This window comes from Sphaerodactylus townsendi, linkage group LG15 (assembly GCF_021028975.2).
Source record: "Sphaerodactylus townsendi isolate TG3544 linkage group LG15, MPM_Stown_v2.3, whole genome shotgun sequence".
In the NCBI taxonomy this organism is placed as follows: Eukaryota; Metazoa; Chordata; class Lepidosauria; order Squamata; family Sphaerodactylidae; genus Sphaerodactylus; species Sphaerodactylus townsendi.
This window is the reverse complement of record NC_059439.1, coordinates 36,077,167-36,142,334: the sequence shown is the minus strand read 5'-3', so window position 1 is coordinate 36,142,334 and position 65,168 is coordinate 36,077,167. Positions and strand designations below refer to the sequence as shown.

Below are 65,168 nucleotides of genomic sequence, written 5' to 3'. Positions count from 1 at the left end.
AGAAGAAGAAGAAGAAGAGGAGGAGGAGGAGGAGGAGTAGTTTGGATTTATATCCCGCCTTTCTCTCTTGCAGGAGACTCAAAGGGGCTTACAATCTCCTTGCCCTTCCCCCCTCACAACAAACACCCTGTGAAATGGGTGGGGCTGAGAGAGCTCCCAAGAACTGTGACTAGCCCAAGGTCACCCAGCTGGCGTGTGTGGGAGTGTACAGGCTAATCTGAATTCCCCAGATAAACCTCCACAGCTCAGGTGGCAGAGCTGGGAATCAAACCCGGTTCCTCCAGATTAGATACACGAGCTCTTAACCTCCTACGCCACTGCTGCTCACTTATAGATTGTTACTAATCATTGTATATACTTGAATTATTTCATAATATAGACCTTGCCTGCTTATATACAAGATTTGGTGCCGTTGCTTATATTTCTCCCTAGTTTGGCTATTTAAGTGTTGTATATGGTTTGTACAATTTCTTGATCATAGCTTCGAATGAGAGCCAGAAGTGACATTTGTCTCAAATATCTGTTCATTGTCTCTTTGGCCCATGATCTATTCCTTTTTTTCCCCCTTCTGATTGGGCATTTCAAATTAGAGATGGCTGAATGGGTTTCCATTTCCAGGGGCCGATCCCAAGGGGCGAAGGAAGAAGACGGCTCAACTGCCAAAGGCCTGCAAGTCAGGCTCCATTTGTGGAAAGGAGTTGGCCAGTAGCAGCTCATAGAATTGGCTGGGGAGCAGATGTTGGTGATTTCTAAGAACAGTTAATTGACATGTGCACTCTTCCCAGCCTGTAGTAATAGACAAGCATTGGCAAACCAGCTCCATTTAGACACACACACACACACACACACACACACACACTAGCATACAGTTGTCCCTTCCATATTGTGGGGATCTGAGGCGCAGCAGCCCCCATGATTGGGAAATCCCTGTAAAACATTTTGGCCCTCTCTTTGCACCAGAAGTCTGTGTTGTCTGCAGGTCTTCACACGTCGTGATCTGCAGCTTCCATACACCTCCCCAAAACTCCCATTTAATTTCTTATGCCGACCCGCAATGTCTCAAAATCACAACGTGGAAAATCTCGACGTGGAAGGGATAACTGTGTATGTGCTACCATATAATGCGGAGACCTGTCTTCAGTCATTTTCCTGGCCAACCATGCACTGGCCAAAAACAAACAAACAACGGTTAACCACATCCCATTTTGTTGTATTGTTTTCAGTCCCACCAAGTATGTTTGTTTTGTGTACTGTCGGAGGTTTTTGTGGACGGAATCAACTGGCTATTGTGGGTTTTCCAAGCTGTGTGGTCGTGGCCTGGTAGTTTTTGCTCCCCACGTTTCGCTCGCATCTGTGGCTGGCATCTTCAGAGGCACAACCTTTGGGTTTCAATAACAGCCATTATGTTTGTTTTCTTTTTGATTATTTGTCGTCTGCCTTTCTCACTGGGACTCCAGGGCGCTACATTGAGTCAACAAGGAGGGCTGTTCAATAAACAATAGGACTAGGGCTGTAGAACAAACCAGAAACCTAAAAACAAAAGGGAAGTGAAACTGAAACATTAAATGATGCAAAATTCCACATAGGATTCTAGTTTCAGCAAGCTACACACAGTAGCATATAGAGCTATACACAGTAGTAAATTCCAGACCTCACTTGGAATATTGTGTACAGTTCTGGACACCGCAATTCAAGAAGGATATTGACAAGCTGGAACGGGCCCAGAGGAGGGCAACCAAAACGGTCAAAGGTCTGGAATCCATGCCCTACGACAGTGGTGGCGAACCTATGGCACGGGTGCCCGAGGTGGCACTCAGAGCCCTCTCTGTGGGCATGCACAGAATCGCCCCCCCCCCCCCCACGCACGCACACACATCTAGGCTGGCCTGGGCCGCTGGGCTCGATGATTAGCATTAAACCTAAGACCTAGTTTTGGGGAAATAGTGTAGGTAACCCTGTTAAGCGCTGTTAAACCCCACTGATTTTCATGCGAAGAACTAAAGCGCGATCCTTTACCTGGGAGTCAGCTCGGTTGCTGCCAATGGGGCTTGCTTCTGAGTAAACCCTCTTGGGGTCGTGATTCGCCCGTTGGAAGAGTTGCACGGTTGCTTCAAAGCAAAGCCACCGACTACCATCAAGCTTACTCCTGAGTCACGCACGCCTCGGAGCCAACCGTTTTTTTCTAAACTAAAACCTCAGTCTTCAGGTTAAATTGCCGTGTTGGCACTTGGCGATAAATAAGTGGGTTTTGGGTTGCAGTTTGGGCACTCGGTCTCGAAAAGGTTCGCCATCCCTGCCCTACGAGGAGAGACTTGGGGAGCTGGGGATGTTTAGTTTGGTGAAGAGAAGGTTAAGAGGTGAAGTGGTAGCCATGTTTAGATATTTGAAGGGATGTCATGTTGGGGAGGGAGCAAGCTTGTTTTCTACAGCTCCAGAGACTAGGACCAGAAGTGATGGATTCAAGGGGAAGGAAAAGAGATTCTACCTAAACATCAGGAAAAACTTCCTGACAGTCAGAGCTGTTCGACAGTGGGATGCACTACCTGGGAGTGTGGTGGTGTCTCCTTCTTTGGAGGTTTTTAAAGAGAGGCTGGACGGCCATCTGTCAGGAGTGAGTTGATTATGTGTTCTTGCATTGCAGGGGGTTGGACTAGATGGCCCTTGTAGTCTCTCCCAACTCTATGATTCTAGTATAGACTACAGTCCCCGATAATTTTTTCCAAGTACCGGTAACTTTGAGAATAATTTTGTACAGAACAATTCTTGCCCATGTAAAAAAGCCCTCTTGAATAATTCAGTGTTGCATAGTTTGTGGAAAACCAAGGCTGGCTGTTCCGAAAGGTCACCGCTACAACGGAGAAGCCGTGGGGATGGGCGGTTGTTCATTTTGCCCGTTTGCTGTTGGCGCATGAGAAAGACCCTACCTGGCTGAGCGAAGCTGTTGTGGTGGAGAGCATAGGAGGAGAGGTGGTCTCACAGATAAGAGGGTCCCAGGCCACGAAGGGCTTTCTATGTGGTAGCTAATACATTAATTTGAGGCTGGTAACTGGTGGGCAGTCAGTGAAGTGCCTGCAGGGTGGGAGTAAGGAGCAGCAGTGGCGTAGGAGGTTAAGAGCTCGTGTATCTAATCTGGAGGAACCGGGTTTGATTCCCAGCTCTGCCGCCTGAGCTGTGGAGGCTTATCTGGGGAATTCAGATTAGCCTGTGCACCCCCCACACACGCCAGCTGGGTGACCTTGGGCTAGTCACAACTTCTCGGAGCTCTCTCAGCCCCACTTACCTCACAGGGTGTTTGTTGTGAGGGGGGAAGGGCAAGGAGATTGTAAGAAGAAGAAGAAGAAGAGTTTGGATTTATATCCCTCTTTCTCTCCTGCAGGAGACTTAAAGGGGCTGACAATCTCCTTGCCCTTCCCCCCTCACAACAAACACCCTGTGAGGTAGGTGGGGCTGAGAGAGCCCCGAGAAGCTGTGACTAGCCCAAGGTAAGCCCTTTTGAGTCTCCTACAGGAGAGAAAGGGGGGGATATAAATCCAGACTCCTCCTCCTCCTCCTCCTCCTCCTCCTCCTCCTTCTTCTAATATGTCTAGCTGCTACTGATAGTTGGGCTGTGGTTATGACAGTGATCTTCCACAGCTGTCACCTTTCTGTGATGGGGGCTCTTTTCCCTTTTAGAACTGAACAAATAAAAGGGATAAAGCAGTTCTGAGGGGGGGGGGGACCTGAGACATAGAATTTTAGGCATCTTATACCCCGTTGAGGTGCCCTTCCCAAACCCAGCCCTCCTGTGGACCCCTTTCCTAGACATTGTGAGACAACATGGACTGTCTACCCCAGCTCCATCTTGGCTAAATTTGCCTTGGCAGCCCATTTAGGAGCAAATAGCAGTGATGGCATTCAGCCGGTTCGCACCACTTCGGCAGAACCGGTTGTTAAAATAATGCTTGTAAACAACCAGTTGTTAAATTATTTGAATCCCACCACCGGAACCGGTTGTTAAATTATTTGAATCTCACCACTGGCTAATAGGGCCTTATTCGGGAGACCGTAAGGTTATGGCTCGTGGGCTAGTCGAGACTGATTAACTGTCCATTGTAATTTAATCAGCAAATTCAGATCCTCCAAGAGTACAGAGTCTAATTACCATAAAGCCACCAAGTGGGCTTTTCATTTAGCCACTTTGCAGAAGATCTCAGGCCAGCTCCACCCGGCCAGCCCTCCTCCTCCTGCATAATGCCCCACCCTGATGCAATCACCTTTTGTTGCTTTGTTGGGAAGTCCCCCTCCCCTCAATTCAATCAGCCCCAGAAAAATGTATGGAGGCTCGCCCTGAATTCATCCAGAATCCCTGACATTTACATCGATAACATCTTTGATATTCTTTTATGCAGACTCCTATAACTCTCCCTGCTCGGCCAGCCAAACTGTGAAGGGCACCTCATGCACCCACCCCCTTTTGCTTGTACTTTTCTTTTTGTTAAGACTCTGATGTTTCTTTGCCACATAAAACCGTCCCTTGTTATTTTGCAGGACCTTTGGAAGCTCTGCTTAAATCCCCTACTCTCAAATCTCTGGATCAGGGGTCTTCAAACTATGGCCCTCCAGATGTTCATGGACTACAATTCCCATCAGCCCCTACCAGCATGGCCAAGTGGTAGAGCTCATGGGAATTGTAGTCTATGAACATCTGGAGGGCCATAGTTTGAAGATCCCTGCTCTGGATCATTGGAGTGGGCAAACTCAGCACAAATATTCATTCCTTTTCTCATAAAACCTTCCCTCCTGCTCCACCTTGTGGCCCCAGCGCAAAGGCCCCACTCAGCCAAAGGTTTCCGTCTCTTTGGCTTTCTTTCCATTCATGTCACCTTTCATGTGCATGTCCTTCTGTAGTATTTCAAATATTGTGCCCCTATTCTTTCCTCAATAAAATCTAAACCTCGTTTTGGAAAAGATTCAATGTTTTTAAGAGGCTTTGTCTAGGGATCTTTCTAGGGTATGAGAAGATTGAAGGAGGTGGCTTAAGATATTTGTTTGGGACTTTGCAGGAGTCCCCAACCTTTCAGAGCCTTCGGGCACCTTTGGAATTCGGGCTCAGAAGAAGGAGGAGGAGGAGGAGGAGGAGAAGAAGAAGAGGACGAGGACGAGTTTGGATTTATATCCCCCTTTCTCTCCTGTAGGAGACTCAAAGGAGTTTACAACCTCCTTGCCCTTCCCACCCACCCACCCACCAACCCACACACAAACACCCTGTGAGGTGGGTGGGGCTGAGAGAGCTCCAAGAAGCTGTGACTAGCCCAAGGTCACACAGCTGGCATGTGTGGGAGTGCACAGGCTAATCTGAATTCCCTAGATAAGCCTCCACAGCTCAAGCGGCAGAGCGGGGAATCAAACCCGGTTCCTCCAGATTAGAATGCACCTGCTCTTAACCACTACGCCACTGCTTCACCTTCACAGAGGTGAAGAGGCCTACAAAATGGCTGCTACAGCTTTTACCTTCAGTCACCCAGTGAAGATTTTCGTGCTGTGATGGCAGCCGCTGCCAAAGTAACGTTTTAAAAATCTGCACAGCCAATCCAATCTCGAACGGCTATTCAGAAGCCTGGATGGCAAAAGCCCCACCTGACCCCACCTGCTTTCTGAAAACAGCTGGAGGGCGCAAAAGGTGTCAGCAGGCGCCACAGGAACCCTATTGGGGGTCCCTGCTGTAGGTTATGTAGGTGGGGTGCCTGAGGTTTTGGGAAACAGGAAGATGTTGCCTGTTCAGAAGGGGGGGAGGGATGAACTTTCCAAAAGTTGGAAATCCTCTATTAACCCTCTCTCTGCTGCATGATCTTAGGCTGTGGGAGGGGAGCCGAAGGAGGCAAGGATGGAAGGCGCTGGGCCAGATCAATTATTCATGACCGGATGCCTGCAATTTTCTGATGATTCATAGACAGAGATGCTCTCCGGCGCCTGGTTAACACGGCAGCGAGCCAAGAGGACGAACTTCTTCCTCCGGGTTTGCCGCTCCACCTCTGTGCCCGCTGACGGCCTCCCTCCTCCTCATTTAGCTCTGTTGCCCCTTTCTTCCAGCCAGAAGCCCACCCACCCACCCACCCAGGCCTCCTGTCCTTCTCTGCACCCCTGCCAGTAGCCCTCCATTCCAAACCACCACCACCACCCCATTTGCCTGATGGACTCTTTCCTGTCTGGCTCTCACGTAATGCATTAGTTCCATTTTGCTTTCTGAATAATTCATCTTCCATGGAAGCACTCCTGGGCATGTATATTTTTTAGGTACAGATTGTCCCTGGCAGTTGGATCCCTTTTCCAGCAACGAGATGGACTCTGGAAGCAGAGACTCCCCTCCCGCCACCTGCCCACGTCTCACGTCCTTCAGCATTGCCCTGATTCCTCAGAGAGCTTTCTCGTAGAATCGGACTTGCAGAGTCTAAAAGCGCAGTCCGTTTTCCAGGATGCAGCCTCTCTGAGCATTATGGTAATGCCTGAGTCACCTTCGGCTGGACCGCAGTGAATAAAAGGCTAGAAAGCTAGCAAGGGGTCAGAAGACATCTGCCCAGAGGAGTCAGTGTGTGTGAGAATCTCTGGAATGGAAGCGTGGAACGATAGCGATGGAGAGATAGGATGAGAATCGAGAGAAAAATGGCAGAAATGGAGGACCAGACAGCCTCACTGACCGACTGACTCCTAGAAAGAAGGACTTTGCGAGGCAGAGGAGGCTGGATCACGTGACAGAGCCCTCGGGAGGGGAAAAGGAAACCACCCAACTGGATCAATAACGGTAGAAAGAGATCTGACGGAACGATCAAGACAGGTCGTCTCTGGGAAACGCCTGCCAGAGGGCAAGAGAAGGAAGTAGGGAGAGCAGAAGGTGGAACATCTGCAGGAGATGCAGGCGATGGAGCAGTAGAGCCGGAACCTCAACCTGGCGGGAGCAACCAAGGGATGCCCAAATATACACGGGCCTGATGCTGGAACAGAAGACAGGTAGACTGGGTTCCTCCAGACAGATTGGATGATGGCCAGCCGACTCTGGCGGCAGCAAGCCAAGGAGACCAGCCCCACCTAGGTGGGATGCGAGAGAGAACCGAAGTCTCACAGAGGCCGCAAAAGATTGCAGGTGGATGTTGGAGCTTTAAAGGGATGCCTGCCTCCCAGGTGGAGTAACAGAAGGTCAGAAGCAGCTGCTCCATCAAGTGAGGGGGTTCCTGGGACCACCTTCTTCTGGAAGGGCGAGAGAAGGAGGAGAACCTTGCTGCGTCCAAGCTGATCTGGAGAGGCGTCCCTTGGCGAGACCCCATGGCACGAGCCCCGCCCTCACCTCTGACCCCCAGCAACATCCCACGAAACCTGAGCTACATCGCCGGCCTGTACGAACGAGCCTACTACCGAACCGCCCGCCCGAGCCTGGCCGAAGACTCGGGCACCGAGGGCTCCGAATCGGAGTCGGAGAGCAGGCCCCGGAGCAGGCCCAGGAGACGGCGCCATCTCTTCGGGGGCACGAAGAGGAGGGGGAGGCGTCGGACCCGCTCCGCCCCAGCCAGGGGCAGGAGCCGGGGGGCCTCCCGAAGCCGCAGCCCCGGGACACGCAAAAGAGTTCGCTTTGCGGACTCCTTGGGCCTCGAGCTCACCAGCGTCAGGCAGTTCTGGCCCAACGATCTGCCAGAAGTGCCGGAGCGGGTCCACGCCCAGCTGAGGCGTGATTCCCTCAGCCATTTCGCCCCCTGCCTGCCTTTTTGCCCACCTGTGAAGGTAACGTGGTTTGGCCTGTGTTGTTGTGGGGTGGATGTCAGGGTGGAGAAGGGCGTGGTTGCCAACTCTGGGTTGAGGAAATCCCTGGAGGTTTTGGGGTGGAACCTAGGGTGGGTGGAGTTTGGGAAAGGGATAGACTGCCGTGGAATATAGTGCCACGGAATCCACCTTCCAAAGCAGCCATTTTACTCCAGAGGAAATGAGCTCTGAATTCTGGAGACAAAACATAATTTACAGGAGATCTCTAGCTCCATCTTGGAGTCTAGTTTGCCTTGAAGAAGAAGAAGAAGAGGAGGAGGAGGAGTTTGGATTTATATCCCCCCTTTCTCTCCTGCAGGAGACTCAAAGGGGCTGACAATCTCCTTGCCCTTCCCCCCCTCACAACAAACACCCTGTGAGGTAGGTGGGGCTGAGAGAGCTCCGAGAAGCTGTGACTAGCCCAAGGTCACCCAGCTGGCGTGTGTGGGAGTGCACAGGCTAATCTGGATTCCCCAGATCAGCCTCCACAGCTCAGGCGGCAGAGCTGGGAATCGAACCCGGTTCCTCCAGATTAGAAACACGAGCTCTTAACCTCCTACGCCACTGCTGCTCTTGACCAGGTGGGAGGTGCAAGAACAGCCGGAGGAAATGGTTTCCTTTTGGAAACTTGAGGGAATTCCTTAAACTTCCTTAATCTTAAGTAAATTGTTTCCTTATTGTCCCCAGTGGACAGGCTGGAAGAGATAAATACAAATGTTAGCTCTGCCAGCATGTGAGAGGCCAGAAGACCAGAGTTGGTTTGATGCAAAATATCTCAAGGGATCTCTTTGAGAAAAGGAGGAAACTGCTTTTATCAGCAATGCTCCTGCTGACCACCCTGGGGCATTAAGATTCTTAGGGAAAGGCAGGGTGGGTTTCTAAGAAGTCATATCTGGCTGGAGCCCCAGTCTAGAGTGCTTTAGGCTTGCTTCCCGTTCTTTAAGCAAAACACTCCACAGTGCAATCCTAAACCGAGTTACTCCTGTCTTAAGTCCATTAACACCAATGAGTTTAGAAGCGTGTAATTCGATTTCCCCCTGAGAATTACTGGACATGTAGTGATTGCCCCTGCAGTTGGCACATTAGAGGGGGAAAAAATCCTCTGCTAGCACGAGATACACAAGATGATTCCCACTCAGCCAGAGACCCCCAAAAAGCCCCCCCAGATGCCCCCCCAACCCTACCATCTGGGCCCCTTTTGCACGTTAGCCTGTGTGGGAAGAAACGTCCCTCCACAACTGCCATGTTAACAGTCATATCCTGAGGAAAAGAAGCAGATTTGCATTTGGCCTCAGCCGGGCTGCTCTTTAAAGGTGACTCCAGATTCCTGCTCATGATATTCGGGGATGGCCCTGCCTGGAGGCCAAAGTCTCTTCCCCTCCCACTGAATCGATCCTCTTCAGCATTGGCGTAGGAGGTTAAGAGCTCGTGTATTTAATCTGGAGGAACCGGGTTTGATTCCCCGCTCTGCCGCCTGAGCTGCGGAGGCTTATCTGGGGAATTCAGATTAGACTGTACACTCCCACACACGCCAGCTGGGTGACCTTGGGCTAGTCACAGCTTTTCGGAGCTCTCTCAGCCCTACCTACCTCACAGGGTGTTTGTTGTGAGGGGGGAAGGGCAAGGAGATTGTCAGCCCCTTTGAGTCTCCTGCAGGAGAGAAAGGGGGGGGATATAAATCCAAACTCCTCCTCCTCCTCCTCCTCCTCCTCTTCTTCTTCTTCTTCTTCTTCTTCTTCTTCTTCTTCTTCTTCTTCTTCTTCTTCTTCTTCTTCTTCTTCTTCTTCTTCTTCTTCTTCTTCTTCTTCTTCTTCTTCTTCTTCAGCTTTCACCCATCCTTGCTCACCCGTAGCCTTTCCTCTCTCTGCCCCCTGGCTATCTTTTTTCCTTCCTGCGGTTTCTTCTCGCTCTCCGGCTTCCTCTGCCATTTGCCGTCTTCTCACCTTGCCCTGCCTTTCTCCGTTCTTCTCTTCTTGGCCTTCCTCTCTTTATTATCTTCCTGCCAACCGCTGTATTTGAATTCCTTCCATCCGTCCGTTCTCCCTGCCTTGGTTACCACCTTGGAATCAATCTTCCTTCCCCTCCACTTCTTTCTTTCTTTCTTTCTTTCTTTCTTTCTTTCTTTCTTTCTTTCTTTCTTTCTTTCTTTCTTTCTTTCTTTCTTTCTTTCTTTCTTTCTTTCTTTCTTTCTTTCTTTCTTTCTTTCTTTCTTTGGAGGGCTTCTCCCCGCCTATTCTGGGGCAAAATTCTTAGAAATTATTGTCTGGGGGGACTAGGTGAAGCTTCTACCCGTGTTTAGGTCCTCACCGTTTAGCCTTGTGTTCGGTGAACAGAAAACAATAGCAATGTTTAGAAAAGAGATTTTTTTGTTCGTGATTTTAATTTACTTTGTTTATTTGGGATACCTTGTGCTAGTCTGGATTATGGCAGATTGATAACAGTGGCCTTGTATTCTACCGTATGTGGGGCTCTGTTGTTCTGGAGCTAGAATCTCACCCCTGCTCTTATTAGTGCCAACGCCTTCTTCTTCTCTTCCACCCTTCCATCTTATTTACTCTGCTCCTCCCAATTTTTTTCCACACCATCCCTTCCATTTCTTCTTCAAATATTATTTATTTTTCTTCCCTTCTTTCTCCTCGTTTCCATTTTTCTCCCAGCAATTTGTCTACATATTAAGTCAGTCTTTCTTTCTTTCTTTCCTCTGTTTAACGTCCTTTTCCATCTCTCTTTCTATTCTTTCTTTGGAAGATAGTTTCAGATGTTGGTCTCCAGTTGAGCAGCTATACCTTAATGACTGAGAAGATTTTCAGGATATGAGTATTTGAGGTTAAAGCTTCAAGCTGACTCTTGAAGCTCATACCTCAAAAATCTCGTTGGACAAAGGTACTCCTGGATACAAATCTCGCTATTATTTCTTTTGTTTATTTTGTCTATCAGTTCCTCCCATATATTCTCCAACAGACCTGGCTAGCCCAGGCTAATCCAATATTGTAGTATCTTGGAAGCTGAACAGAAGAAGAAGAAGAGTTTGGATATATACCCCGCCTTTCTTTCCTGTAAGGCAGCGATGGTGAACCTTTTCAAGACCGAGTGCCCAAACTGCCACCCAAATCCCACTTATTTATCGCAAAGTGCCAACACGGCAATTTAACCTGAATACTGAGGTTTTAGTTTAGAAAAAACGGTTGGCTCCGAGGCGTGTGTTACTCGGGAGTAAGCTGGGTAGTAGTCTGTGGCCAGCAACAGAGGTAAAGGATCACGCTTTAGTTCTTCGCATGAAAATCAGTGGGGTTTAACAGCGCTTAACAGGGTTACCTACACTGCTTCCCAAAAACTAGGTCTTAGGTTTAATGCTAATAATGTTAATAATCAATTAACTAATGCTAATAATAATGCTAATAATCAAACCCAGTGGCCCAAGCCAGCCTAGAAGTGGGGGGGGGGGGCACTCTGTTTGCGCGTGCCCACAGAGAGGGCTCTGAGTGCCACCTCTGGCACCCGTGCCATAGGTTCGCCACCGCTGCTGTAAGCAGTTTCAAGGTGGATTACAAACCCCTTTCCCTTCCTCTCCCCGCAACAGACACCTTGTGAGGCAGGTGGAGCCGAAAGAGTTCTGAAGGACCGTGACTAGCCCAAGGTCACTCCACGACTTCTTCCATAGGAGCAGGGAAACAAATCCAGTTCACCAGATCAGAGTCCACCACTCAAGTGGAGGAGTGGTGAATCTAACCCGGTTCTTCAGACTAGAGTCCGCCACTCTTAACCACTACACCGTACAGTGTAATATCTGGTTGGAAGACCACCAAGGAAGTCCCGGGTTGCTGCACAAGCAATGACAAACCACCTCTGTTCACTTCATGCCTAGAAAAGCCTCCGGGGGCGCTATAAACCAACTGCAACTTGACAGCCCTTCGTACCCCCACCAAGTCGCCAATTATCCTTCTTTCTCTAACCCTCTCTTCCTCGTTTGTCTCCTCAGGATCCTTTGAATCTATGGGGCGTGCTGGAGCCCACGTTTGCAGACCCACTGTCCATGCCCGACTTCTTGCCACGCCTCTTGGCACAGTGTGTCCTGCTGGAAGGAGCCAGGGCCGAGGGCTCATGCGTGTCCGGAACCGTCCGGGTGCTCAACTTGGCTTACGAGAAGTGGGTCTCCGTGCGATACACCTGGGACTCTTGGGCCACTCAGCGTGAAGCCCGGGCTTCCTACGCCGCCCCTGCGGGCCGCGACCGAGACCATGCCGACCGCTTTGCCTTCCGCCTGCCACTGCCTGTCCCGTTCCCCCCGGGGGTCAGCCTAGAGTTTGCGCTCTGCTACCTCGTGGGCGGGAAGGAATTCTGGGACAACAACCAAGGCCGCAACTATTGTCTGAGACCCCCACCCTCCGTAGAGGAGGAGGAGGAGCCCCCGAGCCCCACTCAAGATTGCTGCGATTCAGGATGGATACACTTCATCTAGGGGGTCAGACAGAGGCCTATGAGAGAGGGAAGGAGGGAAGCAAAGTAAAGCCTGGAGGCAAAAATGGGTGACTTGCCAAACATATTGAGGCTCTGAGGGGTAGGTGAAGCTGAGTCTGAGGGGTAGGTGAAGCTAGGTAGGGTTTGATGGACAGTTGGGGGGTCTTCCTTCCCGTCCTGTTCCCCAGAGCCTTCAGCACCCTACAAGTCCCTTTAGCAAACCTGGACAAAGGAGAGAGGCAAAAATGTAGGGAAACAAGCAATTTCCTTGACTTGCCAAACATATTAGGGCTCAGGGGTAGGTGAGAAGCTGAGTCTGAGGGGGTGAGTGAAGCTAGGTGAGGTTTGATGGTTGGTTAAGGTCTTCCTTCCCATCCTGTTCCCCCAGAGCCCTCAGCACCATCCAAAACAGATCCTTTACGCCAAACCCTGGACAAAGGCAAAAATGTAGGGAAACAGCAATTTCCTTGACTTGCCAAACATATTGAGACTCTGAGGGGTAGGTGAAGCTGAGTCTGAGGGGTAGGTGAAGCTAGGTAGGGTTTGATGGACAGTTGGGGGGTCTTCCTTCCCATCCTGTTCCCCAGAGCCCTCAGCACCACCCACCAAGTCCTTTCGCCAAACCCTGGACAAAGGCAAAAATGTAGGGAAACAGCAATTTCCTTGACTTGCCAAACATATTGAGACTCTGAGGGGTAGGTGAAGCTGAGTCTGAGGGGGTGAAGCTAGAGTAGGGGTTTGATGTACAGTTGGGGGGTCTTCCCCTTCCGTCCCTGTTCCCCAAGAGCCCTCAGCACCATCCGTCTTCCTTCCCGTCCTGTTCCCCAGAGCCCTCAGCACCATCCGCCAAGTCCTTTCGCCAAACCCTGGACAAAGGCAAAAATGTAGGGAAACAGCAATTTCCTTGACTTGCCAAACATATTGAGACTCTGAGGGGTAGGTGAAGCTGAGTCTGAGGGGTAGGTGAAGCTAGGTAGGGTTTGATGGACAGTTGGGGGGTCTTCCTTCCCGTCCTGTTCCCCAGAGCCCTCAGCACCATCCGCCAAGTCCTTTCGCCAAACCCTGGACAAAGGCAAAAATGTAGGGAAACAGCAATTTCCTTGACTTGCCAAACATATTGAGACTCTGAGGGGTAGGTGAAGCTGAGTCTGAGGGGTAGGTGAAGCTAGGTAGGGTTTGATGGACAGTTGGGGGGTCTTCCTTCCCGTCCTGTTCCCCAGAGCCCTCAGCACCATCCGCCAAGTCCTTTCGCCAAACCCTGGACAAAGGCAAAAATGTAGGGAAACAACAATTTCCTGCATCCTCTATTGCTGTTGTTCAGGATACCATAACTTGTTATTTAGTGGTGCGTGCGTGCCTTCACCCAACTTCTCGGCCAGTGAATTGGGCAGGGTTGGGGGAGTCGCCTTATGAAATCTCTTTGCCCCGAGAGGTAGCCATTACTCCCATTTTATGGATGGGGAACAGGCTGAACGAGAGAGACTTGGATTTGTGCAGCGCTGACCAGAAAGATCTCTTTAGGACCGAGTGACGTGTACGTAAACATGGCGGATATTCTCTGCCTGTCACGTGTTGCTAAAAAAACCCTATGTCCGTCTGGAACTTCACGAAGAGATCCCCTCCCCTCTCTGCATTGGGATCTTGCTGGTGCCTTATTTTGAGTGAGAATCAGAGTAAGCTAAATGCATGCACGCGCAGGAGGCAGGATAGGTAAAATCTGCCCCCAGAGTAGCGGGAAAGGAACGAGTTAGAAGATGACAAACATACTCCACTGCCACACCCACAGGTGGATCTCCCTGGTATCGGCTGTCACCAGGTTCTAGATCACTCCCTGGGTTATCATACCAAGGACTAGTTCACGTGTTACTTTGTCCCCATCTCCCTGCATGAATTCTTGGGAAACTTGACTTCTCTGGATGTTTACATTTGCATCACTAGTATGTGGAACTTGAGGAAACCTGGGGAAAAGTCAAGCTGTTTGTCCTTTGTGCATGTTTTTAATGCCATCAACAAGGTCTGCTTCATACAGGACGTTTCTCCTGCATAGAGAGAAAGTATACACTGTCCTGTGGAAAGTTGGCATGAGTGCTAATCCTATCACACACACACAAATACACACAAGAGTTCCGAAAGTGATGAACGAATTGACTTCCTGAGCAGCGAATGTGTTGACAATCGACAGACATTTGCACAGCATTCTTCTATTACGATTATACCTTTTTTTGTTTTTTTACTCTGCCAAAAAAGATGGCCATCTAGGAAAAAATATAATGTGTGAAATGGACCTACAACACGTGGTGTCTATGGCAATCAGCCCAGCTGGGTTTTGAGCTTAGGGTTTGTTTTCAATAATTAGGAAGTGGGATCCAGAAGCATCTACAACGCACAAAATCTATAACAATGTCCACTGCCGTTGGTGATCTTGTAAATTGTGGACGACCCCCAGATGTCTGATAGCGAAGATACTGAGTTAAAACTGAACACTCTCCAAACTTATAACCAATACCTTTTGCTTTTTAATGTCTGTGCACGTGACAATTCTGTTTGTGACCCTGGGCTGGAAGGAAACACGCCAGGGCGGTGACTCTTGCAGAGATACAACAGACAGTCCTCTCTGAGAGCAATCCTGCTTTATCAAGAGTAAATCGAATTACAGTTGATTCACATAGGGCAGTGATGGCGAACCTTTTCGAGACCGAGTGCCCAAATTGCAACTTCAAACCCGCTTATTTATCGCAAAGTGCCAACATGGCAATTTAACCTGAATACTGAGGTTTTACTTTAGAAAAAATGGTTGGCTCCGAGGCGTGCATTACTCAGGAGTAAGCTTGGTGGTAGTCAGTGGCTTTCCTTTGAAGCAACCGTGCAACTCTTCCAATGGGTGAATCACGACCCTAGGAGGGTTTACTCAGAAGCAAGCCCCATTGCCAGCAACCAAGCTTACTCCCAGGTAAAGGATCACGCTTTAGTTCTTTGCATGAAAATCAGTGGGGTTTAACAGTGCTTAACAGGATTACCTACACTGCTTCCCCAAAACTAGGTCTTAGGTTTAATGCTAATAATCGAGCCCAGCGGCCCAGGCCAGCCTAGATGTGGGGGGGGGGGGGCACTCTGTTTGTGCGTGCCCACAGAGAGGGCTCTGAGTGCCACCTCTGGCACCTGTGCCATAGGTTCGCCACCACTGACATAGGGCAGAACAACTATACCCAGAAGGAGTACACGGGGGGAAGAGGTCAGTCTAGAACAATGATTCATGCAGAGATGCAGCGGTTCACTCCTCTGTGGGGTGGGCTCACAGGAACCTTTCATTATTTAAACTGTCGATTCTATAATTTTATTTGTAATTAATTTATGCACATATTTATTTTTTGCTGTATACATCTTGGGAATCGCTGCTTAGCCATAGGAGGGTATCTGCAAGGAACTGGTAAACTTTATATACGTGGTGGCGGCCCCATTTTCTCACACATGGGCATGATAAATGGGGGTGAGGTAATATGAAAGAACTCCCAGAGACCAGTTCCAAAAGATTCCGAGGACAGTTTTGGTTCGGATTAGAGGGAGATGCTCAATGTAAACAGAGACCGGATTGATCTGGTATTTGGTGTTGTTCCCCAATATAACAGTGAAATGCCACCAGAGAAACTGTGTATTTGAATGTTCATTAACGACGAATAAAGAATTAAAAAAAATATCCTCCAAGAACCAAAGAAATACAAAGTCTACGAAAAGTGTTGATTGACCTGACAGGGGCGTTTCTCCTAACAGAAGTGAACGTTTGAGCGTTCCCAAACCTGCAAGTCTTTGAATCGAGGAAATCTCAAGGCCCAAACGAACAGTTGAGGTGGTCATGAAAACTTTGAAAGATTGGGGGGCGGGCGGGGGTCACGCTTTTCTCTACCATTTCTGACGCCAGGTTTTGCAAGGTCAAATCCAGCATTATTTGGCACCCCCCTTTGTGGGCTCCTTTCCCCTGAAGAAAAGAGAAAGCCTGCACAATTGTTCAGCACCTAGGACACTGCTACCGTGTTTCCCCGAAAATAAGACAGTGTCTTATATTGATTTTTGCTCCCAAAGATGCGCTACGTCTTATTTCCAGGGGATGTCTTATATTTCTGTGTTCCGTTCGTCGGGCACGCTTCCAAACAAAAACTTTGCGACGTCTTACTTTCGGGGGATGCCTTCTATTTCGCACTTCGGCAAAACCTCTACTACATCTTATTTTCTGGGGATGTCTTATATTCGGGGAAACAGGGTAGCTGCAAGCAAAGAGGGGAGCAGGGCGGAGAGATTGGGGTGGGGAGGAAAGAGAAGCCCCCCCCCCCAATCTGCACCAGAGGTTGGTGTGAAACCCTTCTGAGCCTTCCAAGTGCCAATTCCCTGTGTAAAAAAGGAAGGAGCCGGGGTTAAAGAGGTTTGAATCCTACCACAGATCTTCCCAATGTGAACGCTCTGTGCCATTGACTAGAACAGAATCAGCAGTTGAGCAGGGCTGAAGTCTCCCAATTTTTTAACAAATGAGGGGGTGGGGGGGTGGGTGACACAGGATGTCTGAAACTTTTGGGGCCCTTTTCGAATTTTTGCAGTCCTCCATCTATTGCTTGTTAGATCCTTGATGCTATTTCAACGACATGGGTGCATAAATAAAAGCACAAACACAGAAACAAATTCAGAACATCAATAAGGATGGGAGGACCACCGCTGGACTAATTTGCCCCCCACCAAGATTTGTTTTTGTCTACCGCCCTGGAGAGAAGGCAAGCCCCCTGCCCTCCGGCCCCCATTTGCAGCCCCTTTCTCATCTAGAAAGGTAGAACTCGACCCCCCCCCCACTTTACCCCCTTTCCTTCCACCCCCCAAAGCAATGATGCCCGATTGGGGAAGAGGCGGGGGGGGGGGGCTCGGAAAAAGAGGGTCACGCTAAAGCCAGGCTGCCTCCCCCCCCCCTTCCTGGGGCCTCCTGCTCCTTCCCCTCCCTTCTCCCAAAATCTTTCTCCTCCCCCTCCTTTCTCTGCTCAGATGCGCCCTCCCCCTTCTCCAACCAGGCTCCGAGCGGGGGGCGACTGTGCTCCGTAGCCCCCCCCGCCCCCCGCCCAGCGCTTCGCAGGCAGCCCCCCCTCCGCCAGGTAACGCGCTCCAAACTTGTCTTGTCTTTGCAAACTTTTCTGGTTCTTTGCAAAATCTGTTCTGCTCTCTTCTGGCCTTCGCTTTTTAAACACACCCCCCCCCCCCCTCCAGCACGGAGTTAGAGCCTCGATCTGAGCGGGGGGGGGGGTGGGGGGGTTCTCGGAGACCAGACTGACTTTCGTGGGAGGGGGGCTGCTACTTCTGCCGCTGTTTTCTGAATCCCACCCAGAATTTAATTTGGGGGGGGGGGGGTGTTTGAAACCTCTACCCATCACATAAGCCTCCAGCGGTTCCCAACCTGATACATGCCAGAGTGTTTGGGGGGGGGGGGGTGTTGTACATTAAAATTATGTAATGGATTTGCTAATATGGGGGTGCAATTTTAGGAGAATGGTTTGCCAAGACGGTGTGCCAGGGGAATAAGTTTGGGGACCACGGGGCATCTTCAGAGGATCCAAACGGATCCCGAAAAGATAAAGCCACACTCCTTTTAGGTCACAACCGACGGCTAAGGGTATACGTGTGGGCTGGGGCTGCCAACTTCCAGGTGAGGCCGGGAGATCTCTGGGAATTACCTCCAGATGGAAAGCAGCAGTTCCTCTGGGAAAAAAAAAATGTTTGCTTTGGAGGAGGGCCCCTGTGGTATTGTACCCATCTGAGGATCCTCTCCTCTTCAAACCTCTCCTCCAGCGGTGTGGTGGTTAAGAGCAGGTGCATTCTGATCTGGAGGAACCGGGTTTGATTCCCCGCTCTGCCGCCTGAGCTGTGGAGGCTTCTCTGGGGAATTCAGATTAGCCTGTGCACTCCCACACACGCCAGCTGGGTGACCTTGGGCTAGTCACAGCTTCTCGGAGCTCTCAGCCCCACCTACCTCACAGGGGGTTTGTTGTGAGGGGGGAAGGGCAAGGAGATTGTCAGCCCCTTTGAGTCTCCTACAGGAGAGAAAGGGGGGATATAAATCCAATTCCTCCTCCTCCTCTTCTTCTTCTCCTCTTCCTCCTCCCCTCCTCCTCCTCTTCTTCCTCCCCTCCTCCTCCTCCTCTTCTTCCTCCTTCTCCTCCTCCTCTTCTTCTTCTTCTTCCCCTCCTCCTCCTCTTCTTCTTCTTCCTCCCCTCCTCCTCCCCCTCTCCCTCCTCCTCCTCCTCTTCTCCTCCTCCTCTTCTTCTTCTTCTCCTCCCCTCCTCCTCCTCTTCTTCCTCCCCTCCTCCTCCTCCTCTTCTTCCTCCTTCTCCTCCTCCTCTTCTTCTTCTTCTTCCCCTCCTCCTCCCCTCCTCCTCTTCCTCCTCCCCCTCTCCCTCCTCCTCCTCCTCTTCTCCTCCTCCTCTTCTTCTTCTTCTCCTCCCCTCCTCCTCCTCTCCTCCTCCTCCTCTCCTCCTCCTCCTCCTCCTCCTCTTCTTCTTCTTCTTGCTGCACCCCCAAATCTCCAGGAATTTCCCAACCCAGAGTTGGCAACTCTAGATTGTGGACCAATAGGCAAGTAAATGTGTGTGTGGGGGGGTGCAACAGAGGAGTTTTGAGTGACGCTGAGGCTGCACCCCCAGACCCGCTTTGCCGCCTTCTGCTCATCTGACTCCTTTTGCTTCCTGTCCTCTTCCAGTGGGATCCGCCCCCGCGACACCGCAGCAATGCCTTGTGGCGTGGCCTTGATCTTGGTGGCTGCGACGTGGGCCGTGGCCTCCCCTGCCGACGGATGCAACAAGGCACTGTGTGCCAGTGATGTTAGCAAGTGCTTGCTGCAGGTGAGAGAGCGGGAATGCTGCGCCCTTTGAGGCGTAAACCTTCAAACCAGGGCTGATTCCGCATGGGCCAAAAACAGCGGTGTGAAAACGGTGTGAAAACAGTTCAAACCCTTTTGCACTGTTTTAAACCCTTTTACACCGTTTTCACACTGTTTTCACACTGCTGTTTTTGACCCATGTGGAATCAGCCCAGGAAAAGGTTGCCTCTTCTTGTGGCCACCCGGAGCTTGCTTCTGTTCCGAGTTCAAATCCAAGGCCCGCTTCACTAAGGGGTACCCCAAAAGATGGGCTGCTTAGTGAAGCCTGCTCTCTGGGGTGGTTTTCACATAGGGGCGGGCTTGTACAGTTTGTGTATAGCTACTGCAGATTTCAATATAGTATGTATTGTATTGCTTTTAGTATTTTGTGTTGGATTTTGTACTTTGTGCTTTTACATTTCCCATTGCTGCAATATAGGCAATAGGTAATGAGTTAAGTTTAACGTATTATACAATATTTAGCGGAAATGAATGGGTGTTATAAAGGTTAAGTTTAGTCACAATTCTTTTAAAATAGTTTGTGCTTTGTTTTGGACAACTTTAATTCAGAAGACTTTATTCTTTGAATGCAGTTTATCTGTAGTTATGTTTTATGTCTTTTAACGGTTTTTTTACATACTGTTTGTGACGGCCTACGGCTAATGCAATAAAATGCTACTAGTGCAGAGACCACTGGCATCGACATAGTTTCCTTGCTGTTTTCTTGCTGCAACCCCCACCCTAGGCCACTAGGTTATTTTTTAAGACTGTCAATTGAATATTGCTATAGCGACGTAATATTATAACAGCCTGTGTATTGGATTCACTGAGTTCCCAAATTTCATTGAAAGAAAAATAAGTCTCTATCCCTTTCATTGCATAGTTCCCAAATTTCATTGAAAGAAAAATAAGTCTCTATCCCTTTCATTGTATAGTTCAAAATTTCATTGAAAGAAAAATAAGTCTCTATCCCTTTCATTGCATAGTTCCCAAATTTCATTGAAAGAAAAATAAGTCTCTATCCCTTTCATTGCATAGTTCCCAAATTTCATTGAAAGAAAAATAAGTCTCTATCCCTTTCGTTGCCTAGCCCTTTCTGCTTAATATCTCCTCAATGAAAAGGACTAGATCCCTTTGTTTTTTTTAAAAAAAGAACATACTTGGGAGAACTTAAGTCATGACGCACTGCTTGGCATCTCTTGGCAGGAAGTGTGCCAGTGCGAAGCGAACCACGCTGGCTGCCCGTGCTGTCAGGAGTGTGCCTTTTGCCTGGGGAATTTGTGGGAGTCGTGCTGCGAATGTGTGGGTGAGTGAACTATGGGGGGGGGGGGCATTGAACCCCAGTCAATTCATTAGGAGAATGCTGTCATTTGCAAAGATACGTGCGGCAAAGCATATCCTTTTCGCCTTTGTCGTTTTATGATTAAAATGGGTTATGAACTGCAAATAATGGTGACAGCTGAAATATTTTGCCATCCAGTTCAGGGCAAAACTCCGGGGGAGGGCAGTCTATCAGACAGACAGACAGACAGACAGACAGAGGCCCGCACACGCAAAATAATGCATTTTCAAACCACTTTCACAACTGTTTGCAAGTGGATTTTGCCATTCCGCACAGCTTCAAAGAGCACTGAAAGCAGTTTGAAAGTTTGCCATTCCGCACAGCTTCAAAGAGCACTGAAAGCAGTTTGAAACTGCATGTGCGGAATGAGCCAGACAGACAGACAGACAGACAGACAGACAGACAGACAGACAGACAGACAGACAGACAGACAAAAAGTTTAAAATAATAAATTTTCATGCAAATCTTTCCCTCCACTCAGAATCTGAAATGGCGCCCCTGGTTGGGGTGGTGGACTGAACTCGGGCCAATCCGTTTGCTTCCAAAAAAAAGGAATATTGTCTAGATGACAAAGCTTGAAGAAGAATTTCTTCTCTCTTTTCCCACGCCCAGGTCTCTGCGACGAACGCCCCGCCTCAGCCCCCCGCTCAGCCCAGCGAAGCTCCATGCACAACCTGATGTCCCCCGTCCCCTCGCTCTTTCGGGCGCTCATGGCCATCTCTGACAACGACCCCCCTGTGGGATGGAGCATCCTCACACTGCCGGTCGAAGAGGAGTTGCGGCAGAACCATGCGGACACCAGCCACCTACTGCTGGGGCCACATACAGGTGGGTTGTGAGAGAATCCTTGGTGACTCAGAAAGCGTTCGTGGGGAAATCCAGGCAAAAAGTGCTCGGTGCAACTCAATGTGCAGGGAACTGGGTATGCGTGATAAATTAACACATGGAAACCATTCAGGAAATACTCTAGGCCATAGGTGTCAAACTTGCGGCTCTCCAGATGTTATGGACTACAGTTCCCATCATCCCCTTTGACGCCTGTGCTCTAGGCGCATGATAATAACATAAGAACATAAGAACTAGCCTGCTGGATCAGACCAGAGTCCATCTAGTCCAGCACTCTGCTACTCGCAGTGGCCCACCAGGTGCCTTTGGGAGCTCACATGCAGGAGGTGAAAGCAAGGGCCTTAAGAACATAAGAACGAGCCTGCTGGATCAGACCAGAGTCCATCTAGTCCAGCCCTCTGCTACTCGCAGTGGCCCACCAGGTGCCTTTGGGAGCTCACATGCAGGAGGTGAAAGCAAGCGCCTTAAGAACATAAGAACGAGCCTGCTGGATCAGACCAGAGTCCATCTAGTCCAGCCCTCTGCTACTCGCAGTGGCCCACCAGGTGCCTTTGGGAGCTCCCATGCAGGATGTGAAAGCAATGGCCTTCTGCGGCTGTTGCTCCCGAGCACCTGGACTGTTAAGGCATTTGCAATCGGAGATGTATGGGGAACTGGGTGTGTATGAGATTTACATGTACATCAATTCACAAAATGTTCAGTGTGCTTGTTGCCGGGGAAACTGGGTACTCCTGAGAAATTAACACGTGAAAATCAGTTCAGAAAGAGCTTGGTGCACAGGATGCTGGGAGAAATGGGCCCGCATGAGTAATCAGCATGAGGAAATCAGTCCAGAAAGTGCTCTGTGTGCACGATGCTCCATCTCAGCTAAATGGAGGGCGGTCTCCAAACAGTGCTGGAGAAATGGCCACTTGCACACTTCACATTTCCTGCCCTGCTGCAACTATAATCCTCCTGCCTCCGTCTCTTGCAGGCCTGACCCCCTCAGACGCGAAGGGCCTTAACACCACCGCGCCTCCCTGCCAGGCGATCTTCTTCAACGAGTGCCTGTCCATGAGCCGATGCCGCGCGGCCTGTCAGTCGGTCGGGGCCTGGCGCTACCGTTGGTTCCACAACGCCTGTTGTCAGTGCTTGGGGCCGGACTGCCGGGGCTATGGAGGAGCGCAGGCGCAGTGTTCCAATTGCCGGGAATAAGGCTCCTGATCTCTCTCTCTCCGCCACGGGCCCCGTGCGCCAGTGGATCCTTTCCCATTTGTTCCCGTCTTTTCTCTCTCTCTGCGCTCCCTCCTTCTTTTAACCGAAAGAGGTTTCGTCAATCTCTGGTTACTAAGGCGATCCTTCTTCTCTTTTCCCTGTGCCATTCCAGAAGGTCTCCTCACAAGAGAGCCAGTGCGGTGTAGTGGTTAAGAGCAGGTGCGCTCTAATCTGGAGAACCGGGTTTGATTCCCCGCTCTGCCGCCTGAGCTGTGGAGGCTTATCTGGGGAACCAGATTAGCTTGTGCACTCCAGCACAAGCTGGATTCCTTCTCTTTTCCCTGCGCCATTCCAGAAGGTCCCCTCACAAGAGAGCCAGTGCGGTGTAGTGGTTAAGAGCAGGCGCACTCTAATCTGGGGAACTGGGTTTGATTCCCCGCTCTGCCGCCTGAGCTGTGGAGGCTTATCTGGGGAACCAGATTAGCTTGTGCACTCCAGCAAAAGCTGGATTCCTTCTCTTTTCCCTGCACCATTCCAGAAGGTCTCCTCACAAGAGAGCCAGTGCGGTGTAGTGGTTAAGAGCAGGCGCACTCTAATCTGGAGAACTGGGTTTGATTCCCCGCTCTGCCGCCTGAGCTGTGGAGGCTTATCTGGGGAACCAGATTAGCTTGTGCACTCCAGCACGTGCCAGTGGGGTGATCTTGGGCTAGTCACAGTTCTTCGGAGCTCTTTCAGCCCCACCCACCTCACAGGGTGTTTGTTGGGGGCGGGGAAGGAGATTGTAGGCCCCCTTTGAGTCTCCTTACAGGAGAGAAAGGGGGGATATAAATCCAAGTCTTCTTCTTGCTGTGCCTAAGGCTCATTCCGCACATGCAGAATAACGCACTTTCAAACTGCTTTCAGTGCTCGTTGAAGCTGTGCGGAATAGCAAAGTCCACTTGCAAACAGTTGTGAAAGTGGTTTGAAAACGCACTATTTTGCGTGTGCGGAAGGGGCCTAACTTTCTGTCAACCTATTGTCGAAGGCTTTCTGCCAACCGCTCCTGCAATAGCCCCACTTCGAGCAAAGAGCTGTCCTAAACAACCCCCCACAGCAAACTGGCAAAAAAACCCCCAAGCTTTTGTAGCTCCTCAGACCCGTGATTTGGGACCTGCATACAAACATTGTAGTGATGTTTACCTATAGTAATAATAATATTAATAAAATATTTTTACTTCTTTGGAAAAAGGTGTTGTGGTGGGAAATGGCTGCCTTTATTTACCAAGTCTTCCTAAAGTGCTACAGGTGTGTTTAAAAGTATTGGGGAGCTAGGGATGCTATTGAATAACTTTGAATCTGTGGCTTAATAAAGACAAACACATAAGCCTTCCTGGACTACTTGGTCAGATGTGTTAGATCAGTGATGGCGAACCTTCTCGAGACCGAGTGCCCAAATTGCAACCCAAAACCCACTTATTTATCGCAAAGTGCCAACAGGGCAATTTAACCTGAATACTGAGGTTTTAGTTTAGACAAAACGGTTGGCTCCGAGGCGTGCGTTACTCAGGAGTAAGCGTGGTGGTAGTCGGTGGCCTTGCTTTGAAGCAACCGTGCAACTCTTCCAATGGGTGAATCACGACCCTAGGAGGGTTTACTCAGAAGCAAGCCCCATTGCCAGCAACCGAGCTTACTCCCAGGTAAAGGATTGCGCTTTAGTTCTTTGCATGAAAATCAGTGGGGTTTAACAGTGCTTAACAGGGTTAAACCTGCTTCCCCAAAACTGGGTCTTAGGTTTAATGCTAATAATTGAGTGCAGCGGCCCAGGCCAGCCTCTGAGTGCCACCTCTGGCGCCCGTGCCATAGGTTTGCCACCACTGTGTTAGATTCTAGTCTAGAGACTAAGAAGAATTCTGGGGTTATACGTTTTCTACAGCTGAAGCTCTGAATTCGAATCTAGGTGTTCTACCGCAGACCAACACAGCGATCCTCTCAAAACTGTCTTTTTGGTCAAATCTGTGTGCCCGCTAACTACGCTGGCTCTAGCCCAAGACAGCTTATAGTAGAATAAAGTCCACATCACGCGTCCCAAGATTCTTACTTTTTGCCACAACCGACTTGTATAAAATTTGGGTCGCTTGGGACTGACCCACAAGGTGTGCACTGGGCCTAACAGATGTGTGGCTATTCCTTGTATGTGCAGCCCCAAATGGGGCAAAGCTATGGGGCCCAATATTTCTTTACCAAATATCAAGTCATCAGAAGAGAGTTTTAAGTAGCTTTAATTTAGTTTTAAGTAGTTTTAATTTAGTTTTAAGTAGCTTTAATTGCAAAGAAAGGGGAGCCGTCCTCACATGGGCAAACTCCGCCGAAACAGTATATCTACAGCATGTTTATTCCCTTCTCCCAAGTTTGCCACACCCTCTGCGTTCCCTCATTGGCTAAGAGTGGAACGTGGAAGGCAAGAAGAGTCACAAGTTTCCGGTCCCCCCGTTTACATGTTCCTCCGTAATATGTGGCCCCCTCCCATATTTTTCCGGTATGTTCATTATAATACAGTTTGTCATCAGAGCAGGAGGAGAAGTTAATATGCATTAGCCGATTAAGCATGCTCAATACGTACAATCTGATACAAGCCTTGCTCTTCAGCCTAGACATCCCAGGGTCTTATCTTGTCCTGCCACAAGCATCCTCCCTTATGACTCCTCTCCCCCTAGTGAGCCCACAACCATTCCTGGGTAGGGGAGGGGGCTGTGTCAGCTTGGTGTATCTCAGGAAGATCCCTGTTCAGATAAACGCGTGAAGCTACATTCCGCTTAACCGAACCATTTGGCTACCAAAGTCAGAATAGCCTGCTCTGACCTGCAGATACTGTCTGGGGTTTCAAGAGGATGTCTCTCCCATTAACTGCAACTCGATCCTTTTAAGTGGAGAAGCCGGTAATCGAACCTGGTACCTTCCAGATGCTACGCATGAGCTCCACCCCTGAGCCACAGCCCCACAGGGCGCAAGGGAATCTTGAGCTCGGTGGATACGCCATGCTGTGGGGTGGGGGTGGGGGCAGATTGTAAGTTTCTTTACCAGCTTTATCGACGTCGTTATTTATTTACGGCAGCTCTCCCCCCTGGAGACCCCAAGCAGTTCATACCATTGGCTCCTCCGTTTTAATTTATTTCTGTAAATTTATTTTCCACCCATCACCAGAGTCCCTGGGTAGAGTACAATCATAAAAGTGTTGTTGTGAACTGCTCAGAGACCTTTGGGGGTGGGCGGTTTATTAAATCATCATCATAATAGTAACGCAATACACCAGGCGTCACCGAGATCGAGGACAAGAAAGTGACCGTCATCGACATAGCAGTCCCCGGTGACAGCAGGGTCATTGAAACAGAACACGAGAAGGTCACTAGATACCGCGATTTGAAAACCGAGCTTCAGTGTCTATGGCACAAACCAGCTGAGGTCGTCCCAGTGGTAATCGGCACGCTGGGCGCCATCCCGAAAACACTAGGGCAGCACTAGCAACATCTTCAAATTGACAAAATTAACATCTGTCAAATTCAGAAGGCAGCCCTGCTGGGATCCGCACGAATACTACGATGATATATTACAACTTCCTAGGCCTTTGGGTGAGGCTCAAATGGTAATGGCCAACAACCAGCTAAAGATCTGGCAGCTGTGAAATCTACAACAACAACAACAACAATAATATACTGCGATTTGAAAATCGAGCTTCAGCGTCTATGGCACAAACCAGCTGAGGTCGGCACGCTGGGCGCCATCCCGAAAACACTAGGGCAGCACTTGAAACATCTTCGAATTGATAAAATTAACATCTGTCAAATTCAGAAGGCAGCCCTGCTGGGATCCCCACGAATACTACGGCCGATACATTACAACTTCCCAGGCCTCTGGGTGAGGCTCGAATTGTAATGAAGGCCAACAACCAGCTAAAGATCTGGCAGCTGTGAAATCTACAATAATAATAATAAAGCACAAGAAAAATATAATATGTGTGTGTATATACATACATACATACATACATACATACATACATACCTATAGACACACACACACACACACACACATATATATGGGGGGGTGGGGGTGGACAGGGGGAACGTGGAAGGCAAGAAGCCCCTGTTCGACCCCACCACGAACAACTTTACAAGTCCCGTTAGACCACCTCCGCTTGCAGAACTCTGGAACCCGCGCAGCCACCAGGATGGGCGAAAGCACCTCTGAGCGCGTGCAGAGCGCAGGGGCTTCTCGAACTCCCCGCTCTTTCTCCCCCCCCCCCACCCCCCAACTCCACGCCTCCTCCAGCCAATGGCAGGGCCGTGGCCCCCCCTCCCGCGTCCCCCCCCCCCAGCTGGGGAGCCGAACGGCGGCCGTGCCAGGAGCGGCGGGTGAGTGCCCCCCCCCTCCCCTCGTCGGCTCCGCTTCGGGGCTTCCCCGGGTCTCCCCCCCCCCCCACGGTGCGACCGGTCAGTCATGCTCCCCCCCTCCCCGGCACCGCCCCGCCCGCCCGCCTTGCAAACAAAGGAGCCGCTTCTCCGGCGGGGCTGCTTGCTCGGCCAGGGGGAGGGACGGGGTGGGGGGCGAGCCGTGCATGGCGGGGGAGGGGGCTTGCAAGGCGGGGGGGCTTGCAAGGGGGCCGCGGCGGGGAGGCTGGGCGGGGGCAAGCACGTGCCTACGGGGAAACCCCCATCCGGAGGGCAGAGGCACTCGCTTGCGGGGGGTGGGGGGGTGGGTCTCCGGGGGGGGCGCTCCAGCCTCTCCAGGGCGGTGCAAAGGAGCCGCCGCGGCCGGAGGGATGCTCGCCCGGGGCCCCTGGGGAGGAGGGCTGCGTTGTTTCCCCGGACACGCCTGGTCTGTGCAGTCCGCTTGCCCTCACGACTCCCTTGTGAGGTAGGCGCTTTTGGCTGGTCCCGAACTCGCGGTCCGACCTTGGAGGGGCGGAGGGAAGGGACCGGGGGGCGGCAGAAGAGGGACTTTGCCTCCGGGATGCTGTCCAAAGCGCTCCTGTGAGTTGATCAGCGTTTGCAAACGGGGCGGGGGGGGGGGGGGTTCACGACAGCCCTGCGAGGTAGGCCAGAGCTGCGCCAGTGCCCGAGCGGGATGGCTCTACCGGATGAATTGCCTAAATATTGTAGTTTTAATGAACAGAAGATGGCTTAGCTCCTATAGGAGGCAGAGGAACCGGGTGGGTTGGGGGTTCTCCTTTTGGCCCCTGAAAAGGTCTGCTGTTGAACAATAAGTCCCTGGCCTTGCAAAAAACCTAGAAACATACAGCCAGAATTACAGCCCCAGGTGGTGATGCAACCCATATCTTTAGGATATTCCCCCTAAAAACGAGCGGCCCGTTTAAGGGGAGCAGCTGGAGGAAAAGAAGCGGGGCTGCCCAAGTTCCAAGCCCGGCGAGCGCAGAGGCAATCGGCTCCTCTTAAAGGGCCAGCTGCTCCAGCACCCAGAAGCCCCGCCCTCTCCCCTCTTTTTCCCAGCGTGCACTGCAGGGAGCAAGGGGAGAAAGAAGGAAGGAAAGTCCTAAAGTGGTGGAGGAGGAGAAGACCTGGTGGACAGAGGGGGGCTGGGAGTGAGTATGCATGGGGAGCCGGGCCTGGGGAGGGCGCATGGGTTGCAGGTGGAGAAGGCGGTGCTGGGAACATGGTGGAGTTTCAAGTGGCACCCAGGATGAGGCGGGAGAGTGTCGGGTCTTCCACCTGGGGGGGTGCTTAGGGGTGCCTCCCTCCTTTAACCCTTCCCTGCTGCAAGGTCTCTGCCCAGTGGGACTGGATGGTGCCCCCGGGCAGGTACGGTTGCGCCTTCAACTTCCAGAGAAGCTCCTGTTTTGCTTTTGTGGCGCTGGCCCTTCCCACCCGCACTGCCAGTCCACGCTGCTGTTTTGTTTAAGCACCTAATTGTCTGACTGCATTGGCATGCCTGGCTTTTAACGAAGGGCCATCTGGTTTCCCAGAGAGCAAAATTGGCCACTTGGTTCTGGCCGATTAACGTAACCTGGCGGTAATAAATTGGGTTAGGGGTGGATTTGTACGGCCTGGCCACGTTTCCAGAGCTGGAGGTCCCCCGGGGGCTTTTTGAAAAGATGCTTTCCAGTCACCCTGGTTGCAGTTTGAAGCCTGAAAGGGAGGTCGGGGAACGAACGGGCTGCGATTTAGAGAATCTGTCAAACAAAAACAGCGACCGGACGGGAGCCCAGTTTGGGAACGTGTTGTGGAACGGAGCACGCATGTAAACAAAACTGTGCTGTTCACCTGTCAAATGTTTCTAGTTGAAGCTCTTTACCGAATTCCTTCTGATCCTCTTAAATGTATCAACATTATATACATACTTGTGTGTGTGTGTAACTCTACGATTATATATTACATATAACACATAACATTATTTCAATAGATGGATATAGAGTAGAAGAAGAAGAGTTTTGGATTTATATCCCCCCCTTTCTCTCCTGCAGGAGACTCAAAGGGGCTGACAATCTCCTTGCCCTTCCCCCCTCACAACAAACACCCTGTGAGGTGGGTGGGGCTGAGAGAGCTCCGAGAAGCTGTGACTAGCCCAAGGTCACCCAGCTGGCACGTGTGGGAGTGCACAGGCTAATCTGAATTCCCCAGATAAGCCTCCACAGTTCAGGCGGCAGAGCGGGGAATCAAACCCGGTTCCTCCAGATTAGATACATGAGCTCTTAACCTCCTATGCCACTGCTGCTCTAAACAATATAAATATAGTATGTTTTGTTTGATTTTATCCTATATTTATGGTCAGTGGTGGGATTCCAATAGTTTAACAACTGGTTGTTTACAAGCACCATTTTAATAACCGGTTCTGCCGAAGTGGTGCGAACCGGCTGAATCCCACCACTTGTTTGTTGTATTGTTGACTGATGTAAGCTACTCACCGTGTCTTCTGTCTCTCATCGTTCTTTCGCAAGGACAGAGACCAGGGTGCTGGGAATCCTGGGTGGTAACGCCCCTCTGCCCACCCTCTCCTATGTTTCTGAAAGCGTCCGCCATTAAAGGGCAGTGAAGAGGATATTATTTTGGGATCAGAGGTCTCCTTATGCCAGGTAAGGGCATCTTTCTGTGTATCCAAACTGCTTTCCCTGCGATTTGCTGTGAGTTAAAAGCTTTGGCGGCAGAGAAAACCTCTTTCTAGCGGTTCGGTATGACTAGAATAAATTGTGCAAACTTTGCTTGTTTTATTAGATCAGGTTTGACCTACTGGCACCTTTCATATCTGGCGGTCACATTATTTTGAGACCACGTTCCTTTCCCCCTTGCTAGGTTAGCTGTCCTGACTCTAGAAGCGGTAAAAGAGAGGTTGTACCGGAGGATTGTTTGTGGACTAATAAGCAAGTAAATTGGGTCTCTGTGGACAGCTAGAAAAAGTTTGCAGATCTCTTGTGTTTGTTGATAATGGCACAATTGTAGGCTGTAGCAAACAGAAATGCATCTAGAAGAAGAAGAACTTGTGAAGAACTGTTCTGAACAAAGGCTCTCTTTATTTATAAAACCAGGGCTAGAATGAACCTGAAGATAGTGATGCTTGAGCTGTGGAGGCTTATCTGGTGAACCGGATTAGTTTGTGCACTCCCAACCCATGCCAGCTGGGTGACCTTGGGCTAGTCACGGTTCCTCAGAGCTCTCTCAGCCCCAGCTACCTCACAGGGTGTTTTGAAGCGGGGGGGGAGGGAAAGGAGTTTGTCAGCCCCTTCGAGTCTCCTTACAGGAGAGAAAGGGGGGATATAAATCCAAACTTTTCTTCTTCTTCTCATTTAAAAGAATTACTTTCCCCACGTCCTCTGTTGGTATTTTCACCTCCTTGTTGTCCTGTGAGTTCATCTCTTCCCTGTAGCTCCCCCATTCACCTTTTTTCTGCCATTGTTGTAATTTCTCATCTCAAAAAGGATATTGAAGAGATAGAAAAAGTGCAGAGAAGGGCAACGAGGATGATTGAGGGACTGGAGCACCTTCCTTATGAGGAGAGGCTGCAGCGTTTGGGACTCTTTAGTTTGGAGAGGAGACGTCTGAGGGGGGATATGATGGAAGTCTATAAAATTATGCACGGGGTAGAAAATGTTGACAGAGATCATTTTTTCTCTCTCACAATACTAGAACCAGGGGGCATCCCTTGAAAATGCTGGGGGGAAGAATTAGGACTAATAAAAGGAAACACTTCTTCACGCAACGTGTGATTGGTGTTTGGAATATGCTGCCACAGGAGGTGGTGATGGCCACTCACCTGGATAGCTTTAAAAGGGGCTTGGACAGATTGATGGAGGAGAAGTCGATCTATGGCTCCCAATCTTGATCCTCTTTGATCTGAGATTGCAAAGGCCTTAACAGACCAGGTGCTCGGGAGCAGCAGCAGCAGCAGAAGGCCATTGCTTTCACCTCCTGCATGTGAGCTCCCAAAGGCACCTGGTGGGCCACTGCGAGTAGCAGAGAGCTGGACTAGATGGACTCTGGTCTGATCCAACTGGCTTGTTCTTATGTTCTTATGTTCTCTTCCCCATAGCTCCCCCATTCACCTTTTTTTCTGCCATTGTTGTAATTTCTCTTTCAGCTGTTCTGAGTAAGTGAAGCAGATTCCCGGAGACAGGAGACCCCTTCTGGTCCGCGGCAGCCATGCCTCCAAATAAGGACGCCCCAGGTTGCTTTGCGTGTCCTCCCGGACTGATCTGCTTGCCCCCGATCTCAGAAGACCTCCAGCTGATCTGGACGCAAGCGGCACAGACCAGCGAACTGGACGGCAACCAGCACCTCCTTCAGACCTTCAGCTATTTCCCGTACCCCAGCCTGTCTGACCTGGCCTTGCTGTGCTTGCGGCACGGGTTGCACATGGAGAAGGTCAAGGCCTGGTTCATGGCCCAGCGGCTACGCTGCGGCATCAGCTGGAGCGCGGAAGAGATCGAAGAGACCCGGGCTCGCCTCATTTACCACCAGGACCAGCTTCACTTCAGTTGCCTGCTTGACGGGAGCAACGGGGACTCCTGTCTGCAGTCTTGTAAGAGCCAGGAATACCACCAGCCGCCACCTGCCCCTTTGCACCACCCGGTTAAGTACGAGAACCAGCAATGCGATGTCACTTCCTCAAGCCGCTTCAGCACCGCCCAGGAAATCAGGGAACTCGGGCGAATCAGCGAGGACGTCTGGGAACAGAAGGGGAATGGCCTGTACCACCCTAGCAAAGCTCAGGAGAACTGTCAATCTGCTTTCCATCATAGTACCAAAGAGACCCTTTCCGGTGCTTTCCTACCTGCCGCGGCCACCGGCCTGGATTACAAATTACAGAACTCGCACACAGCGGCCTGGGGCCTCACCAAGACCTCTCTGCAGCCGTCGGAGCCAGTCGTCGCGTCGGCTGTGAACGGCAAGCATCACTCCGCGGTTCCTCCGCCACGCTGTTCAGTCAGAGCTTCGCCGTCGTCATCGGCGGCTGCTTCTACGGAATCGTGCAGCCTGCAAAACTATCAGAGCCCTGCGTGTGACCAACAGCAGGCTTCCGGTTGCTGCTCGGAAATTTTGCGCAAACCTCGGAGGAAGACGAAGGAGCAGCTGGATATGTTGAAATCCTTCTTCCTCCACTGTCAGTGGGCCAAGCGGGAGGATTATCACTACCTGGAGCAGGTGACGGGGCTGCCGCGGGCTGAGATTATCCAGTGGTTTGGCGATACCCGCTACGCCCTCAAACACGGTCAACTGAAATGGTTCCGGGACAATGCAGGACAGAGTTTCGATCCTGCCTTATCGTTGCCTTCTTACCCGTACCATCCCAGTCATCCAGACACAAAACCGTTGCAACGGTACTGGGAATCCCATCCGCCGCTGCAGGATAACGGCTCTCCGCGGCCTTGCCAGGAATCGGATCGCTCCCGTTCGCCAGCACCGTACGAAGTGGAGGTGTGTTTGAGTGAGGAGGAGGAGGAGGACGAGGAGATGAAAGCGGCTCTGTTAAAAGAGGAAGATGAGGACTATGAAGAAGAAGAAGACAACGAAGAAGACGACGACAATGATGAAGACTGGACTATGTAGGATGCAGTGTGGACATTAGAGACGACGGGTTTTGGGGAATGGCTCGCAGGAGAGAATAATTTGGCAAAGCTGTGTAGAGTTAGTCCCTACCCTGCTGAGGTCTTGCTACTTGCCCCCGTTCCAAAATATAAAACTGGGCCTCCGGAATGCTCTAGAATCTTCTGTCTTCCTTTTCAGCTCTAGGTGTTAAGTAACAACACTCTCCTGCCCCTTCCGCTCAGTGGTTAGACCTTCTCACAAAATCATGTTGGAAAAGAGGGTTCCAACACTTTCTCGTGATTCAGAATCCGAGGCATGAATCCTTCAGTAGTTTTCCGGAATCTGGAAAGATAACTCTTCTAACTGGCTTTCTTTAGACTTCTTTTGATGTTCATTGTGGTTGTAGAACCCGTATCTTTTCCTTCCTCTACAGCAGAGACAGGCAATCTTTTGGCCCAAGTTCGGGGGGGGAGGAAGGATCAACATGTATCTATGAAAATGTTGGCAAATGAAAAAGGAGGGAAAGAGATTAGGGTTATACTGGGGAGGATCGGTGTTGGGAGCAGGGTGGGCCCCTGTGGTGTGGCTAGTGCCCTCACAGCTCAGCATCTGCATATTATGGGTTGCCTGTCGCTGCTGTAGGATCCTGTGTTTCTGTTATTGAATTGTAAAGATGGCTCTAGCCCCATGGTGACGAACCTTTGGCGCTCCAGATGTTATGGACTACAATTCCCATCAGCCAATTGGCCATGCTGGCAGAGGCTGATGGGAATTGTAGTCCACAACATCTGGAGTGCCAAAGGTTCGCTACCACTGCGTTCTAACCCCTCTTTATGACAGGAACTAAAATTCAAATCTAGTTTTTCCCATTTCTACCATATATGTTTTCTTAATTTCTACTTTGTCTCCCTTCTGATTTTTAAATGCCTTCTTCAAAAAGCAAGATACTCCTTTCAGTGCCATCACTGGATGGTCTCACGTTCATGTACTTTCTTTCCAGTTATCCTTCTCCTTTTATACCCGTTTTCAGGTCTAGATCAGTGTCATGTTCATAAATAGTATCAGGGAGGGTACTGAACCCATGTACTAATTATATTTAGTTCTGCTGAGTGAGCCAGAAGCCGAGGGCATACAGTCTCTGTGTGGATTTTGAATACTTTTGCGTTTGGTTTCACACTCCAAAGCCACTTTAACAGAAGGAACCGATTTGAGAAATTGAGAGTGTCTTAAACTCCTGTATGCCTCTTACTTTCGATTGATCTTTGTTTGGTTTTTTTGTTGTGTTGATGATTTTATTTATAGGCTGCTGTTTCTATGAATTTCAATTGTGACCTTCCCCAAAATGACCAATATAGAGATTTGATTTTCAGTGAGCGTTGAGCAGAGTGATGCTTAAGAGAGGATGTTCATGTGAATCTTTCATGACCTAATCCGTTGTCTTTTTCATTCTCTTCCTCTTTAAGTTTTCTTGTCTTGCTGTTTTTGTGTCTGTCTGGTCTTCTGTGCATGAGGTTTTTCATTGTCATCTCTTCGATGTCACCTTTCTGTGTTCCTTTGGTCTTGAGTCATCACTTTTTCCCATAAATTCCTCCCTTCTGTGCTTTTCAGGTGTGTTGAATGTATTCATTGTATACAGATTGGTTGATGCAAGGAAGTGAAGGTAGAGTTTCACTTCAGTTTACTTAAGGTGAGAAAAGCTGCAGAGACCGTCTCCTTCATTGGCGGGGTTATAGAGAAAGGGACTCATCACTGATTCCTTTGAGAGTCTTTTGTTCCAATCCCAGACCTTCAATGAAATATTGCACATGTTTATGATCTCCCAAAAGACTGAAGATCGTGGAAGGTGTCGGCGCTGTAATCGTTTGTGAAAAATGATGATGAATAAGTCTAAGATACAAAGGTATCATTAAGCAAGACACTACAAACTATATTAATCCATATTTTCAATTATTTATTAACAATTTTCCCAAGAATTTTCACAGAACTCCACCAAATAAAAGCAGGACATGCATCCATCCCCAAAAAAGCTGGCATATGGAGTGTGTGTATATATATATAGTCTGTGAAACAGTTCTAAGACCACAGCTTGTTCCAAAAGTACTCAAAGGAGGGAAATGAAAGAGTCTGAAATGAAGGTTGCTCAATAAATAGCCATAAAATAATATTTTGCAAGTTTTCTGTTGATAATTAGTCTTCATCCTCCTGGAACACTCTTGAAATTTAAATGCTGTATATTTAGGCTGGGAAGCAGTTGTCTACAATTAAATTGCCATGGGTCAGGGAATAAAACAGATGGCATATTTGAACTTTCTGTTTAGTTGCCAATCGTTTCCAGAAACTGACAGAATGAAAATATGGGCTGTTTTACCAAACGAATCTTGTCACAATCTGAGCCATTATCGCAAGATTGTTTTACCACTCTTAACGTGCTGTAATAGAGTCTAGGTAAGAATTACGACCGCTGAACCCAAAAGCCAAGTCCACCCCTTATACAGATTTCTTCCAATAGAATGTGAGTGTAAGGGGAGGGGGAGGGAGAGGACAAGAAAATTTAGGTACTGGTAATGGACAGCTTTTCTGTCACTCTGAAATGTAAGAGTTTGTGTGGCCATTGACACATGCAAACTAGAGAGTGCTGCTGAGATAGCTCCGTATTATTGCTGGAGGACTCTGCTGATGGAGTGGAATCTGGAAGAAGAAGAGGAGTTTGGATTATATCCTGCTTTTCTCAGCTATAAGGAGTCTCAAAGTGGCTTACAAACTCTTTTCCTTCCTTTTCCCATAACAGGCACCTTGTGAGGTAGGTGGGGCCAATGGAACTGTGAGTGGCCCAAAGTCATCCGGCAGGCTTCATATGTAGGATCAGGGAAACAAATCCGGTTCACCAGATAAAGAGTCCACCACTCATGTGGAGGAGTGGGGAATCAAAGGCGGTTCTCTAGAGTCTACCACTCTTCACCACTACCCTACAGCCAAGTTATATGTACAGAATAGGCGCCCCAAGGCACAGAGCGGTAATCTGCAGAATTGCACTCAAAGCTCTGCTCATAACCTGAGTTTGATCCTCACGGAAGTCGGTTTCAGCACAAGGTTGAGTCAGCCTGACTGAGTTGATAGCAACATCTTGGACCCCTTCCGCACATGCAAAATAATGCATTTTCAAACCACTTTCACTACTGTTTGCAAGTGGATTTTGTCACTCCGCACAGCTTCAAAGAGCACTGAAAGCGGTTTGAAAGTGCATTATTCTGCATGTGCGGAATGAGCCTTGGCCTGCTATCTTGCAACAGAAGGGAAAATATCTTCCAAGACTTAAGGGGGGTGGTGGGTGGTAGGATAAGAAAAAAAAGTCCTAATTCAGAAGAGTATTCTGGGGTGCGTCATGGTGGTGGAAAGTACAGTCAAGTTGCAGCTGCCTTAAGGTAACCCCACGGGTTTCCAAGGCAAGAGGTGAACAGAGGTAGTTTGCCATTTCCTGCCTCCATGTAGCAACCCTAAACTTCCTTGGAGACCTCCCATCCAAATACTAACCAGGCCAACTCTGCTTAGCTTCTGAGATCTAATAAAATCATAGAGTTGGAAGAGACCCCTAAGGGCCAGCAAGTCCAACCTCCTGCAATGTAGGAACACGCAATCAAAACACTCCTGACAGATGGCCATCCAGCCTCTCTTTAAAAACCTCCCAAGAAGGAGACTCCACCACACTCTGAGGTGGTTCATTCCACTGTCGAACAGCCCTTACTGTCAGGAAGTTTTTCCTGATGTTTAGGTAGGTGGAATCGCTTTTCCTTCCCCTTGAACCCATTACTCCTGGGCCTAGTCTCTGGAGCAGCAGAAAACTAGCTTGCTCCCTCAACCACATGACATCCCTTCAAATATCTAAACATGGCTGTCATGTCAGCTCTTCACTTTCTGTTCACCAAACTAAACATCCCCAGCTCCTTAAGTCTCTCCTCGTAGGGCATGGATTCCAGACCTTTGACCATTTTGGTTGCCCTCCTTGGATTGGAAACCCAAGTATGACGTATTGAATATTCACTTACCTGCTATGAAAAGCTGGGGTAGAGTGAGGGGTGAATCTCAGCTGAGAAAGACAGAAGTGAGAACATGTCTATTTAAAACACTTCAATACGAGCTTTGGGTCGTCCACAAATGTATATGCACCCCCACGCCCTGATCTCACCTGCATGGGCTGCAGTCTTTCAGTGCTGGGATATTCCGGCATAGGAGCCCTCTCCATGTGATCTGTGGGCCAAAGTCAATAAGGAATATTGATGATATAGGGAGAACTGGGAAGGATGGTGTATTATCTAAAGTAGTGGTTCTCAACCTTCCTAATGCCACGACCCTTTAATACAGTTCCTCGTGCTGTGGTGACCCCCAACCCTAACATTTATCCATTTTACAGATGGAGAACACTGATGCAGAGAATCCTAGGCCAGTGATGGTGAACCTTTTGGAGACCGAGTGCCCAAATTGCAACCCAAAACCCACTTATTTATCGCAAAGTGCCAACACAGCAATTTAACCTGAATACTGAGGTTTTAGTTTAGGAAAAACGGTTGGCTCTGAGGCATGCGTTACTCGGGAGTAAGCTTAGTCATATTCGGTGGCTTTGCTTTGAAGCAGCCATGCAACTCTTCCAATGGGTGAATCATGACTCTAGGAGCGTTTACTCAGAAGCAAGCCCCATTGCCAGCAACCAAGCTTACTTCCAGGTAAAGGATCACGCTTTAGTTCTTTGCATGAAAATTAGTGGGGTTTAACAGTGCTTAACAGGGTTACCTACACTGCTTCCCCAAAACTAGGTCTTAGGTTTAATGCTAATAATAATAATAATTTAATGCTAATAATCGAGCCCAGCCACCCAGGCCAGCCTAGATGTGTGTGTGGGGGGACTCTGCATGTGCCCACAGAGAGGGCTCTGAGTGCCACCTGGCACCCGTGCCATAGGTTCGCCACCACTGTCCTAGGCGATCCCTGTGAAAGGGTCGTTCGACCCCCAAAGGGGTCGCAACACACAGGTTGAGAACCGCTGATCTAAAGTAATATGCTGGACTCCCTCAGACATCCTACTGCTTTTGCCACTGTATGCATCCTGTTCTCCCACGTCAAAATGGACTCAGAGTGGCTCACAGACAATCACTTTCACCTACACAATCGGTCTCGGCTATTTCAGTTCCTATCAGCAAAGGTAAGTATTGAGACAGCAAACCGATGGAATTTTGAATCAAGGATGGACGTTGCAGAAAAGCGAGGTATCTTAACTAACCGGAGAATACGTTAAAGCTGACATTTGGAGTTTCCTGTTGCTGTCCACTGTAGCTTGCGCTCTGACTTGGCCTCATTACGGGGGGCTGTAGGTTGAAGACATTCAAGCTAGGGGTGTGCGTAGAGGAAGAAGATGGCCTAAAAGTGTGGGGTAGGGGGGAAGGAAGAATGGTGAGAAGAGGAAATGTGTATTATTGTAGATGGTTGTCTTTTTCTTAGTGCAGGCAGTATCTTGCAGAGGACAGGTCAGCCGTCTGCCAACTCACCTATAGAATAAACTTTGAGTGGAAACTGGAGAGGGAGTCGCTGGAAAGAAAAGGACTTATTTAGACAAGACCTGAAAGTGGCAAGAGGATATAAAGCAGGGGTGTCCAACTCTGGCTCCCCAGATGGACGCCACTGATATAAAGGAAGGTGAGGAAGGGAAAACAAAACCCAGTGCAACAAGCAATGCATTTACATCACTTTGTTCTGTTCAGGGTGAGAAACACACAATTTAGTTGGTGCTTTGTTCATCTGTTAACAATTTATATTGCAGCTACACACCATGGTTTGTGCTCCGTTGGTGGCAACACTGACTCTCAGGCCCCTTCCGCACATGCAAAATAATGCACTTTCAATCCACTTGCGCTATTGTTTGAAAGTGGATTTTGCTATTCCACCCAGCTGCAAAGTGGATTGAAAGGGCGTTATTCTGCATGTGCGGAAGGGGCAATTGTCTACGAGAAGAGAAAGTACCAGCATTCACTCACCCCCTGGCTCTCTCTACTGCCATCTTCTGGTGTCTTGTACTCCTTGCAACAAAGTCTAAAACACTTGGTGAATTTGTATTTTGCTTCTAGTATTCCTTACCGATGCCAGAGTCAGCCGGGGTCATGATGCCTGGGGTAATCTGGACAGCTCCTGCAGCACGCTGGGTAAAAATGGGAGATTCCTCACAATGAGTTTCTTAAAGGACAAAGCAATATACCCATCATCTCTTCTCCTGGGAAGAGTGTGGTAAGGGGCGGGACCAGAGGTGGGATCCAGCAGGTTCTCACAGGTTCCCAAGAGTAGGTTACTAATTATTTGTGTGTGCCGAGAGGGGGTTACTAATTGGTGATTTTGCCACGTGATTTTTGTCTTAAAATCTCTGCCCTCCCCATCCCCATGGCACCAGGGTAGAAAGTTTTGCCAGCAGAAACCAGGCACTGGGCAAACTCTGCCCTCCTCCTGCCCTCCTCCGCTCCTCAGCAGTAGCGCGCAGAACTTGAAGCAGTCTAGCAGGAGGTGCACCGGAGTGCGTGGCAGCCTGCGCCTGCGTGCATTCGTTTCCCGCCCAAGGACCGGCGCAGTGGCTACGTCCTTGCCACAGCCCCGCCCAGGAATGCCCCGCCCACAGAATGCCCGGCCACACCCCCGTTGTGCCCCGCCCAGCCCCATTGGCGCTACGCCACTGTTTGAATCCCACCACCATGGGAACCTGTTACTAAAATTTTTGGATCCCACCACTGGGCGGGACTCACTTGGAAGACCGGTGGATGGTTTCCTTGAAAGGGCAGAGAGTCCATGGAAGAAGAACGGCTGTGGGGTACAGAGGCACAAAAAGTCAAGCCCTAATCGGCGGGAGGGTGGGACAGACCAGTAAGGTCTGCGATGAAATCTAGATTTGTAAGCATGGAATTTCTAGCACTACCTGTGAACCCTGATTTTGTGACTGGAATAAGAATAGCCATATTAAGAGAATTTGCACACATTCAGCCTGGTTTAAGGTGGACAGGGCATGATTTGCACAACTTGGAGAGTTGGTCATGTCCTCTGGTTTAAGGGACTGGGCAAAAAATGGAGCAGTAATCCCAGCAGGATATAGCCAGAAATTTGCATTTTTCTCCTTGTAAAACTATAGAGTTTAAAATTTCACTTTTTAAAAAAGTCTGAAATTCTGCAATTTTTCAGATCTGGATTTTTTTTTTGGGGGGGGGGGGGTGCAGTAGCATACCATAGCCAAAGAACATTAATGTCCTTGTGTACCTACCTGACCACTTCACTGGAGTGCTGGAAGCTACGTCGTGGTGTAACTGCAATATTTGAGATAGTAGGTTGTTGCAAAGCATGTCTGTTTATTCATAGTATTAAAAAGACCCTGGGTTATTATGAGCCACTCTTGTTTCAGTAAAACCTGGGTTCTTTTCTCCAATAACTCCAACCAGCTGAGGTCTCAACAATTTTTATTGAAAAACAGAAATAAAAGAAATAAAACTTAAATGCACGGAGGTTGCTCAACTGGTTACATTCCTTTTGGTTCTTTGTCTCCATTCCGGGAAACCCATGGCCCAGAGATGCTTCTCTGACCACGTCTCAAGATGGAATTTAAAAACCTTTGTTTTCCCCTTCTCAGGAAAACTCTGTTCAGGCCACGAGGTAAGTTAGGCCTTTGAAGTTTCATCCTGGCACCTTTGTATGGCTTCCTGTCCTCCCTCCAGGAGATCAAAAGGCAAAGATGCTTTTCACAGTCATGTGTGATTTTGCTAGTTTTACAATACTATTCCATCACAGTTATTTTAAAATGATTTCTTGGATAGCCACATGGGAAGACAGGTAGTAAGTAGGTATTCAAGACAGATACGGTAAAGAAAGGCGGTAAGTATTCAATTTGTTTGTGGGTCAAAAATATCTACCCTGACTTTTATAGAGCGAATATGGTCACATACGTCTATTACATGAGAACCTATGCAAACCAATTTTTTAATCTTTCAGATTTAAAAAAAATCTCTTTCTTTGAGACCCAGCATGGTAAAGTGGTTAAGAGCAGTAGACTGTAATCTGGATAACTGTGTTTGATTCCGCACTCCTGCACACGAGTGGCAGACTCTTATCTGGTGAACTGGATTTGTTTCCCCGCTCCTACATGTGAAGCCTGCTGGGCCAGTCATAGTTCTCTCAGAATTTTCTCAGCTGCCCCATCTTTCTCACAAGAGGTCTGTTGTGGAGAGATGAAGGGAAGGAGTTTGCAAGATGCTTTGAGACTCATTTTGGCTGAAAAAAGCTGGTTATAAATCCAAACTTTTTTTTCTCTTTCAAGCAAGGATACATTTGATCCTGAGCCAATAGGGTCATATACATTCACTTGCTCATTTGCCTAAAGGTGTCTGTAGCAAGTGCCATCAATTCACAATTGACTTATGGCAACCCGTCGGGTTTTAAAGGCAAGAGACTTTGGGGGGGTGGTTTATCATTGCCTGCCCTTGCAACGGCTGAGGGGGTTCTGAGAGAACTATGCGTGGCCCGAGGTTTTATGTGGCTGAGTGGGGGAATTGAACCTACTTCTGCAGATTAGAGCCTGCCACTCTGAACCACTACACACCATGCCAGCTACAGCCACACTACAGTAATTACCCAGGGGAAATGGTTGAACGTTTCATGGGGCCCCATCTGACCTACCTGTGTGTGATGGAGGGGTGACGGCAACCGGTCTCGGGGTACTGTTTCTGTAGCAAATGAAAACGAATTGTGTTCAGTCACAGAGTACAAGATGCCTCGGCCTTTCTTTCCCTGGGTCAATCTACAGTGGAACCTCGGTTTTCATTGCCTTCGGTTTTCATCGGTTTCGGTTTTCATTGATTTTTTTCAGTGAAAAATTTGTCTCGGTTTTCATCGATTTGCCTCGGTTTTCATCGATTTGCAGTAAGGTGCAGGGGTTTGTGGAGAAAAATCACCCGGACAAAGCTGTTGCAGGCCGTGTCTGCAACTTGTTTAAAGACAATGTCTTGCCCCATTTCAGACGAATCTTAAAGAGGCGTCAGAAACAGACCTCTTTGGACAGCTTTCTGGTGCGACATTGGTCCACTGGCTCTGAAGCTGGTCCTAGTGTTATTGTTTGTTACTGCTTTCAGCATTAAACACAATGTTTATTCACCAAAAAATGTGGTTTTGGTATGTTTTTTGGAGTGCCTAGAACAGATTAATTGGATTTACATTGATTCCAATGGGAAAGTTTGCCTCGGTTTTCATCGGTTTCGGTTTTCATCGATTCTTTTCTGATGGATTACCAACGAAAACCGAGGTTCCACTGTACTTGTATCTTCAAACCCAGTCTCCCTGTCTTGGTATGGTCTACACAAGTCACCTGCTGCAGCTCCTGATGAATATCCAAAAGAGACAGCATAAACTGACCTGTTTACTTGGCGGTGCCTTGGAGAAGCCTGCCGAGAGAAAAGGGAGCCTTTGGGGACATATGTAAAAAGGATTATTTCCCTCCTGCTCTACAGAGACATGTTCACCACAGAGGAGGGTTCATTTTTTTCCAGCAGAGGGCAGCAGACTTCACATCACAAAAAAAGTTGTTTATTTCCAGCAAACAGCTCCTACCTTTGTGAAGTTTAGGTACATCCTCTTCAGCTCCTTATTCTCTTTCCTTATTGTCTCCAGTTCCCTAAGCAGTGAAGGGGGGTGGGGGTAGGGGGACACACACAAATAATAAAACAGTTGGCTGTGCCCTAATACCCCTCCAATGCCAGCCTTAACTTACTGGTTCTCTCACTACGGAACACTATGATGGACCACTAGAGGGGGACAACTTCTCGGGCCTCACAAACCAGCTGTTTAATTAATGATGAACGTGCTTTAACCTCTATCTTTGTAGGGCAAAAAAATAAAATTAGGCTGGAGCAAAGGTATGCAGTTTGTTTTTTAAAAAAGAGTAATTGCTGTTGCCAACAAATTGCTAATTTATTGTTAACAGTCTAAAGCAGAGTCCATTCCATTTCTTACCAGGATGCTTCAGTCCAAAAAAGAGCACACCAGTTCAGGGAGAAGAGAGAAGAGTTTGGATTTATATTCCCCTTTTCTCCTTCTGTAAGGAGACTCAAAGGGGTTTACAATCTCCTTTCCCTTCCCCCCTCACAACAAATATCTTGTGCAGTAGGTGGGGCTGAGAGAGCTCGGAAGAACTGTGACTAGCCCAAGGTCACCCAGCTGGCGTGGGAGTGCACAGGCTAATCTGAATTCCCCAGATCAGCCTCCACAGCTCAAGTGGCAGAGCAGGGAATCAAACCCAGTCCTCCAGATTTGAATGCACCTGCTCTTAACCAGTACACCACTGCTGCTCCTAGAAAAGACATTCACTTTCCTAGAAAAGACATTCACTTTCAATGCCTGATCTCTCCTCTTTCTCTTTTCCCTCCTTATGCTATTTTACCCTAGGAGGTGGCTGGGGAATGAAGAGTTATCCTTTCCCATGTTTGTAAAACCAAGAAAAACCTTGGCCCCTCCCGCACACGCAAAATAATGTGTTTTCAAACCACTTTCACAACTGTTTGCAAGTGGATTTTGCCATTCCGCACAGCTTCAAAGAGCACTGAAAGCAGTTTGAAAGTGCGTTATTCTGCATGTGCGGAATGAGCCTTTGAAATACTCGGCAATGCTTCATGTGTCTTCATGCGTATGATTCAGGGTGGACTTGTGTACATAGGACGTATGCGCCTTGTGAAAAAGGAAGTTGTGCTTTCTTGACTAACTCTGCCTTTCATGTGAATGCGACCTTCATGCCTTACTTTTCCTGAGCGGCTAGTTTCTCGTGCGCCCGCTGCAGGGCTCCCTCGGCTTTTGAAGCGTTGTTTTTGTAGAAAGAGGTCAGTAGCTCCATCTGGCCCTTCTGGAACGTCCACACCTAGGAAGAGAAGCAAGGCCATACGTTCATCCGCAGAAGGTAGGGCGCATTTGGCCTTACACAATCGAATCCGGTGTCTCGCTTAAGGAGATGAGAACCAGCTCATATGGATCTCTTTCCACCTCCAGGTAAAAAGCTCACTCAGCGGTTATGCAGTCACAAGCTAGGAGCCTGCAAGGAGGTTGCAAGAGGGTGGAACAACTTGGAGATCACCCCTGCCCAGGTGATGAAGCCAGCGATAGCGGATTATGGGATGGAGGGGAGATTGTGACAGAGGAGGTGACAATCAGAAGTCAGGAAGAGATAGAATCAGGAGATATGGAGGCGATTGATGAGGTCAGCCAGGTAGCCAACTCCTCAGGTGGGATGGGAGAAAGATCTAATCAAGTGTGGAGAGAGAGAGCTGAAAGATAAGGGAAACAGTGGGAGAGATTACTCATGGTCATGCAGAATGATGCAAAAGTTATTCCACCTCAACAGAGAATCTTCTGAGAGTTCTATCTTCTGCCGGGCCATATGTTGTTGGCCTTTCAATTGTGGAACCCCATTTGCTAGGTCTGCCAGACTTGGTACACAGTGGTGGAAAATGCCATCAAGTCACAGTTATGACTTATGATGGCGAACCTTTTCGAGACCGAGTGCCCAAATTGCAACCCAAAACCCACTTATTTATCACAAAGTGCCAACACGGCAATTTTAACCTGAATACTGAGATTTTAGTTACAGGGGTAGGGAACCTGCGGCTCTCCAGATGTTCAGGAACTACAATTCCCATCAGCCTCTGTTAGCATGGCCAATTGGCCATGCTGGTAGGGGCTGATGGGAATTGTAGTTCCTGAACATCTGGAGAGCTGCAGGTTCCCTACCTCTGGTTTAGAAAAAACAGTTGGCTCCGAGGCGTGCGTTACTCAGGAGTAAGCTTGGTGGTAGTCGGTGGCTTTGCTTTGAAGCAACTGTGCAACTCTTCCAACGGGTGAATCACGACCCTAGGAGGTTTTACTCAGAAGGAAGCCTCATTGCCAGCAACCGAGCTTACTCCTAGGTAAAAGATTGTGCTCTAGTTCTTCGCATGAAAATCAGTGGGGTTTAACAGCGCTTAACAGGGTTACCTACACTGCCTCCTCAAAACTTGGTCTTAGGTTTAATGCTAATAATCGAGCCCAGGGGCCCAGATGTGTGTGTGTGGGGGGGACTCTGTTTGCACGTGCCCACAGAGAGGGCTCTGAGTGCCACCTCTGGCACCCGTGCCATAGGTTCGCCACCACTGACTTATGGGGACCCTGTAGGGTTTTCAAGGTAAGGAAATGGCTTGCCATCACCGGCCTCTGCATAGCAACCCTAGGCTTGCTTGCTTGTCTCCCATCCAAACAGTAACCAAGGCCAACCTTGCTTTGTAGCCAAGGTCTGACACAATTAGGCTAGCCTAGAGACTGTCCAGGTGGTCAGAGTGATTTGGTTCCCAGGCCTTTCTAAATACTTCCCTATTTAGACAAGATTCTTATGATTCATGTGCTATTGTCTTTTATTGATTGTGGTGTCTGTCATCCCACCAAACCCCCACCCTCCACCCCCAAGCACATACTCATTATGCCCCTTGGATAGTTTCACTGGTGTTTTATTCTGGTTTTAGCTCTCCCCCCATTCGCCAGCAGTGGCGTAGGAGGTTAAGAGCGCGTGTATCTAATCTGGAGGAACCGGGTTTGATTCCCAGCTCTGCCGCCTGAGCTGTGGAGGCTGATCTGGGGAATTCAGATTAGCCTGGGCACTCCCACACACGCCAGCTGGGTGACCTTGGGCTAGTCACAGCTTCTCGGAGCTCTCTCAGCCCCACCCACCTCACAGGGTGTTTGTTGTGAGGCGGGGAAGGGAGAGGAGATTGTCAGCCCCTTTGAATCTCCTGCAGGAGAGAAAGGGGGGATATAAATCCAAAACTCCAAACTCCTCCTCTATCCCCCTGGAAAATTGTTATATGTCCTCTATACATTTTTTGACAAAAATAAACACATTAATAACATGTCCTCCCCTGCTCCCCAAACCAGGGCAGTTCCTGGGGTTCTAGATCCGTGCAGTTCGGGTTCTAGGTCCGAGCAGTTCGGGTTCTAGGTCCGAGCAGTTCTCTGCGACAGTGATTGCAAAAGCCTGCGAGAGACAACCTTGGTGGATTTTAATATTCAGGCGCTTGCTGATTCTGCTGAAATTCTCTGTGACGATTAACTAGCTTGCTCCCATGTTTATCCGCCTCTCTTATCAGGATTTGTTATCGTAATTAATTTGCTCCATTGGCAAATGGGGACCACCATGATTATTAACTTTTTTTCAGATTGGTTATTAACTAGTCCTTTAGCTGACCTTGCTCACCCTCAGCAAGGAAATGGCTGGTTCATTACTTGGTGGGGCCGGGCGGGGCATATTCTGAGGATCGGTTCAGCGGTTCTGAATACCCCCTAAAGTCCCTGAACAGGCTGTTCTCTTACTTAAGTTGTCTTTCTTTACTGACTGTGGATTTCTGAAAATTTAACTCTAGGCTGTTGACTTCTTCCATGTATTGTCCCTTATGTTACCAACCACTGTCACATATGGTAGATTCCAGACTTTATGAAGTATTGCCAAAAGAATATCTGGCTTGCAATTCTTACCTGAGAAATATTGTCAATATATTTGAGCACAAGGTCCATAGGGTTTTTGAAAAACTTCTTTACTTCTGGTTTCAACTGTGAGTCAGGAAGACAAAAAGAAATCCAAGAAATATCCCAACATTATACCCTTGCTTTTGTGCCACTGGGGACCCAAAGTGGTTCATATCATTCTCCTATCCTCCCTTTTATTTCTTCACAACCACCCTGCGAAGTAGCAGCAAGCCTTTATTGGCATAGGTAGCAGTGAGTCAGGAAGACAAAAAGAAATCCAATGGGGACCCAAAGTGGTTCATATCATTCTCCTATCCTCCCTTTTATTTCTTCACAACCACCCTGCGAAGTAGCAGCAAGCCTTTATTGGCATAGGTAGCAGTACAACAATAATAAAAACAGATTAAAAAGCATATACAATACAGGATATACATGTTAGGATGAAGGAAATCTACTGGCATTTAGTAATTTCCAGGAGAAAGTCTGCCACTATCATACAGAGAGAAGGATCAGGGTTGTCCAACAAGTAGTGTAATCTAAATAAATTGGGGAGATCGGGGAGATGTAGTGAGATTCACATACTTGGATCTGATTTCCTTGAATCTGAGACAGTGAAATAATTGGTGGGCCAGAGATTCAACTGAGCCATCATTACACGGGCACAATCTTTTAGCCTTTTCTTGCTTATTAAATCTGCCATGTAACAAGGCAGAAGGCATAACATTAAACCTGGCGAGCATTATGGCTCTCCTTTGAACAGGGTTTATTAAGCAATACAGGTAGTGTGCCAAGTGGCCCCGTTCAAATGGGAGAGAAAAATACAGGGGGGGAGCACGTTTTCTTGGCTGCGGTGATTAGGGTAGAGGACCCTGCGAAGTAGGTAACTTAAGCTAAAAGTGTGGAGTGAAGGTCACGATGGGGAAAGTTGCAAGGTGGAAGGCAGAACCGTAATGAAGTCAAGACTCTTTATTGCCACACAACTGAAGTTTCTGAACCATTTTCCAAGCTAATCTAGCCCGGTTACCAAGGCAGCATGGCTAGCACTCTCTGATCCTCTCACTGCAGGAACAGCTACAGTTTACACTGACACAACACACACTCCTGGGAACTCAGCAACCGGCAGCATTTGAAGAAGCAGGTCCAGGAGTACCTCCACAGCTGATTTTTTCAGGGGAATGCAACTGCATTCAAAACAGGTTGTGTATCTGTAACCCCCATGCTCAGAATGGGTTGACCCAGAAAGGGGTGGAGACTCAAAGCTGCAGAGCTCATGTAGTTTGGAGGACACAAGGCTATCAGACTCGGACCTTGATTTGTATAAGCCCTTAACACCTTGTTAAGGGTTCTTTTTGTGTTTGTAATGGGTGAGAGTTCTCCTGGAAACCTTCATCATGTTGAATCCTGTTCACCAAGCCCTTGGAGTCTTCAGGAGCCAACCCACTTGCAAGAAGAATTGGACTTGGCAGTATCAGAAGACTGTAACTAGAAGGACTTGAAATGAAACCTGAACAGGACCTTGAAGTGTGATGTTAAATGTCGATGTTATATGTTAAGAAAGCAAACCATATTGTTGTTTTAAAATTTGTTGTTGCAAACTCATTCCAAGTTCTGCCCCACAGAACCCACAGATAGAGGTTACATATCCAACACTATGGAATCTTAATCTTCAACCCCACAGCACTTCTGTTTGGTTGCAGGTTTGGTCCCCAATGGGATCTCCAGTTAAAAAAGGACCGGGCTGTGGGTGATGAGGAAGCCCCTCTGCCTGAGAACCTGGAGGGAAGTTGCCAGTCAGAGAAGGCAATACTGCCCTAGATGGATCGGTGGCCTGATTCTGTATAAGACAGATTCCTGGGTGTGGGTACTCATCTTTGGGCTGGATTCAGTTTCAATTGATTAGCCTACATGCAGTCTTTTATGCCTTCCAAACACCGATTGTGGGTTTCCGTCACCTCCCTTGAATCAGATGGAGAGCAGAGATAGATCTGTGTGTCATCTACAGATGGATGACACTGTACTCTAGATCTCCAGATGATCTCTTCCAGCAGCATACGGTAGATGTTACATAACATGGGAGGTAAAGTGGAACTTGATAGGCTAATAGCCAAGAAGCAGAGCAGAAATTACCCAGCACCATCGCCTGACATCACCCTTATCTGCTAGGAAGGTGCATAGCCACTGTAAAATAGTTTGCTCTCTCCCACCACCACCCACCACAATTCCCAACCTGGTCAAATGACAGAGAAGGATACCATGAAAGAAGCAGGGTTTTCATTTCTCCTGTCAACGGGCCCAGAGAAGGTCACCAAACTGGACACCAAAAGCAGTTTCATAACCAGGTCAAAAGGAAAGGATACAGATTGTTCTACCACCTACTTGAGCACTTAGCCTCAAAAGGAAAGGTTTGACTTGAAGCCAAAAAAGGTCTAAATCACAGGTGTCAAACTCGCGGCCCTCCAGATGTTATGGACTACAGTTCCCATCATCCCCTGCCAGCATCATGCTGGCAGGTGATGATGGGAACTGTAGTCCATAGCATCTGGAGGGCCGCGAGTTTGACACCTATGGTCTGAATCTAATCAAAGAAAGGCTTGTTTGACAAACGTTTTATGGATGCCTCCTTTAAAATCTAGAGATAGAAGAACCCCACTTGAATGAATCCCGCTTCTAGTTAGTCATCCCTGCGCCCAGCAGATTTATACAACCCAACACCAGAAGTTGTTATACAAATTTTGTAGCAGCAACACTTTTCACAATTCTTCTTACCACTAGGCTCCCCTACTTTATAGATGTAAACTAATCATTCATTAGCCCCAAACTTATATCATCCCAGAATTTCTGAGTTTTCAAGAGCCCAGAGAAAAAAAAGAAGGCAACACACCTGCTGGGTAACTTACATTATCATCGAGAAGCAAATATTTGCAGCTTATTCCACAAAACGGGCATTTATCTGTCAAGATTAATGCAGAAAGGTGTCAGTATAACCCACTGAATATTGCTCCAAATGATATAAAATGGTCAGAAAACACACAAAAAAAGACCAAAAGCTTTATAGGATCTGAAACATAGGTGTCAAACTGGTGGCCCTCCAGATGTTATGGACTACAGTTCCCATCATCCCCTGCCAGCATGAGTTCGACACCTGTGATCTAAAAGCACTATGTTAAAAGCACGTTTTTCAAAAATTAAACCCTCGGGGTCAGGTGCCAGCTGTAGGTGGGGAAATACCTGTGTTGGGGGTGGAACCTGGGAAAAATGGGGAAGAGGACTCAGCAGGGTGTAATGCCATAGATTCCACATTCCAAACCAGCCATTTGCCCCAGGGAAATTAATCTTGGTTGTCTGGAGATAAACTGTAATAGCAGGAGATCTCTAGGTGCCACGTGGAAGTTGGCAACTCTATCTCAGGGGTTAAGATTCTTAACATTTTTTTATTTTATCACATTACTGCATGAGATATAAAATGAATATTGTAAACAATCAGCAACACACACTTTGTGTGCAAAATCCAGGAGACAAATGTGAAAATGTATTGATCGTGCTTATTCTGAGAGGTGTGTGTGTGTGTATGCATGAGAGAACTGGGGATTATTTTAGTTTTATTTCTAAGACATCTAAGGGTCAGTGCTATCAGTCACAGACCAGGAAAGGGATTTGGGCGTCTTAGTGGATAGTTCCATGGGAATGTCAACTCAATGCATGGCAGCTGTGAAAAAGGCAAACTCTATGCTGGGGATCATTAGGAAAGGAATTTATAATAAAACTGCAACTGGACGGCTGAGTTACTGGTGACCCCTGGTCCGGACGATACGGCGTCTGGCAGCCCTCAACCTCAGACCAGAGCCTTGCACGCCTCCTGGCCCCTGCCCTGGTGGAATGCCTTTACCTCGGCGGTGCTGGATTCCAAGGGACCTTATCCAGTTCCGCAGGGAGCCTGCAAGACGAGCTATTCAATCGAGGCCTTTGGGGAGCGTCAGTCGTGTGGATCTACTGCCCCCACTGAAATTGCACTCAAAACCAAGGCCAATTGAGACCGCCATTTCCATCCTGTTATACGTGTCGGCCTTTATTTATTTATTGATTCCATCACACCGGCCCCCCGCCTACTTCCTCCTCCTTTTCCTTTGGCCTTCGATTCAAAGCAGCCTGTTTAAACAACTTTGCCCCATAACCGGGTTGTTTACATTTGGTATAAGCTTTTATTCATTTGGCAGAAACTGCTGCTTAGGTTTTAATGATTTTAGTGTTTTATGTGCTCCATTTTGCTGTGGGACTTGATTTAACAGCCATATTGTGAGTCAGCCTTGAGTCCCTAACCGGGGATAAAAGGCTGACCTATAAGTTTAATAAAATAAATAAATAAAAATAAATAAGATTGTCATGTACCCTTTATATAAAGTAGTGGTGTGTGACGCAAGACTTGAGTACTGTGTCCAGCTCACCTGGTCGCCACATCTCAAAAAAAGGATATTAGTGAAGAGATAGAAAAGTGCAGAGAAGGGCAACGAGGATGATTTTGAGGGGACTGGAGCACCTTCCCTATGATGAGAGGTATGCAGCGCTTGAAATTTCTTTAGTTTGGAGAGGAGACGCCTGAGGGGGGGGGGATATGATTGAAGTCTATAAGAAGAATTGTATGTCATGGGGTAGAAAATGTTGGACAGAGAGAGAACACTTGTTCTCTTTCTCACAATACCAGACCCAGGGGCATACATTGAAAATGTGCTGGGGAAGAATTAGGACTACTAAAAGGGAAACACTTCTTCCCACGATTCATGTGTGATTGGAATCATGTTTGGAATATGCTTTAACACTTCAACCCGTAACCCCACTTTGGCAGCCAATTTAGGGTGTAGTATTTCTTGTTGTATAATAAGGAACAATACTCACTAACGCCTGTTAATACCAGTCACTGTTGTATCATCACCATGAATTATTTTCTCTTTTCATTAATGTCTAAACTAAAACACTTTTCTCTGGGCCAGACTGAAAAAAATATTCATGATATTCCCAAGCCAGTGTCCCTATTATTCAATATTCCTGGCTATGTATTCTATGCTATGAAAGCTCTACACTAAATCACCAGTGAAGTAAATAATTTATAAACCAACTCTTATTGACACGTTACTACATCTTTGTTACCTTTGTCGGACATTATGCCAATCCGCGGAGGTGGTGATGGCCACTAACCTGGATAGCTTTAAAAGGGGCTTGGATCAGCAGATTTTATGGAGGAGAATTCGACTATGGCTACCAATCTTGATCCTCTTTTGATCTCAGATTCCGCAATGTACCTTTAGCAGACCAGGTGCTCGGGAGCAACAGCCGCAGAAGGCCCTTGCTTTGACATCCTGCACGTGAGCTCCCAAAGGCACCTGGTGGGCCACTGTGAGTAGCAGAGAGCTGGACTAGATGGACTCTGGTCTGATCCAGCTGGCTTGTTCTTATGTTCTTATGACATGAACATCTGGTTGTCACACTTACCTGTACCAGCGCATTTTTTGCAAAATATATCTCCACAGCTGGTGAGACAAAAATCGGTTCCTTCCTGAACGAAACACTGATTGCAATGAAACCAGTCCATGTTGCAGACTTCCCACTGAACTCCTGTCGGGAAAGACCGACGGGGAGGATCGGTTACAAATTTGGCGGGTAGGAGAGATGTCGAAATGGGTAGAAGAGCTGTGAGATCACCGTGTGCTAGGATAAAATTGTGGGAATAATAGAGGAATTTGGGAAAGAATGGACAGACTAGGAGATTTGGACGTTATGGCTTAGGGAAATTTACAACTGGAGTATTTCTTCATGCTGCAAATCTATGACTATAGTGCAGTACCTTCCTTATGAGGAGAAGCTGCAGCGTTTGGGACTCTTTAGTTTGGAGAGGAGGCGGCTGAGGGGGGATAGGATTGAAGTCTATAAAATTATGCACGGAAATTTAGAAAAATGCTGACAGAAAAGAATTTTCTCTCTTTCTCACAATCACTAGAACCAGGGGCATCCATGAAAAATGCTGGGGAAGAATTAGGGACTAATCAAAGGAAAACACTTCTTCACTCTTGGCATTACGTGTGATTGGTGTTTGGAATATGTCTGCCACAGGAGGTGATGGCCACCAACCCGGGATAGCTTTAAAAGGGGTTTGAACAGATTTTGAGGAGAAGCCGATTTATGGCCACCAATCTTGATCCTCCTTGATCTGAGATTGTAAAATACCTTAACAGTCCAGGTGCTTTCGGGAGCTTTGCAACCGCGAGAAGCTGCCATTGCTTTCACACATCCTGCAATCCCAGAGCTCCCAAAGGCACCTGGTGGGCCACTGTGAGTAGCAGAGAGCTGGACTAGATGGACTCTGGTCTGATCCAGCTGGCTTGTTATTATGTTCTTAAACATGGAAAGCATGCATATCACAACTGACATCATTACCTACCAAATTTGTCCACCATTAATTGTCTGTTTATTCACATGAACCTTGGGAGACTATAGCAATTCCACCCAAACAAATATAAACCAGTGGGCGCCCTGACCCAGCCAAACTGAAGCACTTCCACTGAAGTCATAAGCTATTAAATTTCTTTCAATTGGTTGTTGCTTAAATCTCTGCCATTGAAATAACAGGTTTTAGAGGAGAAACCTGTGACAGGAAAGGGTAAACAACATTCTTAATGTTGTATTTATTTCTGTTGTTTCTTTAATCATGCATCCAGGGCTTCCTGGAACAACAGCTGTGACAGAAAATGCTTCTTGTGAGACATAAATCCTCAACATTTTTATACCAAGTCCTTGAGTGCACCATAATTATTATGAGTCCCACATCTTGTGTTTGTAACTGTGGCACAAAAATCTAGATTTCCCCAAGAGGGATTTTAAAAGATTTATGAGAAGATTAAAACTACATTCCTTAAATATGTAAAATAACAAGCTGAACACATCAGATATACAATGAGCACGGCAAAGGGCTGTGCGAAAATTCTGCACAATACCCAAAACAGAAAGAAGACAATCAGCCCAGAATAACCAGGTAACCAGGAAAGTTGACAAAAGGCCTAATGACATAATGAGTACTAATGGGTTAAATTATCCAAAACCTAAATACATTACAAATAGTTTTTTTTAAAAATGATAAAAACCAAATGCATTTCAGTCACAAGGTCTTCCTCAGTGGTACAAATTGATAAAAGATACACCATATTCAAATTACAAAATGCACCATTTCTGACCAAAGCTTTAAAACCAGAAAGAAGAAGAAGAAGAAACAGGAGAAGAAGTAAAAACTTCATTTAGGTTAATGATTGCGTGAGCCATTTATAACATTTAAAAATGTAATTTCCAAAACTGTTATTCTTGATTACTCACACACAAAAAGATGTAGGGCCAGTCCACAAACTAGATAATTCCCCCTTCATTATTGGAATCCTTACAGATCTCCATGATCCTTACAGGCAATCAACTCCGCTACTTTCACACCTGCATGGGAGAAAATGCACCACAAACACCATAGCTCGTGGCACTGCAGTAGTGCAAAATCATAGATTTCAGACATGGATGTAGGATCTAAGATCGTTGTGGTACAAAATCTAGATTCAAGATGCAGGGATGAATGGACTCCCCACTCTTAACAATCAACGCCAAATAAATCACATGAGGCATTTGGGTGTAAAACTTCATGACCCCTCCAGAAGCATGGACTACAAGTTCTTGATATCCCCCTGCCAGCATCATGCTGGCAGGGGGTGATGGGAACTGCAGTCCATAACATCTGGAGGGCCGCGAGTTTGACACCTGTGACATAAACAATGAGTAGGATGGATTCCAAGGATAATTTCTGTGGATGGAAGAGGGGACCATTGTTTTCTTATTTCCGCCTCTTACTGCAGACATTTGACCCCCCCAACAGCTGTTCTTTGGGACACCATTTTCCCCAGGAGGAGCATTTGGGAGCTATTTTGGGTCACAGAGGGAGAGGGGAGGCAGGAAAGTCCCATGCCATAGATAGAAATCCTTTCCATCCACAGAATTCTCTGTGGGATCTGCCACGCACACCTATGACCTCAAATTGCACAATGTAAACATCGCATCTCGCACCTCGTGCCCGTTTCTGTAGCTTCAGAGCAACACCAGTGCACTTGATCTATGATTATTAAAGCATAACTTGTGGATTATGATGTTATATGAGTCACTCTAAGATGATATATTAACATCTGAACAACAGATCAATGGTTTTGTGTCTCAATGGCACAATAGTTTTCTGGAGTTCAAATTATTGCAATGCCGTCTACAGACATGGGTGAAAGTGGATTCCAAGTGTCTCCATGTAAAATTCATAAGGATCAATTTCTTAGATTTTTGACTTTGTGCCAGACTGATACCATGGCGCACTGAGCCTATAGTTTTTTTATGGTGCAATCTGTGGACAAGGATTTGAGATATCTGAGGATTTGCGCATGATCTTATGTATTAAAAACCATGCAAATTCAGGATGATCCTGCTAGATCCAGCTTTTATCTGTGAGGCAATAGGGGGATAATGACATATGAAGGACTTGAGAACAGGGATAGTATGGGTGGTTAAATTGAGATGTGTAGTTATTCAGTCCCCGGGGAAGCTATATGTAATTTTCTTATAGCAGAGAAATCCACATTTTGAAAATTAATGCCTGAAGGGATTTGCCAAAAGGAGGCCCCTACCATGAAAATAGCTTGTTCAGTACCCCTCAAGGACAGCACTAATTTAACGTGAGCATGCTAAACCTTACACATTCATGGTTTATAATTTCTGATGATATCTCATCTAACCATTATATTTCTTCCCTGGAAAGGAAAATGGTTCTATTTCCCCCTCACTGGCTTCTTTCCTGCCCTTTCTGTGAGGACATTTTTGTCACCTAAATGCTGAGGGAGGGAAAACTGTTGAAAGGAAAAAGGCGGTTTAAAAAGGCGGGAAAATGGCAGATCTTTGATCCTCCAAATATATAGCTCTGAGGGGAAAACTGAGGGAGGATCAAAGATGTAGATGGGAGGTGAATGAAATAGACCCATAGAATGGGACAAGAAATAGGGCAAGAAATAGACCCATAGAATGGGACAGGGGAATAATGGGGCATGAAATAGACCCATAGAATGGGACAGGGGGATAATGGGGCAAGAAATAGACCCATAGAATGGGACAAGAAATAGGGCAAGAAATAGACCCATAGAATGGGACAGGGGGATAATGGGGCAAGAAATAGACCCATAGAAAGGGACAGGGGGATAATGGGGCAAGAAACAGACCCATAGAATGGGACAGGGGGATAATGGGGCAAGAAATAGACCCATAGAATGGGACAGGGGGATAATGGGGCAAGAAATAGACCCATAGAATGGGACAGGGGGATAATGGGGCAAGAAATAGACCCATAGAATGGGACAAGAAATAGGGCAAGAAATAGACCCATAGAATGGGACAGGGGGATAATGGGGCAAGAAATAGACCCATAGAATGGGACAGGGGGATAATGGGGCAAGACATAGACCCATAGAATGGGGCAGGGGGATAATGGGGCAAGACATAGACCCATAGAATGGGGCAGGGGGATAATGGGGCAAGAAATATACCCATAGAATGGGACAGGGGGATAATGGGGCAAGAAATGGACCCATAGAATGGGACAAGGAATAGGGCAAGAAATAGACCCATAGAATGGGACAGGGGGATAATGGGGCAAGAAATAGACCCATAGACTGGGACAGGGGGATAATGGGGCAAGAAATAGACCCATAGAATGGGACAGGGGGATAATGGGGCAAGAAATGGACCCATAGAATGGGACAAGGAATAATAGAACAAAAAATATAAAGATAGGATAATAGGAGACATGAAAATGGACCATGGGTGATGGAGACAAGAGACAGGGCAAGAAATAGACCCATAGAATGGGACAGGGGGATAATGGGGCAAGAAATGGACCCATAGAATGGGACAGGGGGATAATGGGGCAAGAAATAGACCCATAGAATGGGACAGGGGGATAATGGGGGGCTGTGATAGCATAGAAGGAGGCTATTAATAGAATCTGACAATGGGGGATAATGGAGGGCTGTGTTAGCGTAGAAGGGAAAAAATGGAGGGAAAAAATGGGAAACCTCAAATGGAGAAGCTGGGTAATTAGAAGGCACTGAGAATAGAGTAGGACCAGTGATGGGATTCGACTAATTTAACAACCGGTTCCGGTGGTGGGATTCAAATAATTTAACCACTGGTTGTTTACAAGCACCATTTTAACAACCGGTTCTGCTGAAGTGGTGCGAACCTGCTGAATCCCACCGCTGAGTAGGACTGCTTCGTTTGTGGGGCCTGCAGGAGTGCCTAGAACACTTAAAACTGCTTTTATTTTGGGTCCTGGATTTGCTACCATTCTGCTACCATTACACAATCATTCTTTAGCCTTCACTTCATTCCCCGGAGTCTATAAAAGGGAAATATCTGGGGGAATTCCATGCATTCCAAAACCCCTAGACAGGTGCATTTAAACGTGCCTTTATCTTTGTTGGGGGATTGGAGTGTGTGTGTGTGTGTGTGTGTGTGTGTGTGTGTGTGTGTGTGTGTGTGTGTGTGTGTGTGTGTGTGTGTGTGTGTGTGTGTGTGTGTGTGTGTGTGTGTGTGTGTGTGTGTGTGTGTGTGTGGAAATTGATAACCTTGTAGTAGCGCAATGATGGTTTTCTAGTACACTTTTAACCAAAAGGAGACTGAGGCTCATTCCGCACATGCAGAATAATGCACTTTCAAACTGCTTTCAGTGCTCTTTGAAGCTATGCGGAATAGCAAAATCCACTTGCAAACAGTTGTGAAAGTGGTTTGAAAACGCATTTTGCATGTGCGGAAGGGGCCTAACCCAGACTGGAAGTGTAGAACCAGTGTCAAGATGGAATGGGAACAAGATGGCGGAAAGTGACGTCAAGTTGCAGCCCGCTCACGGGGACCCCATAGTGTTTTCAAGGAAAGAGTCGAACAGAAATAGTTTGCTTGCCCCACTTTATGCTTGTCTCCTCTCCCACCATATTTTCTCTCTCTCTTTTTTTAATGGGGCGTCACTGAAGTCCCTTGGCTCAAACCAGCCCTGTTTAATGAAACACCCACCAGAAAGCAGGTGGGGTCGGCAGCCAGGTGAGGAAGGAAATGCTGAGGAGTGTGCAGGTGTGCTTCCGATGGACAGCGGTCACAGAAAGCAGGAGCCAGGAGTGCTTACCAGCAAAGTGGCAAGAAGGAAGGTGTTGAAAAGTTTGTGGGCGGCATTAAAAGAAAACGAGGTGAGTCAGAGGCGGGCGAGGAATCAAGAGCTAGAAGCAACCACAGGCAGCTTGCCCCGGTCCAAAGCAAAATCTAAATACTGGGAAACTCCTCAGGCCTTTTATTAGGGCTGGGCCAAAATGTCATAAAACACGAAGAGCAGCGTTGGATGCTGGGCGGATCGAGCTTCCAGGGTAGCAGCTCATGAATGAAGCAAAGCCTGAATGTGAAATGTGTCAGATGGGAAAGAGGAGTGCTTAGCAATTGGGGGGGGGGGGGGTTTGCTATGTTTTTAACAGCTGCACGGAGACAGATGTGTGAATTCCAGCTTTTTCAAAAGCGCAGCTGGGAAAACAGCAGCTGCGGCATCAGTGCGGCATGAGAACCCTGCCAACAGCAAACAGGGACGACCCCAAAAGTCCTGGGGATGAGCTGGAAATGGGGAGGAAGCCGCCTTTGGAGGGGGAGAGAGCCTCATCTGGTTTTGAGGCGCCTGGCTCCTTTCACAAGACTTCCAGAACAAGCTTAACCTTTTCAACAACTTATATGTCATCCTTGGCACTGTTTTTTTTTTTTTTTTTGTGAACGATGTTTATCACTCGGTGTGCAAGCCGCCCTGAGTTTGGCCTTGGCCGGGGAGGGCAAAGTATTAAATCTAATAAAATAATAAAAAATTACTAATAACAAGCACTTGCGGATGCAGAACCTAAAAGGCATTTTGAGGTCCTGCTGGACTGTAGCTAGGAGGATTTTGGGCAAAGAGGAGGCAAAAGGAACCGCCGGGGTGCGTGTTGTTGCTTTTTGCATTCTCTTGCAGTTTGATATGACTCGTCTTGGTCTCACGCCGCTTCTGCTTCTTCAGTGTCTGAGATAGAGGATCTGTTGAGCTACCCTCACCCTGGGTCCACCCCGGGCGATGCTTTCATCTTATCTTCTGCAATTCTCTCCTTCTCAACCTTTGCTCCTCGAGCATTCCTGCTAAGATGGTGATAAGGAGGCCGGGCTAGGGCCGGACTTTGCCCCATGTCTTAGGGAGAAGGTGCGACATCAGCAGAGCCGGAATATGTGGCGCCAGGGGAAACGGGGACAATGAACAGAAGGGATGGAGCAACGGTGCGGGGGAGGAAGGAAGAACAGCACAGTGGGGGGGTTGCGTGGAGGAGCACACAACATCCTGTCACTGAGGCCCAGTGACAGATTTAGAAGAAGAAAAGCTCTAGACCACAGGTGTTAAACTCGCAGCCCTCCAGATGTTGTGGACTACAGTTCCCATCATCCCCTGCCAGCATCATGCTGGCAGGGGATGATGGGAGCTATAGTCCATAACATCTGGAGGGCCACAAGTTTGACACCTATGCTCTAGGCTATTCCTCTCAATCCCTTACTCTCAGAGCAAGAAGAAGATGGTGTCCACAAAACGGGGTCCGAAGTCCTGGAAGAACAACATCAACACAGAAATCAATGCTAGCGTCAAGTTAACGGCTTGACAGTATGATTCCGAATTGAGTGTTTCCGCACTCCACTTCGCACAGATGTGTTTCCGCACTCCTACATTCCTGTTGGGTGACCTCAGGCTAGTCACAGTTCATTCAGAACTCTCTCAGCCCCACCTGCCTCACAAGGTGTCTGTTGTGGTGAGAGGAAGGGAAAGGAGCTTGTAAGCCAACTTGTGTCTCCTTACAGGAGAGAAAGGTGGGGTATAAATCCAAACCCTTCTTCTGGAGGGCTTTTCCAGGGAGGCTGACCAAATGGACTCTAAGCTCAGGAGAGTTTATGCTAGAATAAAAATTTGTACCGCGGAGAGAAACACATCTTCCCTCTGAAGATGCCAGCCACAGATGCAGGCGAAAAGTTAGGAGTGAAAACCGTCAGTCCACGGCCACACAATCCAGAAAACCCACAACTGCCAGTTGATTCCAGCAGCAAAAGCCTTCAACAATACACCAAATCTTGTTGCTTTATTACGTGGGGTAGAAAAGGCCATCAAGTCGCAACTAACATATGGCGATCCCTATAAGGCACAGGTGTCAAACTGGCGACCCTCCAGATGTTATGGACTACAGTTCCCAGCATCCCCTGCCAGCATGATGCTGGCAGGGAATGATGGGAACTGTAGTCCATAACATCTGTAGGGCTGCCAGTTTGACACCTATGCTATAAGGTTTTCTAAGCAAGAGAACAGTTCCTGCATCACAACTCTAGTATTTCTTGGAGGTCTCCCATCCAAATATTAGCCAGGGGCAGGGCTGAGACTGTGATTGGGCCAAGGTCACCTGGCAAACTTCTGTGGCAAGAGCGGAGATTCAAACCTGCTGGGTCTGATCCAACACCTTAGTCATTACACCACGCTGGCTCTCAATTCAGTATGGCTTCTCTTTATTTTTGCCGCAAGAGACGAAAGACTGAACAACAGAGGAAAGGAAATATCAGCACGGTGAGCGGCAGAGAGGAATAGGCCTCTCAAAGGGTTGCTGTTATTTATAAAGCGCAGTGTTCAATTATTAACGTGATAGTCGATTTGTTTCAGTCTGTAGAGTTATTCTAAGGACTCGGGGTGGGCATCCTGGGTGAACTCCATCAATTTGACAGAACCGCAGTAAGAAATCCATCCCTAATTTGAGGGCTTTCGAAAGAGAAAGTCATGACGAGGGAGAGGATGGAGGGATGAGAACGCATACAGTAGCACGCACATCCATTCTGTGAGGGAATTCTGTAGTACGTCATCTTGGTCTTGATTGCATGCCGCATTAGGAATAACTGAAATGCCAGAAAATCCCATGACGAGCTTAATTTACCCAGTATACCGTTTGAAACTACTTTTTCAAAGGTGATCTACACAGTTTATTTGCTAGCAGTCTTACATGGATGCAATTTTATATGAAAATGTGGCTTAGATCTCTTGGGTCCATTACTTCTCATGCACTTTTCAGCGCGCATTTTGATTGCTGTCTGTGGTGTAGTGGTTAAGAGCAGGCACGCTCTAATGTGGAGAACCAGGTTTGACCCCACGCTCTGCCTCTTGAGCTGTGGAGGCTTATCTGGGGAACCAGATTAGCTTGTGCACTCCAACGCATGCCAGCTGGGTGACCTTGGGCTAGTCACAGTTCTTTGGAACGCTCTCAGCCCCACCCACCTCACAGGGTGTTTGTTGTGAGGGGGGGAAGGAAAAAAGTTTGTAAGCCCTGTTGAGTCTCCTTACAGCAGAGAAAGGTGGGGTACAAATCCAACTCTTCTTCTTCTAGAGGAGCAGTGGCATAGGAAGTTAAGAGCTCATGTATCTAATCTGGAGGAACCGGGTTTGATTCCCAGCTCTGCCACCTGAGCTGTGGAGGCTTATCTGGGGAATTCAGATTAGCCTGTACACTCCCACACACACCAGCTGGGTGACCTTGGACTAGTCACAGCTCTAAGGAGCTCTCTCAGCCCCACCCACCTCACAGGGTGTTTGTTGTGAGGGGGGAAGGGCAAGGAGATTGTCAGCCCCTTTGAGTCTCCTGCAGGAGAGAAAGGGGGGATAGAAATCCAAACTCTTCTTCATCATCTACTACTGCTTTTCCGAAGGTGATCTACACCGTTTGCTTACTCGTAGGTTTACGTGCGTGCAATTTTATATTAAAATGTAGCTTGGATCTCTTTGATCCATTACTTCTCCTGCACTTTTCAGAGCACATTTTGATCGCTCTCTAGTCTGCCATAGAGAGAGAAAGGCTCATTCCGCACATGCAGAATCATGCACTTTCAAACTGCTTTCAGTGCTCTTTGAAGCTGTGCGGAATGGCAAAATCCACTTGCAAACAGTTGTGAAAGTAATTTGAAAACACATTGTTTTGCGTGTGCGGAAGGGGCCAGAGAAAGTCTAATACAGCCTTTACATCCTCATAGATCCTACATTCACAGGTATCACACTCGTGGCCCTCCAGATGTTATGGACTACAGTTCCCATCATCCCCTGCCAGAATGATCAATTAGCCATGCTGTCAGGGGATGATGGGAACTGTAGTCCACAACATCTGGCGGGGCGCGAGTTTGACATTGATTCTCCATGATCCTACAGACTTTGGGTGTGATTCCAGGGCCCCACCAACAACGTCCCCAATGGACCCCTGCTTCCTGTTTGTCCAACCCAAGCAGCCTGGCGCACCAAAGCCAGCTTCACCTGTGCGCCAGGCGCCTGTTCGAGGCGCAGGAGCAGCGCGTAAAAAGAGCGCACCTTCGACGCAGCGCATCGTAGGCAGTTGGGCGCGCGTCTCCAAAGAGGGCGAGAGATGGCGAGGAGGGCGCATTTCCCTCTTCTGCCATCGGAGGTGGCCGAGCCCGGGGAGGAGGAGCCTCCCTCCTCCCAAACTCCTGGAGCCTCCGCCGGGTGCCAGGGATAACCCCGCCCCGGGGGCTCCGGCGAGAGCCGGTTCTGGACCGCAGGCGGGGCGGCATAAGAAGAGAGAGGACGCCCAGATTGCGCTCGGATGGCACCGGGCGTTAGGAGCTGAGCGAGTCGGTGGGGAGAAGGAGGGGAGGCGGAAAGGGGGGGCGATCCCAAAGGGGACGAGGGCAACCCGGCATGAGAGGTCCCTGGGATCGAACCAGGCAAAGATCCCCGCACAGACTCTGAACCGGGAGGGCAGGATAAGCCGAGCAGAGTTTCTTGTTTATAAACCGGCGCGATGCCAGGGGATCAAACTCTGACAGAGGGTGCAGGAGCTCAATAAACCAGAAACACCCTGCTCTGCTTTCCTGTGGGCTCCTCCACTTGAGAGACAAGAAACCTGACAGAGGAGGACATTGCAAAGGCTACCTTGGAAGGGCAAGGGGCAGAGAGATCTCCAAGGATCTGGGCTTTGGAGACCGGATTGGCGCTGCACGTGTGGACCGGGTGCAAGAACCAAAGGAAAAACAGCCGGTCCTAAGAGGCAAGCCAGAAGCTCAGCTTAATTCTGACAAGGCTGGTCTTAGACTCAAAGCAAAGCCAACATTTTTTTTCTGGGACTAGGACCAGTAAGGAGACTTGGACTTCTGGCCCCCACAGCACTGTCTGAGCACCTCGACTCTAAAGAGACCGGCGTTAGAACAGTGGCAGACACAACCAGAGGTCTCGGAGGGCGCCGAGACCAAAAATAGAATATAAACAAACACCAACTGTTTCCAAAGAGAGTTTCCCGGGATTCGATATCATAACTGGAACGGTGAGGCTCAACCGAGCCGGCATCTCCCGGAAAGCCGTTCGGAATCGCTGATCCAGATTCCTTTTGGGTTCAGAAACTCAGGACTGTCTAGTGCATCTCCCTGAGATGCAGAACACGATGGAGGATGGAGCACGTCGCCGAGGTGGTTCTGAGAAGGACTCGGGGAGCCCAGAAAAATCAGAAGGCGGTGGCGTGGCACTCAAGAAAGAAATCGGGCTGATAAGTGCATGTGGCATTATAGTGGGTAAGTCTGGTGGGGTGGCATTTCCCCTTTGCTCTTTAAAATGGGCCACGCTGCCCCTTCATAATAGCAGCCTGTTTTCTTGGTCTGGGGTCCTCTGTTTTTCATGCACCCATCATTATTACTGTGGCCAAACGTGAGTAGGAATCTTTTTGTACCTGTTATATATTGCTTTCTCGCTGGTAGATGATGTTCGTATGCAATTCTCGCAACCGTTTTGCCTTTCTTTTCTGCCCTTCCCTCCCTTCTATAAATACCTTAGAGCTGTCATCTTGCATCACCAATCCGATTACAGCTGGTTCTCTCCTCCTTGAAGCTGTTCCAGCGCCACCATCAAAACTCCTCCTAACTCCTCCTAACTCCCTGGGTTTTCTTCTGAGTACAAACCCCAGATTCCTGGCCAAATCCCAGCTCTTTTTGCACTGTATTAGTCTAAACCTCCTCTAAATCTATATTCTGGGATTCTCCCCAGCTTTGCTCTTAAATCATAGGCTAGAAACCGCAACGTCACAACAGACAGCAATCTGCCCCAGCCCGGAGGGAGTTGGGTCTCAAGAACGGGCCCGATGTGCCACCGTGCACAGCTGCTTTGCCTCAGAGTGGTTTGCAAATCTCTGGCAGACAACAGGTGGCAGACAAACAATAAGCCCCTGGGCAAACGCAATTTAGGTTTAGAGCCGGACGAACAGTTACTTCCTCGAGTTGCCCCGCCTCATAAAGAACTGCTCTTCGGTGTAAGGAAACCAGAAGTCGTCTTGTCGAAGGCTTTCACGGCCGGAATCACTAGGGGGTTGTGGGTTTCCCAGGTTGCATGGCCGTGTTCCGGTAGCATTTCCTCCTGACTTTTTGCCTGCATCTGGGGCTGGCATCTTCGGAGGATCTGGTGGTAGTAAATATACTCCACTTGCTTTACTTCTCTAATGCTGCCATCACACTCGACCCCTCCAGGTTTGAAGGCCCCACAGCAAAGCCATGCAAGAGCAGAGAGTAGTTTTACACTCCCCCAATCCCTTGGTCCGTGGAGTTTGTTTTCCACTCCAATGCAGCTGGAACAGCCACTCTCCTTCCGCACATGCAGAATAATGCACTTTCAAACTGCTTCCAATGCTCTTTGAAGCTGTGCGGAATGGCAAAATCCACTTGCAAACAGTTGTGAAAGTGGTTTGAAAACGCTTTATTCTGCGTGTGCGGAAGGGGCCTTAGAGCGTGTTTGTTCCATCAGTCTCTCTCCAGATGGCTTTGATCCAGCAGGTGCCAGGAGACCACTGAGAAAACCTGGAGAGGCCCTCAGAATGGCAGATGGAGACCCCCCCTCTCCCCCTCCCCACGCTTCCTGCTCAACTCCAGCCCCAATAATTTAGATCGAATTGAACCCCATTCTTGAGAGCTTTCCTGCAATCGGCCAGGACGTTCTTCTAAGTCTTCGCCCTATCTTTGTCCAGCAAGGGTGACTATATTTCATTTCATTTATTAATTTTATATGCCACCCTCCCCCTGAGGGCTCAGGGCGGTTTACAACAAGGTTAAAACATACATTAAAACATAATTTAAATATTATTTACATAAAACAGAACCCATTTAAAAATATGGATGGCGTCTGGCTACCCCCCTCCCCCCCCCTTGCGCCCACGGGAGGCCAGATGACACGGTAGATGTATTTTTTAACCAGGCTGGCCAGACGGCTGGTGGAACAGGTCCGTCTTGCAGGCCCTGCGGAAACTCTGTAAGTCCCGCAGGGCCCTGATCTCCCTAGGGACCCTGTTCCACCAGGTAGGGGCCAGGGCTGAAAAGGCCCTGCCCCTCGTCGAGGCCAGCCTGATCCTTTTTGGGGCCAGGGATCACGAGTAGGTCCGAGGAGGAGGAGCGGAGGGGCCTACCGGGGCAATATGGGGATTTGTCAAGGGGCAATATGGCCTATTTGTCAAGAGCTCTGGGATACAATTAAGGCCCAGCTGACACTCCTGTAGTGCCTGCTTTCTTCCCCAGCTTTCAACCTGCCCCAGCCTTGCCTTCGCCCCCTTTCTTAACAGCGCCATGCCTCTGTCCCCACTTATCCAACCGTTGTCTATTAGCCCTGGGCCCTACCCAATGGATGTCCTGTTGCAATATGCCCCACCCCTCCCAGCGGGTAATGCTTTCCGCTCCATTGCTGATCAGATTCTTGGCTCCAGTTCGTAGCTGCAAAGTTTTAATTTCCTTAATGCAAAATTGTGAACTATCCCGTGCCAGTGGGCAGGGGAACAGAATGTATCCACAAAACTGCACAATGAGTGCGAGGAGCTGAGCTACAGATGCCACGAACGGGGACAGATATATAAATAATAAGAGGAAGTGGATGGCTTAGGCCTTTTCCACACATGCAGAATAATAAGAACATAAGAACAAGCCAGCTGGATCAGACCAGAGTCCATCTAGTCCAGCTCTCTGCTACTCGCAG

At 48.3% G+C, this 65,168-nt stretch overlaps 4 protein-coding genes across 12 annotated transcripts; 3 read left to right on the top strand and 1 right to left on the bottom strand.

Annotated features, from left to right (window-relative positions):
- Positions 1 to 6,446: 6,446 nt before the first annotated feature.
- PPP1R3E (protein phosphatase 1 regulatory subunit 3E) lies at positions 6,447 to 12,261 on the top strand. The gene is made up of 2 exons (XM_048517996.1): positions 6,447 to 7,749; positions 11,747 to 12,261. The coding sequence occupies exons 1-2, from the start codon at positions 7,297 to 7,299 to the stop codon at positions 12,224 to 12,226; spliced, it is 933 nt and encodes a 310-aa protein (XP_048373953.1). The 5' UTR covers positions 6,447 to 7,296; the 3' UTR covers positions 12,227 to 12,261.
- Positions 12,262 to 17,199: 4,938 nt separating this feature from the next.
- Positions 17,200 to 23,170, top strand: LOC125443981 (twisted gastrulation protein homolog 1-B-like). 2 transcript variants are annotated; one of them, XM_048516415.1, is made up of 6 exons: positions 17,200 to 17,351; positions 18,950 to 19,091; positions 20,315 to 20,414; positions 21,063 to 21,104; positions 21,174 to 21,278; positions 22,270 to 23,170. In XM_048516415.1, exons 2-6 carry the CDS (start codon positions 18,978 to 18,980, stop codon positions 22,488 to 22,490), a joined length of 582 nt encoding a protein of 193 aa, XP_048372372.1. In that variant the 5' UTR covers positions 17,200 to 17,351; positions 18,950 to 18,977; the 3' UTR covers positions 22,491 to 23,170. The 2 variants fall into 2 exon arrangements, with proteins under 2 accessions (XP_048372372.1, XP_048372371.1); XM_048516414.1 differs by having other exon boundaries at positions 21,063 to 21,278.
- Positions 23,171 to 26,778: 3,608 nt separating this feature from the next.
- Positions 26,779 to 33,181, top strand: HOMEZ (homeobox and leucine zipper encoding). Of its 7 annotated transcripts, none has more exons than XM_048517511.1 (3): positions 26,779 to 26,875; positions 29,421 to 29,550; positions 31,050 to 33,181. In XM_048517511.1, the coding sequence occupies exon 3, from the start codon at positions 31,112 to 31,114 to the stop codon at positions 32,516 to 32,518; it is 1,407 nt and encodes a 468-aa protein (XP_048373468.1). In that variant the 5' UTR covers positions 26,779 to 26,875; positions 29,421 to 29,550; positions 31,050 to 31,111; the 3' UTR covers positions 32,519 to 33,181. The 7 variants fall into 7 exon arrangements, with proteins under 7 accessions (XP_048373468.1, XP_048373465.1, XP_048373466.1 ...); XM_048517508.1 differs by having other exon boundaries at positions 26,828 to 26,875; positions 29,416 to 29,550; XM_048517509.1 differs by lacking the exon at positions 26,779 to 26,875 and adding an exon at positions 27,257 to 27,377 and having other exon boundaries at positions 29,416 to 29,550.
- A 1,726-nt stretch (positions 33,182 to 34,907) lies between these two features.
- On the bottom strand, positions 34,908 to 63,177 carry RNF212B (ring finger protein 212B). Of its 2 annotated transcripts, none has more exons than XM_048517520.1 (17): positions 62,989 to 63,177; positions 53,399 to 53,509; positions 51,527 to 51,649; positions 48,940 to 48,992; positions 46,052 to 46,126; positions 43,300 to 43,415; positions 42,116 to 42,179; positions 41,921 to 41,949; positions 41,189 to 41,235; positions 39,783 to 39,825; positions 39,274 to 39,331; positions 38,621 to 38,681; positions 38,035 to 38,074; positions 37,770 to 37,906; positions 36,681 to 36,742; positions 36,541 to 36,581; positions 34,908 to 35,185 (listed from the first exon to the last, which is right to left on the bottom strand). In XM_048517520.1, the coding sequence occupies exons 3-17, from the start codon at positions 51,624 to 51,626 to the stop codon at positions 35,152 to 35,154; spliced, it is 960 nt and encodes a 319-aa protein (XP_048373477.1). In that variant the 5' UTR covers positions 51,627 to 51,649; positions 53,399 to 53,509; positions 62,989 to 63,177; the 3' UTR covers positions 34,908 to 35,151. The 2 variants fall into 2 exon arrangements, with proteins under 2 accessions (XP_048373477.1, XP_048373479.1); XM_048517522.1 differs by having other exon boundaries at positions 37,770 to 37,876.
- Positions 63,178 to 65,168: the final 1,991 nt, after the last annotated feature.

Bases quoted from the DNA above. Each gene is read 5' to 3' on its own strand.
- RNF212B (XM_048517520.1), bottom strand. From the start codon at position 51,626: ATGGACTGGTTTCATTGCAATCAGTGTTTCGTTCAGGAAGGAACCGAT. The intron at 48,993-51,526 runs GTAAGTGTGACA...TAATCTTGACAG, and splicing joins CAAAAAATGCGCTGGTACAG to ATAAATGCCCGTTTTGTGGA. The intron at 38,682-39,273 runs GTGAGTCCCGCC...ATTTTTACCCAG, and splicing joins ACCATCCACCGGTCTTCCAA to CGTGCTGCAGGAGCTGTCCA.
- PPP1R3E (XM_048517996.1), top strand. From the start codon at position 7,297: ATGGCACGAGCCCCGCCCTCACCTCTGACCCCCAGCAACATCCCACGA. The intron at 7,750-11,746 runs GTAACGTGGTTT...TTGTCTCCTCAG, and splicing joins CTTTTTGCCCACCTGTGAAG to GATCCTTTGAATCTATGGGG.
- HOMEZ (XM_048517511.1), top strand. From the start codon at position 31,112: ATGCCTCCAAATAAGGACGCCCCAGGTTGCTTTGCGTGTCCTCCCGGA.
- LOC125443981 (XM_048516414.1), top strand. From the start codon at position 18,978: ATGCCTTGTGGCGTGGCCTTGATCTTGGTGGCTGCGACGTGGGCCGTG. The intron at 19,092-20,314 runs GTGAGAGAGCGG...ATCTCTTGGCAG, and splicing joins TTAGCAAGTGCTTGCTGCAG to GAAGTGTGCCAGTGCGAAGC. The intron at 21,279-22,269 runs GTGGGTTGTGAG...CGTCTCTTGCAG, and splicing joins ACTGCTGGGGCCACATACAG to GCCTGACCCCCTCAGACGCG.